The following is a 72089-nucleotide window of genomic DNA, read 5'->3' on the forward strand; positions in this document are numbered from 1 at the left end:
CTGGAGAAATTATGATGCAATAAAAGAACTGTTGGCTCATGCCTGTAATCCCAGCTCTGTAGGAGATGTAGACAGAAGGATCAGGGCCTGAGGTTGGCCCTGGGCGGAATCATGAGACCACCTGAAAGATAACGAAAGCAAAAAGAAAGGCTTCCAGCATGACTCAAGTTATACAGTGCCTGCCTAGCAAGCATGAGCTCTCTAACAGTGCATATCTCTTTTTAGTTACTTGAGGAGCCTCCATACTGTTTTCCAGAGTGGTTGTACTAGTTTACATTCCCACCAGCAGTGTATGAGGGTTCCTTTTTCCTTCATCCTTGCCAACATTTGTTGTTGCTAGTGTTCTTGATGGTAGCTATTCTAACAGGAGTGAGGTGGATCTTACTGTGGTTTTTATTTGTAGTTCCTTTATGGCCAGGGATGATGAGCATTTTTTCATGTGTTTTGCATATGTAAATAGATACTTTGGTTGATTCAATATCTTGGCTACTGTGAGTAGTGCTGCAATAAACACAGAAGTGTAGATGTGCTTTTGACATTCTGACTTCATTTCCTTTGGGTATGTAGCATAATTGCGGAATTACTGGATCACTTTGTGTTTTTTATTTTGAGGAACCTCTATACTTTTTTCTAAGTGGCTATACCACCAGTGTATAAGAGCTCCTTTCTTAACACCCTTGCCAATTTTGTCTTTTTTATAATAGCTATTGTAACTTGAGCAATACATATTTGTATAATTTGAATCTTTGTGATGATTAGTGAGGTTGAGAATTTTTGACCTGTTGACTATATTGAGCAAAAAGAACAAAGCTGGAAGAAGCATACTACCCAATTTCAAACTATACTGAAAGATGCAGTGCTGGCATAAAAACAGATACTCAAAACAATGGAATAAAATAGAGGACTTCAAAATAAATCCACATACTTACAGCAAAATGAATTTTGCAAAGGTTTCAAGAACAAACTCTTGGTCAAGGAAACTCTCTTCAGTAAATGGTGCTGTAAAAAAAGAATATCCAAATGTAGAATATTTACTATATACAAATGTAGATTCCTTTACCATATACAAAAATCAACTTAGAATGCATTAAATTGGCTAGACACAAGTGGCAAATGCCTGTAATCTTAGTTATTCAGGAGGATTGTTGTTCGAAGCCAGCTTGGGCAAATAGTTCATAAAACCCTATCTTAAAAAAATCACAAAAATAGAGCTGGTAGATTGGTTCGAGGTGTGGTTCCTGATTTCAAACTCCAATACCTCAAAAAAAATGAATCAAATGTAATAACCCCAAACTACTAAAATGTAAGAGAAGTGATTTATAACCTGGGTAAGAATTTTTTGACACAAGAACATAAAAGTGCCATCATAAAAAGAAGCAGCAGACAAATGGGATTACATCAAACTGGAAAGCACATGCAATTAAGGAAATAACCAAACATGAAACGGCAACCTGTAAGACATGGAAAAAATATTTACAAATTATATATCTCACAATGGGCTAACAGGCTTGACTGAGTTGCTCACATATATTGGGGCTTAACCTTTTATCATATGTATGTCTTATGAATATTTTCTTCCAATATGTCAGCTGTCTGCTTACTTTGTTAACTGCCTCATTTTCTGTGCAGAAGATTTTTATTTTGATTTAATTTCATTTGCTTATTATTTTTTATACTGCCTAGGCTTTTGGAGTCAAATCTAAAAAGTCATGGTGTAGACCAGTCTTGTGTAGTTTGCTCTCTGTGTTTCCTTCTATGATTTTTACAGTAACATGTCTTATGTGTAAGTCTTTATCTCATTTTAAGATGATTTTTGTAAATAAATGAGATTAAATGGCCAATTTTATTCTTATGCATGTGAGCACTCAGTTTATCCAACACCATTTATTGAAGACAGTGCCTTTCTTAAAGTGTATGCTTGAAACTTTGTCAAAAATCAATTTATCTTACATGCATACGATCATTTCTGGATTCTCCATTCTGTCTCATTGTGTGAGAGTTCAATTTAGTCAAGATCATGCTCTTTTAATTACAATTACTTTGTAATAGACTTTCAAACCATGCGATGTGATACCTCCAGCTTTGTTAATTTTGCTCAAGATCACCGAAGCTAATTTTTAGGGGCGTGTGTTTATATGACTTTTGTGTACTTGGTAGCTCTCCAGAAATAACAAAATAAGAGTTTAATAACTGTAATGCCTACCCAGAGTGTGCTCATAAGGGGCTCTAGACTTGGTTTATACTCTAGGCATAAAGAGGTTATGAGACACCCAAGAGAGAATTAACAGCTGGAATGACCCAGAGGGAATGCTATATGGTAAAAAAATGTGGTTGCAAGTTTACTGAAAAGTGACAGCAAACCCAATTTTGCTGAAAGGTTAGATCATGAGACAGAGTTTATTGTACTTGAATATTAATGCTGTGGTCCACATAATTCCAGGATGGTAGAGAAGGGTTATTACATGTGTTACCGTGATGATGGGTTGTATTACATGGACAGGTGATTGGAGTGATGGAGAGTGGTGGTTTTGTGATAATCTCATTGAATGGGAGCAGAAGCAATATTGCAAAAGCTGTACTGTTACAGAGAAAGGAAAGGTCAGGAATAGAGGAGTTTGGAGTACACTGTGAGAATGTGTTAAGAAATATCTCCTGGATGGCAAAGCTTAAGCTTAAAGTACAGGGGCCATGTACAGTGTTAAGTGGCTATGCAATTACAAGGTTCATTACTCCTGGCTGGCAACATTTTGAAGGATAGTTAGTACGACCAGGTAGAAAATTCAGCAAGGAAGTTTTCCAAGGGTTCCTTCTCCCATTGTGCCAAACACTGAAACAATTTCTCAGCCAAATTCAGAGGATCCACCACCTGTGACATATAAAGCTTCCCACGGGGCAGATATAAGGTGTCCCTCAGGGTTCTCAAGGTGGTTTGAGTTTATGTGCCCAAGATTAATATTTAGGACACCATTGCCAGGCACAAACTCACTTCCAAAAAGGACCTCTCAGACTACAGTGCTAGCAGTTGTTGAAGTACAGTTGCCTGTTACCCACACCAGCATGTCTTCACAAGTACACAAAAGCCCTTCTGCCTCCAGCCTAGATAGACTGTGTGCTGTACCCATGGTTGATAATCACGTCAGCACAAAGGCTTGCCAATCAAAGGCAGTCTTTTGGGGTCCCTCTGAGAAGCAGTGCTGTAGCCCTGTTCCATTATATTACATTCAGATATGTGACAGGTTGTTCAGCCAAAGGAATTTAGTTTGGAAACATTCTGACGGGCGTTATTCCTGTAGAACAGCTTAGTAGTTCCTGTGGTGAAACAGAATCAGGCTCTGTTGCCACCTGAGCCAGTTGTTCAGAGATAAATTCCTTCCAGGTGTCATACAGGTGTGGTGGTGAGCAGGCTGGAATAACATTGAGGTGGTTCTTCCAACATTTTCTGTTTTGTGACTCAGTGGTGCAGTGTGTGTGAGGCATTCCATGGTGCACAGAGACAAACCTGGGCTCCTGTGAGTAACCCCAGTACTCACACATGCACAAACAACATGGAGACCCAAGCCAGGTGAAGATATCAGGTAAGGTTAGTGCTGGGCTTTTGGGGGGAGGGAAAATGTGAGCTACAGCTGTGGGTATCCATTCATTTCCCCAGCAGCTTGCTTTGAACAAGCCTTGGAATCTGACAAACCTGGGCACTTCCCATGCAAAGTCCAGAGCCTTGTCCAGAGAATAGGCCAGTATCAGGGGACAAATGAGATTCATTTTGTAACAGGACTGCCATTCAGTAGGTGTAATAATATTTACTTCTACATATGATCCCTTCTCATTCCAGGGAGCACTGCTCAGTCTGCTAGGATAAGAAATGTTTAAGAAGGTAGTACAGACTAGGTGATTTCTGTGTGTGTCTTGGGGTGGGGTGACTAAAAAGGGAAGTGTAGTAGTGGCTATTTCTTTCCACATGGGGGAGCCCCAAACAAGTGTATTTTGTGTAGTTGTCCTGAGTGTCCACTGTTCTATACAAACAGCCGAGGCATTGCCCACTACCTGGGATTCAACAGAAATATGAAGCTCAGCTGGTCCTGTTTTGGGGATATCTCTTAAATTAAGCTGACTGCAACAAGTTCTGGTAAATGCATAGGACACAATCCTCTATCAGTGAGGTATTTGAGGCTGCATGTTGTGCTTGGCCCTCCACCAGGCTATGTACGGAAAATCTTGGCACTGGCATCATGAAATACTGGCCCCTTCCATGCAGTCTGTGGGTTCCTAGGGACACCTCACTTGGTGCAAGTATGGACAGTTGGGTGGACTTTCCCTGTTCCTCAAGCGTGGCAGGCATGAAGCTGAGACCTGAGGGGTCCACCTCCTTCTATAATTCTGAAAGACCTTGAATGCCAGGTGCTGCCTTTCCTAAAGATATGATTTCTGTTCTAACAAAAAGACTTCCATTGCCAGCCAAGAAGCATCTTACCCTCAAGGAAGAGTGAGAATTTGTGTTCACAGCATCACGGGCTGGGGACCTATGATTACCTCCATCTCCAAGAGGGTCCCACCTGTGTACAGATCCCGGTATTCTAAGAGTGTGTAGTTGTAAGCTGTGTGGGGCAGCCACTTGGTCCCTAGTCCCAGTCCCTAGTGGACTAGTCCCTAGTCCATGGGCAGACAGTTATAACTGTATTTAGTGCAGAGACTTTATGATAAAGATTCTAGCATGACCAAGGAAGGACAGGTAGGTCTAGATAGAGGATTGACAGGAAGCTGCTGAAATCCTTGCAGTGCCAACAGTCACACTTTCTGTTGGGGTCCACCACCAGGGAAAGGGACCTGGCTTTCATGTAATGGCACAAATGGGATTAAGAAAAACAGATAGATGAGGCTGCGATGCCTTCAGGACATGAAAATACCCCAGGAGAAGTGGAGCTTGAGCACCTGGGGAGATGCAATGTGAAAAGATGCTGCTTCCTGCTGCCATGGGAATGCCTTGCTTGGAGACCACATGATTTCCAAGTTCAATCGCCAGCACTGAAAAATAAAATAAGGTAAAGTAAAGGTACAAAGATCCGTTTGTACCATCTCCTTGAAGGGTCCCTTTAGAAATACATCAGCAAAGAAATTCCCCTGTGGCAATGAGTAGGAACCTGTAAGTCCTGCAGACATAGATGCTGTGCAATGGCAGGACAATTTAATTGTCCCATAGGCAAACATTTGAACATGTATGTGGTTTCTTGAAAGTGCACTCAAATTGATTTTAAGGATCTATGGATCAATAAGAATGAGTAAAATATGAATGAATCAGTGGATGTGTAAAAGACACACGGTACATTTTTATTATCACCAATTGCGATATTTAACGTTGGAACTTTTATTTGTATTTCACTGATCTGTGGTTCTTCCCCATTCATCTTAAATGGCTAAAGTACAGGTCATATAGTGATACCACATGGTGAAAGAGTAGGAATGACACCCTCCTAGAGGTGGTCAGAATGACAGGTGGGGCCCATCAGTACCCTGATTCAGCTGATGTTGGAGATGCATAGTGTCTTTACTAGTGTGGGAGGTGCACTGGATCCCATTTGCTCTTTCTTTCCAGCAGCACCAGTGATCAGATTTTATTCCCACATGGGTTTGCACGTGAGAGCCGGGTTACTACAATGAGAAAGAGAACCAGCATTACTACTACCAATGGGTGCCACTTAAAACTGCAGCCTATGATTGCATAAGGTGTAACCTGTTTACAGGAAGGTTTGCTGACAGTCCCTGTAAGTCACAGTGTATTTCTTTGGCATATTTATTATGATTTCCTGGGATAGTGACTTAGGTGCTTACCTCTAAAATGCTGGAAAGGTTTGTTAGTTTTTCCTATTCAGATGAACCATTCGAGTGGTGAAGGGGCAATTGTCCCCAAGAGGTGGACAATCCCTAGCAAACAAATGAACTTACATGTAACCATGCACTCCAATTTTATGAAGGGCAGTATTAGCTCTCTTTTCCACAGGAAAATGATGCCCTAATGTGTCCACAACTGATTGCTTTCCATTTCCTCTGCACTTCCACAGTAGTTCATGCTGCAGAGGGAAGAACCCTCTTCCAGGCCATAAAACACAATTATGTAAATGTGATGTTGTTCTTTCCCTCTCCCCTTTGGTTTAAGGATCTGTGTTTACCACCTGAGGATTTGTATAACTCATTCTTCTATTAAGGAGTTTTTAGCCTCTTTAGATTTAATTCATTCCTTCAGAGTTGATGGCTCAGGACCCTTGTTATCATGTAAAGTGTAGTCCTTTAATCATTTATGGTCTCTGATGATACCTGCTAAGTGTGTCATTTCATTGGTGGTTAAGTGACTCTAAAACACTATTAAATACCTGTAACAATCAATCACCACCCATCTCTGTAGTGGTTTTTCTTTAATTTGGTTGTTCTCTCTCTAGAGAGTATCTATAAAGCAGAACTACAAATACTATAATATAGCATCTATAAAGTATAGCCCTGGCCTTTTTCTGGGATAAGGTGTTTCAGGGATTTGGCAGTGAATGTTTATGGGGTACCTTTCACAGGATACCTCTTTATCCTGGCTGATCATCTAATGTCTAAGTGTTGATTGGTCAGTGACTTGGTGTACTTTTCTGTAGCAAAATGTTTAATTGGCAAGTTTGTGGCTCTTGTCAGTCTGTGTAGTCCTTATTCCTTCCAGAGAGTAGCATGATGGGGAAGAGACTTTGAGTGTGTTTTTCAAGTAAGGCAGAAAAAGGCAGCACAATAAAAGACATGAAATGACATAAATGGCATTTATTAGTTACACTTTACAGGGAAAAGAAGGTAGCATGTCCAACAGGAACCAGGTCTTTTTATGGTTTGGTCCAGGTCACCCTCACTCAGTATGAGTGTGTGTCTGTGTGTCTGTGGAGACAGAGAGAGAGAGAGAAAGAGAGAGAGAGAGAGAGCGTGCTGATTTGATTGAGTCTTGAGTTCCACAGTGTTACTGAAGCAGGTGTTTTGTGAAGTCATTAATCAGTGGGTTTAGAACAAGCAGGCACAAGTTCCAGAAGATCATACAGTGACTGAGAGGCAGTCACTGCAACATATCTGGGCTGTTCAAAAGGGGCAGAGGGTGGAGCAAATCAAGTATGCTGTGTCAAGCTGTCCCATAAGGTAGCTGTGCAAAGCAGTTGTTTGGATTGACCATGTTAAGGAACTGAGAGGAGGAGGAGGACTGAAAAGTGTCAGGGTGGCTTAGCCTTTATCTCACAAATGAAAGCTAATGACATTGAGAATGGGTACCAAGGCAATGTAAGATCAGAGTGTGGTACACTCTAACCATGCCTCTGTACAAAATCATTTTGGATTTTTTTTCTTTGTCAGGCAGTAATAAGGGTTGAACTCAGGGTAAGGCTCTTGCTATGCAGGTGCCCTACCCTTTGAGCCATGCCACTAGCCCTTTTTGCTTCGCTTATTTTTTGAGATAGGTTGTTGGTTTTTGCCCTGGCTGACCTGGACAGCAACTCTCCAATTTGTGGCTATGTTGTAGCTAGGATGACATGCTTATACCACTGTGTCCAGACATTGCTTGAGATGTGGAATTGTGAACTTTTTGTCCAGGTTGGCCTCAAACCCTGTGATTTAGATTTCTAATGGGGTTAAATTTTCTGGTCTTGATTTCTACTTCCAGTAGCACCTACATGTTTTACCATGCAAATGGCTATCTGTGGTTCCTGTGTGTCTGCATTGTGGACCTCTGTCTCCAGGGTGACCCCATAGCACTGACATGGGTTTGGCCCTTACTACCACAATAGAGGCAGGATCCTTTAGGAAGTCACCGAGTCCTTGTGAAAATGAGACCAGGGCTACATCAGGACAAGCTGAATACCTGGTACACCCTACGTGCACTTGAATATGCACTATGTATTTCTTTAAGTCTGCTAACTTCAGAGGTCTTGAGATAAGCAGAAATGAATGTTCCACCCTTTTAATCTGAGTCCTTTGCCACTGGACACCAGGGACTAGACCCTTAGTACTCCATTGGGCTAAGGTATGAAGAGTGACAGCTCTGCAGCAGTGGAGGGATCCCAGGTCAAATTTGCATTGCTATTTTTGACATGCCCTTAATTCCCAGTTGGTGGGGATACCCTTCTTTCTAGGCAAAACGTCAGAGTTTTCCTTAAACCATCCAGAAACAGCAGATAGAGCTATGTAGGAGTTTCCCTGTCTATATGTCACCAAGCTTTAACCCAGTATCTTGCTTAGAAGCTTTAACCCAGTGGGTCTGTCACCAGATATATTGACTCTGTAGCCAATGTGACACAGAACAAGTTATTCTAGCCCCCAGGGAGTGATGGAGGAAGTCATCCTCTTTTGCTGTGCCAGGGCTGGACAAATGGACTCTGGGGAAAGGAGAACATTGACTTTCAAAATCCACAATTAAGAGTAGGATTCTTGGCAGAAATCTAGAGGCAGTGTCTAGAAGTACACAGCAGTGTGGCCCATTACCAGCCGGCCAGTGAGTCTTCCCAGAGGATCATAGACTTTAGTAAGTTAGCTGGGGATAATCTAAAGGAACTACAGGTGCCAGTCAGGACTATGAGGAGCACCATCCTGCAAGTGACACCATTTGTAACTTTTTCCTTTTAGGTGGTACTCAGGATTGAACTGAGAGCCTCTAGGGCTCCCTAGGTGATCATCTTACCACTTGTACCACAACCCAAGTCTTTTTTGTTTTTACCTTTTCTTTTTAACATAAGGTCTGGTGCTTTTGCCAGTGCTAGCTTCAGACTCTGATCCTTCTACTTTTCTGCCTTCCAAGTAGCTAGAATTACAGCTGTGTAATTCTTAAAAGAGGTATTTAGTTAGGTTTGAGTATTCAGGTGCAGCACAGTAATGGACCCTCAGACAAAGATGGCCTAAAGATTACATTTGTTATACATAGATCCCAAATAAAAGAGGAAAATGTTCCTCACAGTGAGAAATAGGGGTCCTGTCTGGCACATATGCTCAATCAGCAAGTGGGGAGCGAGAGAGGTAGGAAGGACCCTGTGAACTAAAGAATTTAATGGGGTCCAGTTTTCCTGCAACATGTCTGGACTGGTTAAATTGAGGGTAACAAGAGTTTAGTGCAGAAATCAGGGGTTACACTATCTGGTTTACGAGGCTTAAAACAACGATAAAGTGGTCAAGCAATTTAGGATATGGGGCCTCATCAGTCTAGAAAATGGGATCTGGACATAAGTGCAATGGTCCATACCTGTAATTCTAGCTATACAGGATGCAGAAACAGAAGGATTATGGTCTAGGCTTGCCTTGGCATTAAAAAGAGATCCTACTTGAAAAATAAGCAAAAAAGTTTGGAGGCATGCCTCAACAGGCAGAACACCTGCCTAGCAAGCACCAGTCCTTGAGTTCAAATCCCATTTCTGCTTACAACAGCATGTGTCTGCTCATGTTGTAGTCTCTTTAAAATTCTCAGATGTGCACACCTAGGTAATTATGGTATTTATCTATATTATATATATATATATACACTTATACATGCATATTTATATATACACATGTGTGTATATATCTATATATATATATATATATATAGGATTTTGAGTTCATGAGTTCATCCATTTAAAACGATAGTGTTTTACTTCCTAGTGAGGACATCATAACATATTCCTGTACTACTTTAATTTCCCAATTTAACTCACAGTTTTACTGTAATAAATCATTTTTGTGTTTTATCAATACTGGAAAGTGTGATATATACTTTCATGGTGAAAATCCTGACATTTCTTCTTTACACTGCTACTGGATTACTTCCCAAACATCCTTTCTCTCGGCCTCATCCCAACTCCATCCCACACCCATTTGGCATCAGCTGTGGAAATAGAACCCACACTCCCGAGACTTTTACAAAGTGCAAATGGAAGAGAATTTGAGTACTGATTACACACTGGAAATGTGTTCATTTAATTCAGTGAAATTATGCAAATGTGTTTAATGACACATGAGCTTTGAGACAAAAGTGCTTTCTGTACCTCAAAGGGTATGATTAGTAGGTAAATTTCCTTTAGCATATTTATGTACACAAACATCCACCAAATTTAGGCACAAGAAGCATAAAGAAATGCAAATTGCTTTGTCAGTGTTTTTCTGCTGTAGTTGGAATGACACTTTGTGTATCGCTCCCAAGGCTGTGCCCCATGGTAGGTGGGGTCTAGCACACACTCTGAGTCACTCACAAAGCAAGGGCTTTGTATAGCAAGGGCTCCTTTGTTCCTGAGAGCAGTAAGGGTGGCCCTGCTGCCTTCCTGGGAAAGGAGTTGGGAACAATTCATCCAGCCTTAGTGGCAGTGATATCTGTTGTTTGATGTCACTGAATGAGCTGGCAAGGGAATAAGGAATCTACTTTTTAATTATATGGCCTTATTTTTTATTTTCCTCACAAAAACATCTGCCACAAATAATACACATTTCTTCTTCTGTTTGATATTCTAAGTAACTGAACAGCACGTGTTCAGTTTAACTGTATTTTTGTTAAAAAATAAGTCTGACTTTCAAAATTACTTGAGGGTTTTAGGTACTAACCTCCTGCTCTACAAATACAATCTAAAAATAATGCTAGTTCCACGATTCACAAGGTGATAGAGAATTCATCTTTGTGGAATTGCTTCTCAGGTCCATAAATAAGCACAATTTCACTTTTATACATGACATTAATAAATACCATGCATATCTGAAGCTTCTTCTCCATACTACCTTTGATTCTCACAACAAAACAGGTGACACTGTATCCCTTTCCCAAAGGAAGGGACTGAGGTATAACAGAATTAAATAACTTGCTTACACTACATGACTTGTAGGTAGACCAGGATTTAAATTACATTGTCTCCCAAGCTGATTTTTTTCTACTATCCCACTCATAACCCCTGAACTCCAATAAGACTGCCTGTTAGAGGCAAAGCTTAAGATGTGAGTTTGCCTGCCATGGGGTCCATGTGCAATGATAACTGCCTGTGTAAATAGAAGGGTAGTTGGCATGAGGATTGAGCTTGCGGAAAATACAGCAAGTAATTGTCCCTAATTGTGATAAAAATTGGTACAGTTTCTCAGCAAAATCCAGAGGATCCACTACCTGTGGCATATAGAGCTTCCCAGCGAGCAGGTGTAAGGTGTCCCTCAGTGTTCTCAAAGTGGTTTGAGTTTAAGTGGTCAGGATTATTGTTTGGGGCACTATTGTCAGGCACAAAGTCACTTCCATAAAGGACCTCTCAGGCTACAGTGCTAGCAGTTGTTGAAGTACAGTTGCCTGTTACCCACACCAGCATGTCTTCACAAGTACACAAAAGCCCTTCTGCCTCCAGCCTAGATAGACTGTGTGCTGTACCCATGGTTGATAATCACGTCAGCACAAAGGCTTGCCAATCAAAGGCAGTCTTTTGGGGTCCCTCTGAGAAGCAGTGCTGTAGCCCTGTTCCATTATACTACATTCAGATATGTGACAGGTTGTTCAGCCAAAGGAATTTAGTTTGGAAACATTCTGACGGGCGTTATTCCTGTAGAACAGCTTAGTAGTTCCTGTGGTGAAACAGAATCAGGCTCTGTTGCCACCTGTGCCAATTGTTACACAGATAAATTCCTTCCAGGTGTCATACAGGTGTGGTGGTGAGCAGGCTGGAATAAACTTGAGGTCGTTCTTCCAACATTTTCTGTTTTGTGATCAGTGGTGCAGTGAGCATGAGTAAGTGCATTGTTCACATATTCCAAGGTGCACAGGGACAAACCTGGTCTCCTGTGTGTAATCCCACGTCTCACACACACACTCAAGAAACTTGGAGACCCCAAGCCAGGTAAAGATATCAGGTAAGGTTAGTGCTGGGCCTTTTGAGGGAGGGAAAATGTGAGCTACATCTGTGGGTGTCCATTCATTTCCTTAGCAGTTTGCTTTCAACATAGGCCTGGAATATCTGGGCACTTCCCATGCAAAGTGCTGAGCTTTGTCTAGAGAATAGGCCAGTATCAGGGGACAAATGAGATTCATTTTGTAACAGGACTGCCATTCAGTAGGTGTAATAATATTTACTTCTACATATGATCCCTTCTCATTCCAGGGAGCACTGCTCAGTCTGCTAGGATAAGATATGGTTAAGATGGTTTAAGACTGGTTCATTTCTGTGTCTTCAATAGTATTGAAATGAATGTGCAAGATAAAGGTGTGTGGGGTGTGTGTGTGTGTGTGTCAGGGTGGGGTGACAAGACACATGAGATTAAAAAGGGAAGTGTACTAGTGGCTATTTCTTTCCACATGGGGGAGCCCAAACAAGTTTATTTGGTATACTTATCTTGACTGTCCACTATCCCAGCCCAACACCTAGGACCTTGCCCTCTACCTCTGTGTCGGTAGAAATGTGAAGCTCAGCTGGTCCTCTTTTGGGGTATCTCCTAGAATCAAGTTGATTGCAACAAATTCTGGTGAACGCATAGGACCTAATCCTCTTGAGTGAGGTTAAGGCTGTGTGCTGTGCCATGGCCTTCAACAGGCTCTGTACATAAATACTGCCATCATGAATTACTTGGCCTCCTCCATGCAGGATGTGGGCAATGAGCCACACCACACTTGATGCAAGTAGGGACAGTTGGGTGAACTTCCCCGTTCCATAAGTGTGTAGACATGGGCCTGTGACCTTAGGTGTCCACCTCCTCCGCCAATTCTGAAAGATCTTGAATGACAGGTTCTACCCTTTCCTACAAATATATTTATTCCAACAAAGCAACTTCCACTTCCTTGCAAGAATCATCTTACCCTCAAGGCAGAATGAGAATTTGTGTTCACAGCATCTCAGGCAGGGGGCCTGTGACTACCTCCATCTCCAAGAAAGACCAACAGGTGTACAGAGCCGGGTGTTCTAAGGATATAAAGTGGCGAGGTACCTGCAGTCATTTGGTCATGGTCAAGTACATGGGCAGAAGGTTGTTACTGTGTTTATTGCAGACTTTGTGATATACATGCTGATAGGCAGAACTGGACAGGGGAGTTGACAGCAAGTTGCGGAAATGCTTGCAGTGCCACATGTCCAGCTTTTTCTTAAGGTACCCACCATGGGAGGGAGTTGGCTTTCACACTGTGGTACAAAGGGGCTTAAGTAGAAAAGACAGATGAGTCTGCGTTGCCTTCAGGACATGAAAATCCCCCAGGAAATGTGGAGCTTGAGCGTCTTAGGGAGATTGCAATGTGAAAAGATGCTGCTTCCTGCTGCCATGGGAATGGCTTGGCTGGAGATCACATGATTTCCAAGTTTTGTGTTCCGCACTACAAAATAAAGTAAGAATCATGTATGAATGTGTTTGCATGATCCATCTCCTTGGAGCATCCCTTTAGAAATACATCAGCAATGCAATTCCCCTGTGGCAATGAGTGCCAAAAATGTAAATCCTGCAGACATAGATGCTGTGCAATGGCAGGATAATTTAATTGTCCCATAGGCAATCATTTGGACATGTATTGGGTTTCTTGAAAGTGAAATGAAATTGATTTTGAGGACCTATGGATCAATAAGAATGAGTAAAATATGAATGAACCAATGGATGTGTAAAAGACACACGGTACATTTTTATTATTACCAATTGCTGTATTTAATGTTGGAACCTTTATTTGTATTTCAGTGATCTGTGGTTCTTCCCCATTCATCTTAAATGGCTAATGTACAGGTCATATAGTGATACCACATGGTGAAAGAGTAGGACTGACGAGCTGGGTTACTGCATTGGAGAAAGAGAACCAGCATTACTACTACCAATGGAGCCACTTAAAACTGCAGCCTATGATTACAAAAGATGTAACCTACTTACAGGGAAGTTTGCTGACAGTCCCCTGTAAGTCACACTGTATTTCTCTGGAATATATATGATGATTTCCTGGGAGAGTGAATTAGCTATTACCTCTAATAATGCTGGAAAGGTTTGTTAGTTTTTCCTATTCAGATGAACCATCCGAGTGGTGAAGGGGTAATTGTCCCCAAGAGATGAACAACCCCTAGTAAACAAATGAACTTACATGTAACCATTCACTCCAATTTTATTAAGGGCACCATTGGCTCTCTTTCCCACAGGAAAATGATGCCCTCATGTGTAGACAACTGATTGCTTTCCACTTCCTCTGCACTTCCACAGTAGTTCATGCTGCAGAGGGAAGAACCCTCTTACAGGCCATAAAACACAATTAAGTAAGTGTGATATTGTTCTTTCCCTCTCCCCTTTGGGTTAAGGATCTGTGTTTACCACCTGAGGATTTGTATAACTCATTCTTCTATTAAGGAGTTTTAGCCTCTTTAGATTTAATCCCACCTTCAGAGCTGATGGCTCAAGACCCTCATTATCATGTAAAAATCCAGCCCATAAAGTGGAGTCCTTCAATTATTTAGGTCTCTGATGATATCTGCTAAATATGTCATTTCATTGGTGGTTAAGTGACTCTAAAACCCTATTAAATACCTGTAACAACCAATCACCACCCTTCTCTGTAGTGTTTTTTCTCTAATTTGGTCTCAGTTTTCTCGCTGGAGAGTATCTATAAAGTATAACTATAGATACTATAATGCAGCATCTATCTATAAAGTATAGCCCTGGCCTACTGGGATAAGGTGTTTAAGGGATTTGGCATGAATGTTTATGGGGTACCTTTCACAGGATACTTCTTTATCCTGGCAAATAGTCTAATGTCTAAGTGTTGATTGATCAGTGACTTGGTGTACTTCTCTGTAGCAAAATATTTAACTGGCAAGTTTGTGTCCTTGTCTGATCTGTGTAGTCTTTATTTCTACCAGAGAGCCTAGACTAGGAAGAGAGTTTGAGTGTGTTTATCAAGTAAGGTAGAAAAAGGCAGCACATTATACTTTACAGGGCAAGAATGCAGCATGTCCAACAGGAACCAGGTCTGTTTATCTTTTGGTCCAGATCTCCTTCATTCAGTGTGATTGTGTGTATTAGTTTGCGGAGATAGTCAGAAAGACAGAGAGAAAGAGAATGGTTTGTCATGTGTGTGTAGAGAGAGAAAGGGAGAGATAGATAGAAAGAAGAAAAAAACAGAGAGACAGACAGAGAGAAAAACTGTCTTGGTTCAATCTTGATGAGTTCCACAGTGTTATCTAGTTTCCTGCATGGAGAATGTATCAATTATATTCCTATAAGCAATATATCACAGTAGTTTTATCTATCTCCAACGTTCACCAACACAGTGTGTATTTGAATACTGGGTCTATGACAAATTGAAAAGAGAAAATTTAAAATCCATGCTTTTTCTGTGTGTCAGTACTGGGGTTCAAACTCAGGCCCTCAGCTTGTTAAGCAAGTGCCCTACCACTTGAGCCACTCCAACAAGCCTTGTTTTGTGTTGGGTGTTTTCTAAATAGGGTGTGACGAATTACTTGCCCAGGGCTGGCTTTCAAATGCCATCAGTCCAATCTCTGCCTCCTGAGTAGCTAGGATTACAAGTATGAGCAACTGGTGCCTGGTAAATCAATACATTTTTAGTAAGATTAGTGCTTAAAACCTTTTTCTTATCTTTGGAAGAATACTTGCATTTCATCTTCTGTCCAAGCACTATTATTATGTCAATTCATTAATTGTCTTTTGTCTCATTTGAGCACCTTATATATTATGGAAATAAGTTCTTGCACCATTTTATGAATTGGTTTTGTTTTTGTTTTTGTTTTTGCTAACTTGATGCTTTTCATCTGGGCTTGCTCTTGTTGCAAGAGTTCATTTTAATGTGGTTACATTTGTAAAGGACTTCAGTGGCTGAGAAGCCAGGCCCAGATATCCAAAGATCTCTAACTGGCCTTTCACCATGGGTGTATCTCTTATCCTCCCTGAACCTCAGTGGTCATGAAGGGCTAATGATAATATATAACAATCAGGATACCTGGAATGATTCAACGAGATAATATAGATCAGAACACAGCTGCTACTGTGTGCTTATTGTCTTTGGTTGTCAAACTTGTTATACAATGTGTGAGTTATGTTAAATAGCACTACAATGATTCATTCTTTCAAGGTTTTATAAAAATCCTAGTTTGGGGGGTGAAAGTGTTAAATTCTTGATTTCATTTTAACTGGTTACCTTTTCATATCTATTTGCACTCAGAGACTGATAAATCTTATATATTTAAAAATAATTATTTCTTAATAGAATCTATTGTGAATTGTGTGTGTTGTGAATCTGTTGGGGTACGTATATGTGTCTTGCTTTTATTTTCTTATTATTTCTATAATCTAGAAACTTTCTCGAAAAATTCAGCCATTATATTAATCCTTCAATTTTCCTGGATTTTTTTTGTTGTTTTTTTGTTCTTTTTAAATTTCTCTTAGTTATGTGATTTTGTATGGCAATTGAAAACACTTACAAATTATACACACATTCATATCACCCATCCTTATCACACATATTTCAAATAAATATATTGACCATGGTTAAGTTCTTTTTTGAGATATATGAAGATGCTTATATGAATATTTTCTTTGACATAAGAAAATATTTTCTAATGCTATACTCTTTTATTTTCTTGTAAATATAACCCACTACTTCCTGAAGTTTTATTCTCTGTGCTCTTTTTTGGTTTTAACATTTCATTTAATTAATTTCATAAATGAAGTAGATTTTTATTTATTGTGTATTATGGTGCATTATATTGGTAACATTCCTGTATCCCTGTGATGTATCACCATAATTACTGCTTGTGTTCTCTGGAGATTAAATTAAATGTGATTCCCCAAAATTGACATGTCAAAACAACCCACATTACAATGTTATGGGTTGAGGACTTGAGAGAATGATTAGGTAAGGAGGACCCACTTCATGAGTGTCACCAGTGACTTTATAAAAGGTACCCAAGAGTTTACAAGTCCTTTCTACTCTGCAAGACATGGAACAATTGGTTGTGTATGAACCAATATTATGGTACAAGTGTGTCCTCAAAAGTCCAAATGCAACATCTTTGTCCTCTTGTCCCTCCACCATCTGATGATCATTACCACTGTGTGCCACTGTAAGAATGCAATTAGATACAAGCCCCCTCAATTTGGGATTTCTCAGCCTCCACACCTAAGAGACAGACATTTCATTTATTTATATACATATGTATATTTTTACATCTATCTCTCTCTATATATAAATTATGTAGTGTCTGGTATTGTTTTACAGCACCGTAAAGCACATGTAGACAAATAGAAAGTAGGATTCCACCAGACACCAGATCACTGGTACTTTGATCTACTTTGTAGCTTCCAGAATGGTGAGAAATAAACTTCCTATGATTTTAAGCCACCCGTTCTAGCCTATTCTTGCTATAGCAGCCTAAATGAACTAAGACAAATGGTTTGTGTGGAATTTCAAAACATTTTATTTAAACTTTGGAGTAAGCTTCTGGGGCAAATTTATGCTGTGTGTGTGTGTGTGTGTGTGTGTGTGTGAGAGAGACAGAGAAAGAAAGATTATGAGTGGAGTACATTCCTGAAAAATTCCTTTAATTTTAAGTAGTAACTGGTGTAAATAGATTTTATCTTAAGGATTGATTATTGGAATATTATATTTATGATAAAAGTTAAGTTTCAAGTTTATTTCACACAGAAACAAGAGAGTTACATCCCATTTCTTCAGTGTTTTACCTGATTACTTGTCATTGCTCTGTAACTGAACCCTCTACCATGGTTTTGAACAATTAGTGATTTATCTGTTCATTATGTTCAAAGAGGCAGCTTTTACATTTCCATTTTCTGATCTACTGAGTTTTACTGTAATCTTAATTTGTTCTGGTTATGAAATCATGTTTCTGCTCATGTTGTAGTCTGTTTAAAACTCTCAGATGTGCCCACCTATTTAATTACGGCACTTACCTACACAATATACATACATTAGTTTTTAACATTAGGAATTTTCCTCAGAGCACAGATCCACAGTATCCTGTAGGTTATGGTTTGCATTTCATATCCTATCCCCCAAATGACTCTGAATTCATCCTTTTACCAAATGATAGTGTTTTTCTTGCTAATGATGGCATGACATGTTCCTGTACGACTTTCTCAATTTAACTCACAGTTTTTTTTATGATAATTCACTTTTTGTGCTTTATGAATACTGGGAAGTATGATACATAGTTTCATGGTGAAAATTCTGACATATCTTAATTTTCTTCTTTGCACTGGTACTGGATTGTTTCCCAAACATCCTTTTTCTCTACTCCATCCCAACTGCATCCCAAGCCCAGGTTGGCATCAGCTGTGGAAGTAGAAACCACACTCCGGAGACTTTTACAAAAATGCAAATGGAAGAGCATTTGAGCACTGATTGCACACTGGAAACGTGTCCCTTTAAGCCAGTGAAATTTTAAAATGGGTTTAGTGACATGTGAGCTTTGAGACAAAAGTGCTTTCTGTACCTTCAAGAGGAGTGATTACTAGGTAACTTTCCTTTGGCATATTTATATACACAAACATCCACAAAATTTTGACACAAGAAGTATAAGCAAATGAAAATTGCTTCACCAGTGTTTTTCTGTTTTACTTGGAATGACACTTTTTGTACAGTCCCAGGGCTGTGCCCCAGTCCTTGCATAGGTGGGGTATAGTACACACTCTGAGTCACTCACAAAGCAAGGGCTTTGTATGGCAAGGGCTCCTTTGTTCCTGACAGCAGTGGGGTTGGCCCTGCTGTCTTCCTGGGAAAGGAGTTGGGAACAATTCATTCAGCCTTTGTGGCAGTGACATCTGTTGTTTGATGGCACTTATTGAGCTGACAAGGGAACAAGGAATTCCGTTTTTTAATTAAAATATGACCTTATTTGTTATTTTCGTCACAGAGGCATCTGCAACAAATAATACAAATTTCTTCTGCTGCTTGCTATATTTTAAGAAACTGAACAGCACGTTTAAATTGTATTTTGGTTCAAAAATATATCAGATTTTTTTGAAATGTATGAGTGTCTTAGGTAACACCGTACCCTTTTCATATGAAGTAACTGAAGTATACAGAGCTAAGTAACTTGCTTAGCCTGCAGAACTGGTAGGTAGAGCCAGGATTTTCATTAAGTTTTATCTGTCTCCCAAGCCACTTTCTCTACTAGCCCTTTTCCCACTGTACTCCCAAACTACATTAAGACTGCCTGTTTGAGACAGTAGTTGAATAAAGGGCTGGGAGAATAGCTCAAGTGGTAAGAGTGCCTGTCTAGCAAGTGCAAGGCTCTGAGCTCATAACCCAGTAGTACCAAAAAAAAAAAAAAAAACACAAACCCTGGTATTTCATATGGTTGTGCAGTGTGCATTAGGAGAGGTTTCCAGTTTAACCCCTTCCTGACACCTTAGACACTACTGCACTACTGGAGGATTTCAAGACTTGACTCTCAGCAGTCTTTAAAGTACCCCACTTCTGCACCCTTTTTTTTAATCTGAGATTTCTTTCCCCTTCATCGATAGGGAAACAGGCAGGTGTCCAGAGCCTCCTGACTTGTGAATTATTTTTACTTAAGAGAGAAAAAACAGGGCCAAAAAACCCAGTGAAATAAGCTGAGGTTCTTAAAGAATCAGGTATCACAAAGAAGGGAGACACGGTATGAAAATATGAGGGGATAAGGCATATTCTAAACAGTGTACTAAGAAACAATAATTCTGACAGCTTATAGATAAAAGCTCCAAGGCTCCCAAAATACTCTGTGGGAGTTTCTCTCATCTCCCCGCATTCACCCACTGGCTTAACCACGTATACTTGAAGGCTACACATGCATTTCCAGTAGCTTTATTCAGCAGGGATACCTGCTCCAAGTCATGTATGTACAGGAAGAGGCAGTACAGTAAATTTCAGTGCTCCGGACATAAATTATTTGAGCTCTATTCCTTCTTCTACTAATACATACATACGGGTCAAATTATGGCAAACAGTTGAAGCTTTCTAATTAATTTGCCTCAACAGAAAGAGAGAAATTATGGCAAACACCACACGAGGTAATTCTAACAAGAAAATGAGTAGTTTGAAGTATGTTAGTACATGTTAAAAGTTCTGTAAATGAGCTGGCTGTATTAGATAGCCCAGTCTGATATCCTTGAATTCAGGGCCCCAACATATTTGCCAGTCATCTTAGCCAAGTGAAGTGCATTCTGCAGCTGATGCATTCAGCATTCTATACAATTTAGGTACATGATTAAAACTCTTTGCTTTACTCTCACATTCTTTCTTTGTTCAATTTCTAAAAGATGTATTAAACTATGCCAATTATTGAAATTTGCATTTTCTGTATTTATCAAATATTTATTTGCACACCTGGTGCAATGTTGAGTATAAAATGTGAGTAGTTACATATTCCTGGTGAATTGCAATTTAATGTTTACATAGCATCCCCCTTTATCTCCAGCAACATTTATATGTAATATAAAATGTCTCTGATAAAGAGTAATAGCACATAGTTGTTTAATTGTTTCCATTGTAGGTGTACATTTTATATATAGCTTTATAATTTTAAGCAAGTCAGATAAACTTTACTGGCAATTTTTAAACTTTAATCAATTATGGCACGTTTGTAAGTTTTCTCAATTGCTATATTTAACTCTGGGTCCTAATCATTCTTGTGATCTGACTAGTTTCAGTATTTTTATCCCTTTTAAAATCTTGTTACTTTTATGTTGAAAACTTCTGTCAAAAGCCCCTTGATTTGGAGAGTCTACAGATATACAGATATTCCTAAAATACTGAATTTAAAGAACTGTGTGTCTAAGACCAGGATCTGCTGTTAACAATAATGAGATGGTGAGGAAACTACATATCAACACACACTTGTGTATTTATAAAAGAGAGTCTATCAATGCCATCAGAGGAATCACCAGTGTCATGTGTTGTAAGTTCTTTAAGATCAGTGTCATACAGCTTGCTGTTGACTGTCATTTTTATTAGATGCTAATCAATGACATCACAAGGACACAAAGATTATTCACACAATTCACAGAGCAGCTCACACTACTAGACTTTGACGTTCAACTTTCATCTCTGTATTTATTTTATTCCACATATATTACGATGTATATTTATTTATATATTTTTCACATACATAGCTTTTTATACATATAAGCATATTATATATCTTTATTACTCTTAAATATATATTTCCAAATATAAATATTTTCACGTCAAGCTAAACAGGATAAAAACGTGTAAACATATGCACCTCGTTTTGGTCAAGTAAAACAGAAATCACAAGGTAACCACAAGTTAACAAGTGCACTTGAAGGAAAAGGAGGCAAAAAACACACATGTAAACAAACACAGACAGCAGCTGCAAGGCCCTGCCAGGGTCCATTTCTTAAGGCTATTTAGCAAAAAGCTCATAATTCATTTAAGACTTCTCCTTTCTCCTTGTCACATTTATTTTTGAGGGATTTCACAATTGGGAATTCTGTAAACACAACACTAGAACTGAGTAAATCCTATTGAAAACAGACATGACAAAACAAACCATCAACTGACAAATATTAGTTCCACCGAGCAATACTTCAAGGATTTTTTGTTAGTTTTTTTGTTTTGTTTTGTTTTGTTTTGTTTCTTTAACACAGTGGCACATCATAGTCTTAGTGGGAAGAAATCAGGAATAGACCAGGAAACAGAGAGAAAATACTGCATAAAGATTGGCTCAACAGCCCTTGAAAGCGATAGGTTTGTCAGTCAATAAAGAGAAAACAGGCAACAGCAGAAGACAAAGCCTCAGGAGACTAGATCACATGCCACAGCTCGAAGTTACAGATTCAAAGTGAAATAGTCTTCCAGCAGGTAATGAAGCAAGAGCAACTGATCATCAGAGAAGACGGTATCATCTCTCAGGGAAAGAAACTTCTTAAACAACAGAAGGGCCAGGCGAAGCGTGGCAAGCTCCTTTCTGCGGCGTTTAAAAAGCACGCTGCCCTGGCGCAATTGCACAGGCTCCACGACTTGATGCCAGTATATGCTGGATGGTCCTCCACCACCACCACCTGGCCTTGGGCGTCCCCAGCCCTCAGGGTATGCATGCTTGTAAAAGCAGAACTGTCCAAATGGGCAGCGACCCCTGCCTTCAGCAAAATACCTGCACGCTTTGTTTCTCATTCCGTCCTTATATTGCTGAATAAGCTTCTCCTTCTCTTCCACCCCCTCCACCCAGAACTCACTAGGAATGACAAAGCCGGAGGAGACCCTGCACTGCGGGCAGGATTTACTGATCCTGTTCTCAAACTGTGTGCCACTTCTCCAAGTGCGGATGCACCTGAGACAATAGGTGTGATTACAGCGGAAAAGGATGCCAAAGCGGCGATCCCTGGGGTCGGCTTTCTCATACACAACCTCCATGCAGATGCCACACACTTTGTCCATACTGCGCTGCACAGCAAATGAGAGCTCCATATCTCTCTCGTGTGCGTCAACGCAGGCCCTTACATGGGCTTCCCTCTGGAGCGCATTCGTAGGGTGCAAGGCCTGCAGCCCACACATGTCGCATATATCTCCGTGGAGGTATGTACAGCTCTCCCCACGAACGCATTGGCCCCTGGCAGCATAGCGGCAAAGCGGCATCCCCATGCCCACGGCCATCTGCTCCCTCTCAGTCACCGAGCTCTGTACAGGAGCCTCAGGACCACTCGAAGGGACCATGCGACCTCGATAGGGCTGTCCGGGAACAAACTCAATTGCCCCCACCCAGCCTTCTGCACCTGCGCCTCCCGCAGCTTCAAGGCCTGCATTGTCGGCCGCAGCGTCAAAGAAACCCCTGACAACAGCTGAGCCAATCAGAGGCAAGGTTGAGGATGCAGCAGGCGGGACTTCCGCCATTTCCTGAGCCAGGGGCTCACTCTGCGCAGCCGCACTGGGTCCTCTGTCTGCAGAGGCCCGAGGTGGCGACTTACGGCTCTCCCTGGCCTTCTGCCGCCTAGAGAGGTCGTGGGAGTAGCGACAGTTCTCCCCCTCTTTGCACTGACCATGTAGATAGTACCTGCAGATGATTTGCTTGGTCCAGCTGCCTCCACTGTGCTCAGGAAGTGAACTAGGCCTGGCCACGCCCCCTTGGGCCTGGGCTTGCCCGGAGCGGAGCTGGGCTGGTCCGGGAGCCTCTAGAAGCGGGTCCAGGACCCCAGCCTCATGGAGAGGTGCTGGGGAGGCTGCCGCAGACACCCCGGAGGCCTGGTACCCCAAAATATTAGGACCAGACACACCCTCCCCCACCGCCTCCGCACCTGCCTCGGCCCTAGCCTCCTCGTAGGCTTTACCGGGAGCTGCAGCGTCTTCCATTGCAATTTCTCGCCCTACAAAGGGTTCCAGAGCCTATTTTGTATTTTACAGTTATTAGGCTTCAATTCCGGAGCTCGGAGCCAAATTTTGCGGCGTCTTCGGTCTACGGAAGTGTTACACTTTTTTCCTTCCCCCCCACTTTTTGTTCCCTGTGAATATTGGTTCCTATCTGCTTACTCTGAAGCTGGCATGGGGGACACTTCCGGTTGCGACACCACCAGCACGGCAAGTCCGTAAAGCAAATCTGGGAGCGGACATTTTTTTTTTTTCTCGCGAGACCAGAGCTGCAGCAGCCTCTTGCTACAGCCTGAGCCGCCATTGTGAGGCTTGCCGCTGGTTCCTAATTCTCATTCCCACATCGCCTTCTCGGGAGGTTGAGGGTTTAATTTCTAGTTACCGTTTTGCACATTTTGACTTTTTTTCATCCTTCGTTTTTAACACTAACATTCTTTGCCTTTTCCCCTTTAAAAAGTATTATCTCGTATCGTCTGAAACATGTTCCTCATGTATCTTACACATACGCTCTCGGTTCGCTCCACTCTGTGCCTCGGCGAGTCTATTTTATCTGAAGTCCCATGGCAGTTTCTTTGTGTCCCTTTATTATCGGTTTTACCTCGCCCTCCCTACGGTGTAAGAAGCCCGGACTTCATCGAGCCTCGGGGCTCGCTATGTGAACGGCCGCCCCTGAGTGTCCCGGCTTCCATCTTTTCCCCCGCTATCGTGGTTGACGGCGACATTTTGTGTGTCATTTTTCACTCGCGGAGACCTTGTTTCGCTTCGTTTCCCGCTGGAGTCCGCGCCGCAGCGGCTCCGAGTCGGGTGCGCGCGCCGCCTTCCCGCCCGAGCCGCTGCGCTGTGTGCGCTTCGTTACTCCGTGTGCGTCTGCGTTCCTTGACCGCACTCGATTAATCCGCGCGCTTCTTAGCCTCCCCGGCGCGGCCCGGTGCGCGCACCGCCGCCGCCTTCCCGCCTGCAGCCGTTCGGGGCTGCGCTTCCTTACGCTTGGTTATTCTGGGCCCTTCGGCGCCACACCTTACTACACTCGATTATTTACGTGTGCTTCTGCATTGCACTTTATCGCATTTGACCAATCTGCGCGCTTCTCAGCCGCGCTCTCAGCCTCCCCGGCGCGGCCCGGGTGCGCGCGCCGCCGCCTTCCCGCCTGCAGCCGCTTCGGCGCTGCGCTTCATTATGCTTGATTGTTTCCGCGTGCTTCGGCATTGCACCTCGTTACACCTGATTATTTCCGTGTGCTTCGGCATTGCACCTCGTTACACCTGATTATTTCCGTGTGCTTCTGCGTTGCACTTTATTACATTTGATGATTTCCGTGCGCTTCTGCGCCATGCTGTCAGCTTCCCGACGCTGCCCAGGTGCGCGCGCCGCCGCCTTCCCGCCTGCAGCCTCTTCGGGGCTGCGCTTCATTATGCTTGATTATTTCCGTGTGCTTCGGCATTGCTAAGAGTGCTTGCAGCAAGGACAAACTGAACTTTACCATGTCATTTTTCTGTATTTTGTAGGGATTCTTTCCCCTTCATGTTCTGAACCTGGCTATTTGTATATAAAATATATTATATGTTCATATTACTCCTTTCTTTCCTCAGAAAAGAATTTCGTTTGCTACAGTATTTTTCTTAGAGGGTTATAAACTAAATTTACATTTTAGAGTGTAAGTTTGAATATTTGTGATGAAATCACTCAAGTCAACCTATGAAGTCCTAGTGAAACAAAGCAAACGAAATTTCCTGAGTAAAGAAAGCAGATGTAATAAAGATTTTAAAAAGCAATAGATTAAAGGAAAATAAAGCTGAAATAAAGGGGCTAGAACAGTTGTTTGAAAGGATTATTGAAACTGATAAACTTCTGATGAAACTTAAGGAAAAAAATGAAGACACAGATCACCAAGATCAGATGTTTTAAAAGTGGTGTCTTTAATTAATAACAGACCTTAAAAATCATGAGATGATATAAAAGGTTTGTTCATTACACTTGAAAATTTATATAAAATGGTCATAGATCTAGAAACACATCCATTAATAAAAATGTCAGGAGTAGAAATAACAAATAAGGATCTATCACATAAGTTACATATGTAATAAAAATAATTTTCCAAACAAAAGCATTTAAAGTTTTCCCTCTGAAATAAATGTAATGTCAAAAAGCTTGTATTTATTATTCAAAGTCCTGAGTGGAACAATAGCACAAGCAAGGAAATAAAAGATGTTAGAATTAGAAAGAAATTATTGGTGGAAGACAGCAGAAAATTGTGATTACAGATAAACCAGTGGATTTAAAAAGCATATTTAGCAAGGGCAGGAATTCAATACTGTATAGAAAAGTCAGTTTTATTTATTCTATCTAATGTGTATTAAACTTAAAACATTTTAAATTGATAACATGTAAAAAAACCTTAAAGTTTTAGGAATTAATTGTAAGGATGTATAATAAAATGAAAAACATTTTTCCTTTTTATTTAGGAAGTCCTAAATAAATTAAGGGGTATTCCATTATCACGTTGTAGGAAGCTCATTGTTTTTAAAAAGAAATCTTTTCCAAATTTGATAACTTCTGGGTTTTCATCAGCAATCTAAGAAATGTTCGCTATGTTTTCCTTTTCTGTGTACTGCATTGCACTTTGTTGCACTTGATAAATTCTGTGCTTCTGCATTACACTTTGTTACACTTGATAAATTATGTGTGCATTGCAGTTTGTTACACTTATTTCTGTGTGCTGCTTTGCAATTTGTTACACTTGATAAATTCTGTGTGCTTCTGCATTGCTAAGAGTGCTTGCAGAGAGGACAAACTGAACTTTACCATATCATTTTCTGCATTTTGTAGGGTTCTTCCCCTTCATGTTCCAAACTGGTTATTTGCATATAAAATATGTCATATGTTTATTTTACTCCTTTCTTTCCTAAGACTAGAATTTCATTTGCTACAATATTTTTCTTAGAGGGTATTTTATAAACAAAATTTATATTTAGAGTGTAAGTTTGAATATTTGTGATGAAATCACTCAAGTCAACCTATGAAGTCCTAGTGAAACAAAGCAAACGAAATTTCCTGAGTAAAGAAAGCAGATGTAATAAAGATTTTAAAACGCAATAGATTAAAGGAAAATAAAGCTGAAATAAAGGGGCTAGAACAGTTGTTGAAAGGATTATTGAAACTGATAAACTTCTGATGAAACTTAAGGAAAAAATGAAGACTCAGATCACTAAGATCAGATGTTTTAAAAGTGGTATCTTAATAACAGACTTAAAAATCATGAGATGATATAAAATAAAAAGTTTGTTCATTACACTTGAATATTTATATAAAATGGTCACAGATCTAGAAACACATCCATTAATACAAATGTCAGGAGTAGAAATAACAAATAAGGATCTATCACATAACTTACATATGTAATTAAAATAATTTTCCAAAGAAAAGCTTTAAACTTTTCCCTCTGAAATAAATATAAGGTCAAAAAGCTTGTATTAATTATTCAAAGTCATGGGTGAAACAATAGCCCAAGCAAGGAAATAAAAGATGTTAGAATTATAAAGAAATTATTGGTGGAAGACAGCAGAAAATTGTGATCAATTACAGATAAACCAGTGGATTTAAAAAGCACATTTAGCAAGAACAGGAATGCAATACTATATAGAAAAGTCAGTTTTATTTACTCTATCTAAAATGTATGAAACTTAAAACATTTTAAATTAATAACAGGTATAAAAACCTTAAAAGTTTTAGGAATTAAATTAATTGTAAGATTGTATAATAAAATGAAAAGCATTTTTCCTTTTTATTTAGGAAGTCCTAAATAAATTAAGGGGTGCTCCATTATCAGGCTGTAGGAAGCTCATTGTTTTTACAAAGAAAACTTTTCCAAATTTGATAATTTCTGCGTTTTCATCAGCAATTTAAGAAAATGTTGGCTGTGTTTTCCTTTTCTGTGTACTGCATTGCACTTTGTTACACTTGATTATTTTTGTGCTGCATTGCACTTTGTTACACTTGTAAATCCTGTGTACTTCCGCATTGCACTTTATTACACCTGATAAATTCTGTGTTCTGCATTGCATTTTGTTACACTTGATAAATCCTGTGTGCTTCTGCATTGCACTTTGTTACACTTTATTATTTCTGTGTGCTGCATTGCACTTTGTTATACTTGATAAATTCTGTGAGATTCTGCATTGCACTTTGTTAGACTTGATAAATCCTGTGTGCTTCTGCATCGCATTTGTTACACTTGATAAATCCTATGTGCTTCTGCATTGCACTTTGTTACACTTGATTACTTCTGTATGCTGCATTGCACTTTGTTACACTTGATAAATTCTGTGTACTTCTGCATTGCTAAAGAGTGCTTGCAGAGAGGACAAACTGAACTTTATCATATCACTTTCTGTATTTTGTAGGGTTTTTCCGCTTCATATTCTGAACCTGGTTATTTGCATATAAAATATGTCATATGTTTATTTTACTCCTTTCTTTCCTAAGACTAGAATTTAATTTGCTACAATATTTTTCTTAGAGGGTATTTTATAAACTAAATTTATATTTTAGAGTATAAGTTTGAATATTTGTGATGAAATCACCCAAGTCAACCTGTGTAGTACTAGTGAAACAAAGCAAATGAAATTTCCTGAGTAAAGAAAGCAGATGTAATAAAGATTTTAAAAAACAATAGCTTAAGGAAAATAAAGCTGAAATAAAGGGGCTAGAACAATTGTTTGAAAGGATTATTGAAACTGATAAACTTCTGATGAAACTTAAGGAAAAAATTGAAGACTCAGATCACTAAGATCAGATGTTTTAAAAGTGATATCTTTAATGAATAACAGACCTTAAAAATCATGAGATGATATAAAATAAAAAGTTTGTTCATTACTTGAAAATTTATATAAAATGGTCATAGATCTAGAAACACATCCATTAATAAAAATGTCAGGAGTAGAAATAACAAATAAGGGTCTATCACATAAGTTACATATATAATTAAAAATTTTTTCCAAACAAAAGCATTTAAAGTTTTCCCTCTGAAATAAATGTAAGGTCAAAAAGCTTGTATTATATTATTCAAAGTCCTGGGTGAAACAATAGCCCAAGCAAGGAAATAAAAGATGTTAGAATCAAAAAGAAATTATTGGTGGAAGACCACAGAAAATTGTGATTAATTACACATAAACCAGTGGATTTAAAAAGCACATTTAGCAAGAACAGGAATGCAATACTGTATAGAAAAGTCAGTTTTATTTATTCTATCTAAAATGTATGAAACTTAAAACATTTTAAATTTATAACATGTATGAAAATCTTAAAAGTTTTAGGAATTAAATTAATTGTAAGGATGTATAATAAAATGAAAAACATTTTTCCTTTTTATTTAGGAAGTCCTAAATAAATTAAGGGGTGCTCCATTGTCAGGCTGTAGGAAGCTCATTGTTTTTACAAAGAAAACTTTTCCAAATTTGATAATTTCTGGGTTTTCATCAGCAATTTAAGAAATGTTGGCTATGTTTTCCTTTTCTGTGTACTGCATTGCACTTTGTTACACTTGATAAATCCTGTGTGCTTCTGCATCGCATTTGTTACACTTGATAATTCCTATGTGCTTCTGCATTGCACTTTGTTACACTTGATAAATTCTGTGTGCTTCTGCATTGCTAAGAGTGCTTGCAGCAAGGACAAACTGAACTTTATCATATCACTTTCTGCATTTTGTAGGGTTTTTCCCCTCATGTTCTGAACCTGGTTATTTGCATATAAAATATGTCATATGTTTATTTTACTCCTTTCTTTCCTAAGACTAGAATTTCATTTGCTACAATATTTTTCTTAGAGGGTATTTTATAAACGGAATTTATATTTTAGAGTATAAGTTTGAATATTTGTGATGAAATCACTCAAGTCAACCTATGAAGTCCTAGTGAAACAAAGCAAACGAAATTTCCTGAGTAAATAAAGCAGACGTAATAAAGATTTTAAAAAGCAATAAAGGAAAATAAAGCTGAAATAAAGGGGCTAGAACAATTGTTGAAAGGATTATTGAAACTGATAAACTTCTGATGAAACTTAAGGAAAAAAATGAAGACACAGATCACCAAGATCAGATGTTTTAAAAGTGATATCTTTATAATAAATAACAGACCTTAAAAATCTTGAGATGATATAAAATAAAAGGTTTGTTCATTACACTTGAAAATTTATATAAAATGGTCATAGATCTAGAAACACATCCATTAATAAAAATGTCAGGAGTAGAAATAACAAATAAGGATCTATCACATAAGTTATATACATAATTAAAAATTTTTCCATACAAAAGCATTTAAAGTTTTCCCTCTGAAATAAATATATGGTCAAAAAGCTTGTATTAATTATTCAATGTCCTGAGTGGAACAACAGCCCAAGCAAGGAAATAAAAGGTGTTAGAATTAGAAAGAAATTATTGGTGGAAGACAACAGAAAATTGTGATTAATTACAGATAAACCAGTGGATTTAAAAAGCACATTTAGCAAGAACAGGAATACAATACTGTATAGAAAAGTCAGTTTTATTTATTCTATCTAAAATGTATGAAATTTAAAACATTTTAAATTAATAACATGCATAAAACCTTAAAAGTTTTAGGAATTAAGTTAATTGTAAGATTGCATAATAAAATGAAAAGCATTTTCCCTTTTTATTTAGGAAGTCCTAAATAAATTAAGGGGTGCTCCATTATCAGGGTGTAGGAAGCTCATTGTTTTTACAAAGAAAACTTTTTCAAATTTAATAATTTCTGGGTTTTCATCATCATTCTAAGAAATGTTGGCTATTTTTTCGTTATCTGTGTGCTTCTGCATTGCACTTTGTTACACTTGATTATTTCTCTGTGCAGTATTACATAGTTACTGAGATTTGTAATTTGCATGCCAGCTTTCCAAAGCTTGATACACATGAAGTCTCTGGTATAAACTTTCTCTTTTCTCTTTTAATTGTGTCAGTTAGTGAGGATTCTTTTAGCAGCCCCATTAATTTTTACAGGAAAAAAAAGATTGGAACACAGATCTTAGATATAGCAAACTCCCCCAAATTCACAAACATAAGGATTCTGACTGTATGTAGACTTATTAATTTAATTGTGAAACATTCCCAGCATTGTGTCTAAATTATGTTTGACCCTCTTTACACCCTAGCCCTGTTCAGTAGAATTTTCTGTGAAGAATTTATGTATGTGCTATCCAGTACAGCAACCACTAGCTTCCTGTAGCTCTTAAGCAATTAAAATATGGCTAAGAGTTTCTGAGGTCTGAAATTTTATTTTTTAAATAATATATTTAATTTAAAAAGCTACATGGCACTAGTAACTACAATTTGACCATTAAGTTCAACATTGTGTTTGATATTCCCCCCTCCTGAAACACAGAACTGAGAAATAAATAGATATTTCCTAACTTGCTCAAAATTATGCAACAGGACTAGGCAATATTTGTTTTCAAATACCCCCATTAACTCCCAAATATGTTTTTGTCCTTCCATCTTCTAGGTTTACAGTGGCAACATTTCCTATGTACTATTATAAAATCGCACCACAAGCTTTTAAATATCATATGCAAATAGCTGGATATATTGTTTAGTGCACCTGAGAGAAATAAGCAAATACTTACTATCTTAGCCAAGTCACTATCTTCAGAGAATTTTCTCTGATTCCCTTTGTCCATATTCCTGCTGTGATTTTTTTTAAGCATCCATGACGTATTTGCACAATTGTTTCTGTTGTTATTTGCTTCAGAAGTGCCTTCTTTTCCCAGCAAAATCCTGAGGTCTTCAGGGTCTGGGACCTGACTGTGGTAGCTCCTTGCTGGTCAACATGAATGGGTCCCTGTGGAAAAGAGGAAACAAAGTTCTCCTGAGCAGGCTGTGAAAAGCACCAAGGTTTCCAGAGCACTGAGAGAAAAGGGGAAGGGGCTTGAAGGCATCGCACAATTCAGACAGCCTAACAATAATAGCTCAAGAGGTGGGAGATGAGCTCAGAAGCAGTCTGGAGGGATGCACTGAAGAAGCCAGCTGGTCCCTTGTCTTTCATTCCGAGAAGCTTAGGGCTGCCATAGGGTTAATATGGCTGTGTTTAAAGAACATACAATGGCCTCAACACAATTTCCCTCCCAGCACACTAATGCTTCAGAAATAATGTTCAGACAATCCTGGAGGGGGTGGGGCAGGGTAAGGAATAAACACAAAGGGTCTAGAATCAGGCATGGTGGTTTCTCATCCTGAGTACTCCATTCACTCACCAAGACAGACTTGCACCTGGCACACATTAATTGTCCTCTTTTATCTCACCTGGCCAACAAAAGGAGTAATAATTACAGAAATGATAATCATGGCTGGTTAACAGGTTTACTGTCAGTATTAAGTGATACAAATCTTGTCGTAAGATGATTGGAACAATACCTGGTACAAGGGCCAATATTTGAGATATCAGTGTCTTCCCTATTTTAGAATCACCCAAAGAATTCTCTGGCTAGAAGTTTTCCTTGTCAATCATCATTTCCAGTTATCTGCACACAGCTGAATATTCTTTTAGGATCCCTGAAAGTTCCAGGAACATGAGAGGTAGTGAGTGAATAACCATTGTCTCATATTGATGGAAAGAGTGGTTTTTATTTTGAAATTTAAAGGGCCAGGTTTTTTTTCTGACTCTACTTTAGAAGTTAAGACATAGGTACCTTTCTGCAGGAAGAAATCTTTGGCTCCTTCTTATTGTGGTGGCCACAGGCTTACGGCTGGAAAGGACCATTTAGCCCAAAGCTGGATAACAGCTGTGAGCTGTTTAGAGAAATCCCACAAACTGGAAAACAAACAAGAAATTTACTTTAAAATGTATTTAAATATCAGCATGCATATGAAGAAGAGGTGTGAACAATCCTGAAGATATTCAGCTTCTTTTTTACATTTTTATTAGCATATATTAGTTGCCCAGGGGGTTTTCATGGTGAGGCTTGCAAATGAGCTAACAATGTATCTTAATTAGATTCACCACATCCATCATTCCGCCTCATTCCCAATTCCTGCCTTAGAACAGTTTCAAGAAGTTTGTTCTATTTCATACACACATACAAAATACATCCACCATATTTGCCCTCCTTTACCCTGTCTGCTTACCCTCCCTCATCCCACTGGTACCTACCCTGGACAGGACCTGTTTTACCTTCCTTGTCCTTCCTTTTTTAAAGTGTATATTGATTTTTAAGTGGGTTTGCCATGCTATTTCATGGTATATATTGTACATTAATCAGATTAACCCTCCATTACTTACTCTTTCTCTACCACCTGTCTCCCCTGTGACCTAGCAGCATTCAGTGCATTTTGTTATCTAACTACACAGATGGCAATGTATTTTAATATTATTCACTATCATTCTTTTCCTCTCCTGCGTCCCTAATCCCCTCAGCACACAAATACTAGATTCTCTCTCTCTCTTTTAATATATAGATATAGAAAGAGAGAGGTGTATGTAAGATCATCTATGTATTAATGTATACATTGACCTTTTTGGTCTAGCTTCCACAAATGGGGGAAACATGCAACCTTTGTCCTTCTGAGCCTGACTTCTCTCTTCTTTTTTTGTGATACTGGGGCTTGAACTTAGGGCCTTCACCTTGAGCCACTCCACCAGCCCTTTTTTGTGGAGGGTTTTTTAGAGATAGGGTCTCATGAACTATTTGCCTGTGCTGGCTTCAAACAGCAATTGTCCTGATATTTGCCTCCTGACAAGCTAGGATTACAGGCATGAGCCTCAGGGAACTGGAAGAGACACTCACTTTGAAGATGACAAAAGTAGGACAGAATATAAAAAATGCACTGATTTATCTATATTGTAATCAAACACTGAAAAGTTCAATAACTCTTCTAGAGGCTTTTCTGCACATGTCAAGAATTCAGCTGTACTTATACTTGGGCTAGTTACCAGAATTTTGTCATATTCAAATTGATACCTTCTACCTATATAAACCATACTTTAATTTCCAGACAAATGAAAGAGCACCTATCAAGCTAGTATTTCTCTCCAGAACAGTGATGGAAACTGAATAAATCCGTGAAGTAAGAGTTGGAAGGACTGAGGAAACAGCTAAGGTACTGAGTCTTTCGGGTAAAACCCAAGAGAAAATCACCTAAATAACTTATGGGTAATAATCACAAAGAAAAGTAGAAGTTGTTTCAACTGCATGAGGATGAATGTCACACAATAAAACATGCAAAATGCACCTCGTTGTATTTCCAGAGAAGCAATTTGGGTCCTTGGGTGCATTTATTAAAAGGAAGCCGAAAAAAGAAGACAGGAAGGCAGGGCGGGGGGACTGTCAGATAAAAAGGACGGAGTCCTTTTTCCTTAACCCCTGTAGCATCAGGTCCTGAGGGGAACCTCAGACACAGAGACTGTGCCATGTGTAATGTCACACCTGTGTACCAGAGCCACAGGAGAAAATAAAGGGCAGTATTGAAAATGAGGCTGGAATTTAATTTGGGGTCCTTGGAGACAGAGGGCTTCTCATTTTTTAAAACACAAAATTCCTATATACGTTTCCATATTCCTTTGCTCTCCTACAGTTTTAAATGGTTTTTAAACAGAGTTGGGAACAATGATAGCTGACTGACTGCGTGATGTTCATCTCTGGCTTAAAACGTAAGAAACTGCATTGATAGTGACGACCGTGAGAGAGCGCACACGTAACTGACCGAAGAGGGGCGGGACAAAGCCTGCGCCACGTTCATGGTTGTCATAACTCCTGGCGTGATTGACGTGCAGGCATCCAATCCACGGCGCAAATTACGCGGGCGCCGATTGATTACGACAGTTTACGACTGTGGAGCTCAAAGCGCGCGTCAGTGATTCAAAAGATGGAAAGCGTTCGCAAGCTGAGCTGGCGTCAGCCTGAAGCTGAGCCCGAAATCAGCCCCGGAGCGGAACGCTGAAAAAAAATCACTTCTGCACGAGTACATTTCTACCTGACTCACAGGACTAGGAACGTCACAAATTAAGTCGGAAAACCTGCTCGGACAAATAATGAAGGAGGCGGCACATTTTCTAGCTGGGCAGAGAAATGCCTCTTCGAGGAAGCTGCAGCGCTTGGAGCTCGGAATGTGTTTGTAATTCAGACGCATTTCAGATCGAGGAAACTATTTAAAACATGTGAGCCAGGTAATTGCAAGAAGAGGTGGCAAATGCAACAAAAATATATGAATGGAATAAGCAAAGTAAGATGTGAAATGAGTGAAAAGCAGCAGCGGGCAGGCCCGGTGCGCACGGCTGTAATCCCAGCCACCCGCGAGGTGCGGCCGGCAGCCCAGGCGGTGCTGCGGAGCCCTGGCTGCAAAGCAAAATGCAAACAAAGGGGCTGGAGTGCCGTCCCCAGTACCAGAAAAAATAAATATAACAAGCGGAGTATCCGGAGGCTGGTTCTTTACTGGGTGTAGTCAAACATCCGGAGAGGTTCACTGAAAAAATTCAGTACCATTCAATTAGCCAATATCAAGAGTAAAAAAAGTGACTACTGTGGATACAGAATTTTTAGACCACAACCAGCTTAGGGTATTAAATATGGAAACGTGGTTGAAATAAAACCCCACCATTATCAAAACCAGATGAGAGAAAGTGGGAGAGGAATACCCTTCTAGCTGGTATAGGAAATTTATTGTAATTAAAAACGCTCTTAAAAAGAAACTAGGATCAAAATCTTTCCAAATCAATAGGTATTTTTGATGTGTGACATTGAGGATCAAACCCAGAGTTTGTGCCTGCTAGGAAAGTGCTGCACTGTGCAGTTACAGCCCCAGCCCTTGTGTTTTGAGGCAGGGTCTCAGTATGCCGCTTAGGCTGGCCTTGAACTCTCTATGTAGCCTAGGAACACCCACAACTCATGAATCTCCTTCTTTACCCTAAACACTGCTGAGATTACATTTATCCACCACCATACCTGGCAATATTTCTCTATTAAAAAAGTAAAAATCTTTACAGGGCTATTATGGTAGCTTGTACCTGTAATCCCAGCTATTCACAAGGTGGAGATGGGCAGGATCATAATTTGAGGTCATCCCAAACACACAGGTCATGAGAGATCTTGAGATCAAGAAAAAAGCTGGGTGTGGAGATGCATGTGTGTAATCCCAGCTATACAGCATATCTAAACAGGAGGTCCAGGCACACCTTTCGGGAGACACACAGAGAGAGAGAGAGAGAGAGAGAGAGAGAGAGAGAGAGAGAGAGAGAGAGATCCTAATTTTAAAATAACCAGAGCCTGGCTGGAGGTGAAGCTCAAGCTGTAGAGCACTTGCCTAGCAAAGCCCCGAGTTCAAATCCCAGTACAACCAAATAAACCTCAGAACAACCATTGCAGATCCTCAACTGATGACAAAGTGAATTTCACGTTATACAGGAACAGGTTGTGACTTTTGAGGAATCCTTTTTTCTTTGGGACTAAGATGAAGAAGTCAGTGTCCAATTAAGTTATAAACTCCAAAAAAGAATTTTTTCTTTTTCTTCTTTTGAAAGGAAAAAAACCCCTGAAGTTTGGCAATATCTAAAACAATAACACAAAATGGTAAAGAAGGGTTCACTCTAGTATTTTAATGAGGCCGTGTCAATATTTGTCAATAATCATATTAATATATGAAAAGAGGAAAGTAAAAAATGTAAGCTCTGAAAAATTCTAAATTTTTTAATACAACATGTATTTATGATAAAGCTTTTAGGACACTAGAAGAGAGAATGATTTTCTTAATCATATAATGAATATTTTTTTTCCTAACTGCTGAAATTTGGGAAACTTAAAAGTTCATTTTGGCTAAACAAAATGAAATACAAAGATAATTTTGAAATAAAGTAAGTGCTTTATCATTTCTTTCTCAATAATTTCCTTTTTGACTGGCACCATGACCCTGTGGAATTTTGGTCTTTATGGCCTCAAAGGATGCAAGGACAGGACATAACTGCCCTTATCTTAAGATAAGGGTCAATAATAATAAGTAAGGCTGGCTGGGGGCTCTTGAGTATAACACCAGCTAAGTGGGAAGCAGAGACTGGGAGGAATGTAATTTCAGGCCGGCCAAGACCAAAACTAGGTGAGATCCCATCTCACACAAAAAAACTGTATGTTTCTCATTCCAGGTATGAAGAAGCATGAATAGGAGGATGCCGGTTCAGAGTGACTACAGCAAAAATGAAAAACTATTCGAAACATACCTGAAAACTAAAAAGTCCTGGGGCATCACTCAAGTGCCTAGAATACACAGGCACTAAGTTCCAACCCTAGAAAAACACACACACACACACACACAAATGATAGTAGAGAAATATCTCATTAACACTAGAAATTAAAGCAATTACTAAGAAGGAGCTTATCGTGGAACTACATGGGGCTAAAAGGTTTCACTTAAGATAATTCTAAACATACTAAATTGTGTCCTTTAATACTGGTTTGTAGAAATCAGAAAGTCTATTCCTACTGCTCTGTGAAGCAAGGAAAGGAATTTTTCATTTTGACACCAGATGAAAGACAGCAATAACCATTTATAAACACTGCTGAAATAAAGGAAATGCAAATTAAAACCACACTAAGATTCCACCTCACCCCTGTTAGAATAGCCATCATTAGCAACACCACCAACGACAGGTGTTGGCGAGGATGCGGGGGAAAAAGGAACCCTCTTACACTGTTGGTGGGAATGTAAACTAGTACAACCACTCTGGAAAAAAATTTGGAGGCTTCTTAAAAAGCTAAACATTGATCTACCATTTGATCCAGCAATACCACTCTTGGGGATATACCCAAAAGACTGTGACACAGCTTACTCCAGAGGCACCTGCACACCCATGTTTATTGCGGCACTATTCACAATAGCCAAGTTATGGAAACAGCCAAGATGCCCCACTACTGACGAATGGATCAAGTAAATGTGGTATCTATACACGATGGAATTTTATGCAGCCATGAAGAAGAACGAAATATTATCATTCGCTGGTAAATGGACGGAATTGGAGAAAATCATTCTGAGTGAGGTTAGCCAGGCCCAAAAGACCAAAAATCGTATGTTCTCCCTCATATGTGGACATTAGATCACGGGTAAACACAATAAGGGGATTGGACTTTGAGCACATGATAAAAGCGAGAGCACACAAGGGAGATATGAGGATAGGTAAGACACCTAAAAAAAAATAAGCTAGCATTTGTTGCCGTCAACACAGAGAAACTAAAGCAGATACCTTAAAAGCAACTGGGGCCAATAGGAGAAGAGGACCAGGAACTAGAGAAAAGGTTAGATCAAAAAGAATTAACCTAGAAGGTAACACACTCGCACAGGAAATCAATGTGAGTCAATGCCCTGTATAGCTATCCTTATCTCAACCAGCAAAACCCCTTGGTCCTTCCTATTATTGCTTATACTCTCTCTTCAACACAATTAGAGATAAGGGCAAAAATAGTTTCTTCTGGGTATCGAGGGGGTTGGGGGGAGAAATGACCCAAGCATTGTATGTACATATGAATAATAATAAAAAAAGAACCACTGCTGATATCCATGAACCAAAGGAAACTTTTAAACATGCATTTTGCTGGACACACTTAACAGTTCCAGCATTATTGTATATTCAGCACAGCATTCCCAATACAGCAGACTTTTCAAGATAAAATGAAAAGTTACACAATGTACATCTCTCTCTCTCTCTCTCTCTCTCTCTCTCACACACACACACACACACACACACACACACATACACACACACAAACAGGAACACATATCTACAGGCAACCATCTAGGTGATAAAGACTACAGACCAAACACGTTGAAATACCTAGGGTCTCTGCTTTGACAGAATACCACAGATGAACGACTTACACAAACATGACATATTTCTCACAGTTCTGCAGGCTGGGAATGTCATCATCAGGCCCCAGCAGATCTCTGTTTGGTGAAACTCACTTCCTGGCTCACAGAGGATCATTTTCTCTTTTCCTGCTTAAAAGGCAGAGAAGGAAATCCTCTCCCTCCTTGTCCTGTAATTAGGGCAGTGCACCCATTCTGGAGGTCTTCACTTGCACCAGCCAATCATCTGCTAAATGTCTCACCTCCAAATGTCGTCATGGGGGTTAGGATGAAACATAGGATTTTCAAGGATACTCAGTCCACAGTCCAGAGGCCACCGTAAGAGGAAGGAGAGAGTGGAATGAGCACCCCAGGTACCAACCTCTCAGTGTCCTGCCCTGTGCAAAAGGGATGTGCGGATCCCTGCAGCAGCATGGTTCTGTGAGAATGGGAGGTGTGCGACCCTAAACCCTTCATAAAAACACTATTAGACTAATGAATCAAGTAGTGTCACATTATACAAATGAACATAAAAAATTCAATGCCATTTTCCACACTAACAATGAAGTAGTCAAAAATTACATTCTGAAAACAGTTCTGTTTAAAATAATATGAAAACAATAAAATATTTGGAATAAACTTAATCAATGGAGTGAGACCATGCAGAGTGAAAACTGTAAATCAGTGAAGAAAGAAATTCAACCAGGTGCAGAAGGAAGGAATCCCATGGTCACAGATTGAATTAATGGTGTTAATGTCTACACTTCTGGAACTGCCCTCCAGAGTTACTGCTGCCCCATCTAAATCCCATGGCATTATTTTATACAAATAGGAAACACACTCCTGAGATTCGTACAGAACCACTAATACACTTACACAATCAAGCGAAACAGTTTTGAAGAAGAACTGAGAAAACTACGGGGGATCACATTTGATGATTTAAAAGTGACTGCAAGGTTACAGTGAGGAACATGCTATGTTTCAGTTTAAAACTCACATATGGACGAGGGAATGGATAAGGGATCCCAGAAGTGAACTCACACCTAGATGTTCAACTGAACTGCAACAAGGGGACAGGCTATTCAGGATGGACAGAGGAGAGTCCCGGCTAATAAAACTAGGTATACTCATTTTGAAAAATCTCACCTTTACCTTAAACCACTTACAATCATCAACTCAAGATAAATTGATGCCTTAAACATAAAATGTGAGGCTTTAACGCTCCTAGAAGACAGCAGAGGGAGAGTTCTCTGATTTGCACTTGGCAATGGTTTGCAGGATATGACAGCAATCATACATCAAAATAAATGGAAGAGTAGAAGTATGTAAGCTAAAACCCTGTGTTCAAAGGAACATTCCACAAAAGCAAAAGCAAAACAGCCTATGGAACATATTAAATATATATATACATCTGATAAGGAGTTACTCTGCCAAAGGGTAAGCAGCACAGATAATTAAGTGGCAAAGATACAGAAAGAAAATGAAAATGCCTACAATGAAAACATCAACAGAAATTACCTGATTTAAAAACTGACAAAAACATTTTTATTCCATGACTGGCATGGAATTTCAGATCTTTTGATTTTATTGGAAAATGTCCATTTTTTTCCTTCACTGATATTTAAAAATTGACCTATGAGGACTTAAAAGAAAAACAACAAAGACAATGCAATGACTCTAAAGCAACAAAATACAAAATGTTCACTAAACACCACTAAAACCTAATGGCAAAGAGTAAGTTTTATGATGTACATTACTAAGGTTGTGGATATTTATAAAATACCCAATAAGTACGAAAATGAAGGGAATTTAAGAGGCACGGGCTTACTTCCCATTTGCACTTTTGAATTGAGCGGAACTATGTTGTCTACAAATATTATGCTTATTTAACTCCATTGACCCTAATTTGTTTGAAAAGTAAATCTAACAGATATTGGCAGCATAGTAGCCAAATATAAAATTCAAATTCCTGCACTTTAAATAACGGGAAGAAACACAATGGATTCTCCAAGAAGACAACAAGCAACCAAAAGGGACAGAAAAACCTTCTGAATTAGGATCCCAAGCTTTGTGATCATCCATCTCTTTTTCACTGCAGCATTATTCTCCATGACCAAGCCTGGAAAACAACAAGTTTTCTCAGTGAGGGATGGAAAAAGACAATGTGGTATACACACAAAATGCAGTATTACTCATCCAGTAAACAGAAACAAATCCTGACATATAGGAAAAATATATTATGATAAAAAGGATAAATAAACGCCCAGCCAAGCACAGCACGGCCCCATTAAACAAAGCCCCTACCACAGTGGACGTCAGGACAGCACAGGTGACGGCTGTTCAGAGCTGAGCAGAGGAAAGCGGGAGGCGGTCAGTGGGGTGAAGGTTCAGTCCTGCGAGACACAGATGCTGGAGTTCAGCCCTAACGCCAATGCCTGTTGTTCAAAATACTCATTGTGCAATTACGATGTTTTGCCAGAAAAGGAGGCATTCATGTTAACTATTCCGAAATACACACAAGCCTGCACAAGTACGCAAAGCCAAATAAAAGCAAACCAAACAAAACCAAAGCACAAACCAAAGGAACAGGAAGAGACATTTACATAGCTGATACAGATTTTTATATTGGTGATTTATATTACATAGTGTTGATATATGTGCATATATGGGAGCTCTTATTACACCTTGAAAGACATTTTGGGTTTTTTTGAAACTATCACACTCTTCCTCCACTCTTATCAGAAATTACAACAGTCCCAGAAGTTTACAGCTTGTGTCCACTCAAAATCTCTGCAGGGATTTTGTTGATTTAGTGAAATATCCTCCTGTAATTTTAATTTGAACCCCAGTAAAAAGTCTGTGAAGTGTGACCAATTAGATTTTATCAAACTCGAGATTTCACATATAACAAATCTTGCAGAGGCACAAAAGCTATCCACTGCTCTTTCTAATGGTTAAGAAAAGGATTTTAAAAATATAAAATAGTAAAGGAAGTAGATCCTTCTCCAAAGAGTAGAAAAGACAAAGGTCAGGAAGGCAGGGCAGGGGAGACTGTCAGATAACAAGGATGGAGTCCCATTTCCTCAACCCCTTTAGGATCAGGTCCTGAGGGAACCTCAGACACAGAGACCCATGTGTAATTTCACACCTGTGTGCCAGGACCTCAGGGGGAAAAAGGACAGAAATTGAATTTGGGGTACTTGGAGATGAAAGGCTTCTCATTTTCTAAAACACAAAATTCCTATGTCGTTTCCATGTTCTTTTACTCTCCTACAGTTTTAAATGGTTTTTAAACAGAGTTGGGAACAATGATAGCTGACTGACTGCGTGATGTTCATCTCTGGCTTAAAACGTAAGAAACTGCATTGATAGTGACGACCGTGAGAGAGCGCACACGTAACTGACCGAAGAGGGGCGGGACAAAGCCTGCGCCACGTTCATGGTTGTCATAACTCCTGGCGTGATTGACGTGCAGGCATCCAATCCACGGCGCAAATTACGCGGGCGCCGATTGATTACGACAGTTTACGACTGTGGAGCTCAAAGCGCGCGTCAGTGATTCAAAAGATGGAAAGCGTTCGCAAGCTGAGCTGGCGTCAGCCTGAAGCTGAGCCCGAAATCAGCCCCGGAGCGGAACGCTGAAAAAAAATCACTTCTGCACGAGTACATTTCTACCTGACACAGGACTAGGAACGTCACAAATTAAGTCGGAAAACCTGCTCGGACAAATAATGAAGGAGGCGGCACATTTTCTAGCTGGGCAGAGAAATGCCTCTTCGAGGAAGCTGCAGCGCTTGGAGCTCGGAATGTGTTTGTAATTCAGACGCATTTCTCTTTTTTTCTACTTGAAAACAGGCTTTCTATTCTCGTGTGTGTCTTGGATAATATACAAACTGCATTGGGAAAGAAGAAAGATAAAGTCTGCACATTTTCACACGTAGCCTGTCACATGCTTTTCATCCCAGCGTTTGGGAAACAGAGGTTTGAACAACCTAAGTTCAAAGCCAGCCTGGGGTGCATGTCCAGTTAGAGAAGTCCCTGTCTCAAGGAAATAGAAAATGCACAGCTTGTTTAAAGTCACAATTAGAAAAGACATAGAGAGGGCTGGCAAAGTGGCTGAAGTGTTAAGAAACTGGGAAGCAAGCAAGGCCCTGAGTGCAGACTCCAGCCCCACAGGAAGGACATGCTAAGCAACTCCTCCCAGCGCTTGTGCAAGCCTGTTGATGCAGGACCCTGTGCAGCTGTCTTTCAAGGCTGGCACCAGAATAAGTAGCATAGGGGTGGTTTTCAAAGAAAAATTTAGAAATGCATATCCCACGGATCTCTAAGAATGAACAAGCCATTTGCCAGTGCCTCGGCTCTGTAATACCAGTGCTTGAGAGGGTGAGCCAGGAGGATCATGGCTGGAGGTCAGCCTGGGCAAATAGTTCACAGGCCCTTGGTCTAAAATAACTAGGAGAAAATGGACTGGATGGGATGTGTGGCTTGGAGGTTGAGTCCCTTCCCTGCAAGCACAAAACCATGAGTCAAGTTTTCTCTTCATGTGACGTGGCATGATTTTGCTAACCAAAGTGACATAAACTGGGCAGTCTCAGGAGTGTGAGAATGGAGTTCCTTCATGTTGCTAAAAGGAAGCAGGATAAGTGAAAGCTTTTAACTTCAATACATAAGAGTTTTCCTCCAATGTGATACCTTGCATGTATTTCTGGGGAATGGGAATGAAAGACGACATCCCATATATGTTATACCTGTAAGGTTTGTCACAGATCATATTATTTCATTTGTTTGATGGTGAATGGAATGAATACAGACAGTTTAAGATTTTCTCTCCAGTGTGAGGACTTTCATGTTTGAGGTCATGGAAATGAGTGAAGGCTTTCCACATTGCTTTCCTAATACAATGAGTCTCTATTGTTAATTTTATATGTTTTGGGGCAGAACCGGAATGTGTGAAGGCATTATGCACAGATACAGCAATGTAATCTAATGTGAACTGCGACATTTCAAAGATTACTGGAAGAGGTGAAGGCATCCCATGTTACTTACATTGATGGGGTTCTGAGTTCATTCATGTCTTTCAAGAAGACTGGGATATGTGACTGCTTTACCACATTTGCCACAACCCTAGTGTTTATTTACTTCATGAGTTCTTTCAGCTGCATGAAGGGTGCTAGAACTAAGGAAGGCTTTCCGCATTGTTCACGTCCACTGGGTTCGTCCTGTGTGAGTGTTTTGATGCGTATGAAGGATCGTGGCTGGAGGGGAGCTTGTCTCTCATGCATTACATTCGTAGAGTTTCTCTGCAGAGTGAGTTCACATTTGTTAATACATTTCAAATCGCGAAAAATATTTAAACCATGTAAGCCAGGTAATCACGAGAAGAGAGAGCAAATGCAACAAAAATATATGATTGGAATGAGAAAAATAAGAACTGAAATTAATAAAAAGCAGTAGCAGCAGCCAGGCATAGTGTCACACACCTGTAATCCCAGCTACTCATGAAGTACAGCAGGAGGACCCCTCTTTAAAAAAACCTCATTTTAACTTACTTTTTCTATGTGGCTCAGGGATCAAACCCAGAGTTTGTGCATGCTAGGAAAGCTCTGTACTATAGAGGTGTATACCCAGCCCTTGGTTTTCTGAGATACGGTCTCAGTATGTTGTTTAGGATGGGCTTGAATACTCTATGTAGCCTAGGATGACTTCGAACTCATGAGCCTCCTCCCTTACCCTCCACACTGCTGAGGTTACACCACCAGACTTGACAATTTTACTCTATTAGAAAAACCAAAACCACTAGCGGTCTGGCGTGATTGCTTATACCTGTAATCCCAGCTATTCACAAGCTATATTGGGAGGATCACAGTTTGAGGCCAGTCTATACACAAAGGTCATGAGAGCCTCATGAAAAAAAATCTGGGTGTGGGGATGCATGTGTGTAATCCCAGCTACACAGCAGGTGCAAATAGCAGATCACTGCCCAGGCCCAAAATGAGAAAGAGAGGAGACTAGAAGAGAAGGGAGGAAAGAGAGGAAGATCATACATTGAAAATAACCAAAGCAGGGCTAGAGGTGAGGCTGGAGCTGTAGAGCACTTGCCTAGCAAAGCCCTGAGCTCAAATCCCAGCACGACCAAATAAACCCCAGAACAACCACTGCAGATCCTCAACTGATGTACTTAAGAAAGCATTTACTGCAGTGTAAATGTGTGGTGATGATAAAGTGAATTTCATGTTATACAAGAACGGGTTGTGACTTTTGAGGGATCCTTTTCTCTTTGGGACTGAGGTGAAAGAAGTCAGTGACCAATTAAGTTACAAACTCCAAAAAAGATTTTTTTCTTTTCATTTAAAAGGAAAAGAAAAATGAAGTTAAGAGCTGTCTAAAACGATAACACAAAGTAACATGATCGGTTAAGTCAAGTGATTTAAGTCACGAGGTAATGTGAATATTTGTAAATAATAGCATTAATATATTGAAAGAGGAAAGTAAAATGTAAGCTCTGACAAATTTTATAGTTTTGTTAAAACGACATCTAGGACACTAGAAGAGAAAATGATTTTCTTGATTTTATAAAGGGATTTTTTTTTCTCCTATTTACTGAAATTTGGGGGAATTTTTGGCTAGACAAAATATCTCTTTCCTCAATAAGTTCCTTTTTTACTGGAATTGTGAAAATTACCTCAAAGAATGCCAGGACAAGACATAACTGCCCTCATCTTAAGATAAGAACCAAAAATCCTAAGAAAGGCTGGCATCAGGGTCTTAACTATAATACTAGCTAAGTCGAGGGCAGAGATCAGGAGGACATTAGTTCCAGGCCAGCCAAGGTCAAAACTTCCTGAAACCCCATCTCACCCAAAAAATCTGGGTGTCTCTTATTCCAGGGATGAGAGAAGCATACATAGGACAATCGTGGTTCCAGCACACCCTGCAAGAAGCAAGACTATATTTGAAAAATACCTAAAAAGTAAAAAGACCTGGGGGCACCATTTAAGTAGTGGAGCTCCTGCCTAGCCAGCATAAGGGCCTGAGTTCAAATTCCAGAACCACAAAAAAAAATAAGCGATAAGATGGAAACTTCTCATTAGCACAAAAATTTAAGTAATTACAAATAATGACCTTATCCTAAGACTACATGGGTCAAAAAGGTTTTACTTAACATCATTCTAAACACATTAAATTTTTATCCTTTAATCCTGGTTTATAGAATTCAGGGAGCACATTCGTGCTGCTGGGTGAAATAAAGAAAGGGATTTTTCATTTTGACATCAGGCAAAAAGCAGCAGTAACCATTAATAAACACTGTTGATATCCATGAACCAAAGGAAACCTTTATGTGTACACACATTGCTGGACACAGATAACACTGCCAGAATTTTGTATATTCAGCACAACATCGCCAATTCTGCAGAATTTTCAAGAAAAAATTAAAATTTCCACAAATCTCTCTCTCTCTCTCTCTCTCTCTCTCTCTCTCTCTCTCTCTCTCTCTCTCTCTCACACACACACACACACACACACACACACAAACAGATATATGCAAATACCAAACAGGCAAACATATACAGGCAAAATAACTTAGCTGTTATAATCTGCAAACCGAACTTGTCCAAAATATCTAGGGTCTCTGTTCTGACAGAATACCATCGATCAAAGGAGTTACACAAAATCCTTATTTCTCACAGTTCTGAAGGCTGGGAAGGTCATCATCAGGCCACTGGTGTAAGTAACACACATAATTAAATGGCAAAGAAACAAAAAGAAATCTTAAATAACAATGAAAACCCAAACAGAAATAACCTGTTTTTAAAATAGGCAAAAGTATTTTAATGAAAAGAAAGATTGCGGTACCAACTGAGTTTGTGTTTGGTAGGAAATCTCAAACTTGTTTGGTTCGGTTTCATAATGTTCATTTGTTTCCTTTCACTGATATTTAAAAATTGACTTCTGAGAACGAAAAAACAAAACAGCAAAGAAAATAAGCAATGACGCTAAAGCACCAAAATGTACAACATTAAATAAACCGCCATTATAATTAATTACAGCAAACATATTGTGATGTATATTATCGTGCTTACTAGATATTTATATAACACACCCAAAAAATTTAAGCAAAATTTAAAGGACGTTGATAAAATTCCCATACACAGTTTGCATTGAAGTAATCTGTGGTGTTTACAAACCTTTTCCATGTTCAGTGGCTGATCTTACATGGCTTGCAAACCACATCCAACAGGTACTGGCAACATAGCAGCCAAACATAAAATACAAATGCCTGTACTTTAAAGGTGGGCAAAGACACACAACGGATTCTCCACAGACAATAAGTAGCCATCAGGGACAGAAAAAGCTGTTCAGTGTCACCAAATTTTGAATTAGGATCCCAAAGAGGTGTCATCCATCTCCTGTTCATTGCAGCACTATTCACAATAACCAAGCCTGGAAAACAAGCAGTTTTCTCAGTGAGGGATGGCAAAAGGCAATGTGGTCTACACACGAAATGCAGTATTATCCACCCAGTAAGCAGAAACAGATCTGACATATAGGAAAAATGTATTAACGGAGACGTCTTTATAACACGAATAATAAGTGAATCCGAGGCCAAGCACAGCACGGCCCCATTAAACAAAGCCCCTACCACAGTGGACGTCAGGACAGCACAGGTGACGGCTGTTCAGAGCTGAGCAGAGGAAAGCGGGAGGCGGTCAGTGGGGTGAAGGTTCAGTCCTGCGAGACACAGATGCTGGAGTTCTGCCCTAACGCCAATGCCTATTGTTCAAAAGAGTGCATTGACACGTAAACGTGGAAGTGCCACGAGGAAATTCCCTGTGTAGTTATCTTAAACAACCAAGATTGTAATCTTCTCCTTTTAGACAAAACCAAGAACCTGAGGGCAGACCGGGTCCTGCCTGGGGAGTTGGTAGGATGTGGGGAGAGGGTGCAGGAGGTGAAAATGGAGCAAATACCCTGCACACATGCAAGTGAATGCGAATGTGAGGCCTGTTGAAACTGTTCCAGGAATGTGGAGGGGGATAAAGGAGGATGGTGGAGGGGGAGATTCAAGAGTGACATATTTGATACATTGTAAGAGGTTTTGTAAATGCCACAAAGCACCCCACCCAGCACAGCAATAAAAAAATTATGTATTGTGCAATCAGGATGCTTTGCTAAAATGGTGGGTTTCTTGTTAAGCATTCTTAACTACACACATGGCTGCACAAGCACACAAAACAAAAGCAACAAACAGAAACAAGGGAATATGAAGATATGTGTATATATTTGTAGATATTGCTGACATATACTTGTATGTTGGTGATTTATATTTACATAGTGGTGATATTTGTGCATACATGAAAAATCTCATTTTCATTGTACTTTGAAAGACAGTTTAGGGTTTTTGTGAAACTAAACACACTCTTACTATGTTCTTATCAGAAACTGCAACACCCAAAGGAGTTTAAAACTTACCTGCACTCAAGAAATCTGCACGAGATGTTCACAGGTGCCTGCCACCATGCCTGCCTTTAACCACGTCTAGTATTAGTGAGAATTCCTGGTGTAACTCTAATTTGAGCCCCAGTAAAAAGTCTGTGAAGTGTGACCAATTAGATTTTATCAAACTCAAGATTTCACATATAACAAATATTGCAGAGGCACAAAAGCTATCCACTGCTCTTTCTAATGGTTAAGAAAAGGATTTTAAAAATATAAAATAGTAAAGGAAGTAGATCCTTCTCCAAAGAGTAGAAAAGACAAAGGTCAGGAAGGCAGGGCAGGGAAGACTGTCAGATAACAAGGATGGAGTCCCATTTCCTCAACCCCTTTAGGATCAGGTCCTGAGGGAACCTCAGACACAGAGACCCATGTGTAATTTCACACCTGTGTGCCAGGACCTCAGGGGGAAAAAGGACAGAAATTGAATTTGGGGTACTTGGAGATGAAAGGCTTCTCATTTTCCAAAACACAAAATTCCTATGTCGTTTCCATGTTCTTTTACTCTCCTACAGTTTTAAATGGTTTTTAAACAGAGTTGGGAACAATGATAGCTGACTGACTGCGTGATGTTCATCTCTGGCTTAAAACGTAAGAAACTGCATTGATAGTGACGACCGTGAGAGAGCGCACACGTAACTGACCGAAGAGGGGCGGGACAAAGCCTGCGCCACGTTCATGGTTGTCATAACTCCTGGCGTGATTGACGTGCAGGCATCCAATCCACGGCGCAAATTACGCGGGCGCCGATTGATTACGACAGTTTACGACTGTGGAGCTCAAAGCGCGCGTCAGTGATTCAAAAGATGGAAAGCGTTCGCAAGCTGAGCTGGCGTCAGCCTGAAGCTGAGCCCGAAATCAGCCCCGGTCTAGGGAGCCCTGTCTGCAAAGCAAAATGCAAACAAAAGGGCTGGAGTGCCGTCCCCAGTACCAGAAAAAAATAAATATAACAAGCGGAATATCCGTAAGTTGGTCCCTTACTATGTTTAGTAAAAGTGTAAACATCTGTTAAGATCCATTGAAAGACAGTCAGGAGCAATTAATGAAATCAAGAATAAAAGTGGTGAATAGCTACTATTGATATGGAATGTTTAGATGTTATCTGAAGATACCACGAACAACATAGGCTATTAAATGTGGAAATGTATTTAAAATAAAACTCCCAAATTATCCAAACCAAGTGAAAAAAAAGTGGGAGCCAGGAATTACCTTCCAGTTAATATTGGAAATTAATCATAATTAAATACCCTCTTAAAAAGAAAACTCTAGCACCAAAATATTTCACTTCAATGCTGCTCCCTATTATATGTAACCCAGGGATTTTCGATGCTAGGAAAGTGCAAACTACAGAGTTCCATCCCCAGCCCTTGGTTTTGAGGCAGGCTCTCAGTACCTAGCTCAGGCTGGCTTTGAACTCTCTATGTATCATCGGTTTGCCTCCTATTCGTGATCTTCCCCCCTTACCCTTGTTGCTGAGGTTGCAGGTATCCACCACCATACCTGACAGTTTTACTTTATTAAAAGAATAAAAACCATTAGAGGTAGCTTGTGCCTGTAATCCCAGGTATTCACAAACTGGATTTCAGGAGGTGACAGTTTGAGGCCAGTCCCCACAAAACAGTCATCAGAGCACACTTCAATAAAAAAAACGTGAGTGTGGAGAGTCATGTCTGTAATCCCAGCCAGACAGAAGGTAAGTAGAGGATCATGATCCAGATCCACCTGTGCAAAATCCACCTGGGCAAAAGACAGGGAGAGGGAAAGGGGTGAGGGAGGGAGGGAGGGAGAGAGAGAGGGAGAGAGAGAGAGAGAGAGAGAGAGAGAGAGAGAGAGAGAGAGAAACTATCTGGAAAATAACCAAAGCAGGGCTGGAGGTGTGGTTTGCACTTGCCTAGCAAAGCCCTGATTTCAAATCCCAGCACAACCAAGTAAACCTTAGAATAACTATTACAGATTATCAGCTGTTGTATTTTTAAAAAGTACTTTGTGGAGTATAAATGTATAGTGATGATCATGTATTTCAAGTTATCCAAGAACAGGTTGTGACATTTCAGGGATCTTATCCTTTTTGTGGCTGAGATGAAAGAATTCAGTGTCCAATAAAGTTACCAACTACAAAAAAGAATTTTTTTCTTATTCTTCTTCTGAAAGGAAAAAAGAAATGCAGTTCAGCGATGTCTAAAATGGTAACATAAAATGATATGGAAAGGTTCTTAACTAGTGATTTGACTAATGAGGCAATGTGACTATTTGTAAATAAGCATGCAAACATATTAAAAGAGGAAAGCAAAAATGTAAGCTATGAAAAAATTCTATATTTTTGTTAGCATCTATTTATGATAAAACTTTTAGGACACTAGAAGTGCAATGATTTTCTTGATCCTGTAATGGGAGTATTTTTTCTCCTATTCACTGAAATTTGGGGAACCAAAATATGGTTTTCAACTAAACAAAATACAGTGGCAAAGATAATTTTGAAAATATAGTGCTCTGTCATCTCTTTCTTCAATAAGGCGCTTTTTGACCAGTTTGTGATGAACCAGTGGAATTTTGGACTTTATGGCCTCAAAGGATGCAAGGGCAGGACCTATCTGGCCTTATCTTAAGACAAGAATCAATAATACTAAGGAAGCCTGGCTAAGGGCTCTTGAGTATAACACTAGCTACGTGAGAGGCAGAAATTGCAAGGACTGTAGTTCCTGGCCAGCCAAGACCAATACTTGAGGAGGAGAGCCCATCTTATCCAAAAAAAAAAAAAAAAAAGCTGGGTGTCTCTCACTGCAAATATGAGGGAAGTATAAATATTGTGGATTGTAGATCAGGCAGAACCTGGCAAAAATGCAAGACCCTATCTGAAAAAATACCTAAAAAGTAAAAAGACCTGGGGACCCCACTCAACTATTAAGAGTTGCTGCCTAGCAGACACAAGGCCCTGAGTTCAAACCCAGCACCAAGTACACACACAGACACACAAAGTCAATACTAAGAAAACATCTTTTTTTTGTATTGTATTTGTCAAGACTACTAACTTTTTAAAAAATTTCTTTTATTCATATGTGCATACAATGTTTGGGTCATTTCCCCCTCCCCCTCCCTCTCCCCTTACCCCCTCGCTTCCAGGCAGAAACTATTTTGCCCTTTTCTCTAATTTTGTTGAAGAGAGAGTATAAGCAATAATAGGAAGGAACAAGGGTTTTTGCTAGTTGGGATAAGGATAGCTATACAGGGAGTTTACTCGCATTGCTTTCCTGTACATGTGTGTTACATTCTAAATTAATTCTTCTCTAAGAAACTTCTGATTAACATAAGAAATTAAAATAATTATAAATAAGGAGCTTATCTTGGGAGTACATGGGTCTAAAAGGTTTTAGTTAATGTTATTCTAAACATACAAAATTTTGGCCTTTAGTAATGCTTTGTAGTACTCAGGGAGCACATTCCTGCTGCTGGGTGAAGCAAGGAAAGGGATTTTTAATTTCAACACCAGGTGAAAAGAAGCAATAACATTTAATCAGCAATGCTGACATCCAGAACCAAAGGAAACCTTTATATACACACATTTTGCTGCATACAGATAACATTTTCAGGATTTTGTATTTTCAGCACAACATTGCCAATATAGCAGAAATTTCATGATAAAAAGCTTACACAAATATATGCCTCTCTCTCTCACTCACACACACACACACACACACACACACACACACACACACACACACATCCTTTAGGCAACCTAACTGAGATGTTAAAAACTGCAGAGCAAACTTGTCCAAAATATCTAGGGTCTCTGCTGTGACAGACTGACTTAAAGTCATTGTAAACATACTAAATTTTGACCTTTAATACTGGTTTATAGAATTCAGTGAGCACATTCTCACTGCTGTGTGAATCAAGGAAAGGTATTTTTCATTTTGACACCAGGTGAAACAGCAATAACCATTTATAAACACTGCTGATATCCATGAACCAAAGGAAACTTTTAAACATGCATTTTGCTGGACACACTTAACAGTTCCAGCATTATTGTATATTCAGCACAGCATTCCCAATACAGCAGACTTTTCAAGATAAAATGAAAAGTTACACAATGTACATCTCTCTCTCTCTCTCTCTCTCTCTCACACACACACACACACACACACACACACACACACACATACACACACACAAACAGGAACACATATCTACAGGCAACCATCTAGGTGATAAAGACTACAGACCAAACACGTTGAAATACCTAGGGTCTCTGCTTTGACAGAATACCACAGATGAACGACTTACACAAACATGACATATTTCTCACAGTTCTGCAGGCTGGGAATGTCATCATCAGGCCCCAGCAGATCTCTGTTTGGTGAAACTCACTTCCTGGCTCACAGAGGATCATTTTCTCTTTTCCTGCTTAAAAGGCAGAGAAGGAAATCCTCTCCCTCCTTGTCCTGTAATTAGGGCAGTGCACCCATTCTGGAGGTCTTCACTTGCACCAGCCAATCATCTGCTAAATGTCTCACCTCCAAATGTCGTCATGGGGGTTAGGATGAAACATAGGATTTTCAAGGATACTCAGTCCACAGTCCAGAGGCCACCGTAAGAGGAAGGAGAGAGTGGAATGAGCACCCCAGGTACCAACCTCTCAGTGTCCTGCCCTGTGCAAAAGGGATGTGCGGATCCCTGCAGCAGCATGGTTCTGTGAGAATGGGAGGTGTGCGACCCTAAACCCTTCATAAAAACACTATTAGACTAATGAATCAAGTAGTGTCACATTATACAAATGAACATAAAAAATTCAATGCCATTTTCCACACTAACAATGAAGTAGTCAAAAGTTAAATTCTGAAAACAGTTCTGTTTAAAATAATATGAAAACAATAAAATATTTGGAATAAACATAATCATTGGAGTGAGACCATGCAGAGTGAAAACTGTAAATCAGTGAAGAAAGAAATTCAACCAGGTGCAGAAGGAAGGAATCCCATGGTCACAGATTGAATTAATGGTGTTAATGTCTACACTTCTGGAACTGCCCTCCAGAGTTACTGCTGCCCCATCTAAATCCCATGGCATTATTTTATACAAATAGGAAACACACTCCTGAGATTCATACGGAATCTCAAAACCTTTAAAACAAAAAATAATTTTTGAGGAAGAATAACAAAGCCAGAGGAATCACAATTGATTATTTCACAATATACTGTAAGTTACTGTTATTAAAATGGTATGGTTCTGTTGTTAAAACTGATCTGTGGACCAGGGAAACAGAACAGGGATCCCAGAATGAATCACACCTAGATATTCAACTGATCTTCACCATGGGGACAGACAATTCAGGATGAGGAAAGGAGAGTCCCTAAGAGATTTGAGCTGATAAAACTCGATGTCTTCACTTTGAAAAATCTTACCTTTACCATAAACCACATACGGACATCATCTCAAAATGGATTGACCACATAAATGTAACATGTAAATATAACATTCCTAGAAGAAAACAGAGGGAGAACTTTCTGCTTTGGCCTTGGGGAAGCTTTCCTGAATATGACACCAAAAGTTCAGTGAACGAATACCAAAAATGGGGCAGAACTGCCTGAAGCTAAAACTTGCACTGCAAAGAAACAATCAAGAAATATCAAAACACGACCTGAGACAAATGGCTAATAAAGAGTTCCTCTGCTGATGTGTAAGTAACACAAATAATTAAATGGCAAAGAAACAAAAGGAAAATGAAAATAACAATAAAAACACCAGCAGAAGTAACCTGACTTCAAAATTAACAGTAACATTTTTCATAAAAAAAATGACTGAGGTACCAAAGGAGTTTCTGGTTGGCTTGGAATATGAGAAGTTAATTGATTCTGTTGGAAAATGTGCACTTTTTCCCTTTCACTGATATTTAAAAGTTGACCTATGATGACCAAAGAGAAAAACAGCAAAAATAATAAACAATGCACCTGAAGCAACAAAATAGAACACATAACCTAAAACTCCTTTAAAATCCAAGAGCAAACAATAATGATTGTGATATAAAATTATTGTGACTACTTGCTATTTATTTAGTATGCTGAAAGAAAACTTCAGCTAATTTAAAAAGACAGTGATATAATTTCCATTTGTACTTCTCATTGAATTTAATTTGTGGTGTTTACAAATATTATGTTTATTCCATGGTTGATGTTACCTGGTTTACAAACTACCTCCAACAGGTACTGGCAGCCTACTAGCCAAATATAAAATAAAAATGCCTGTACTCCAAAAAATGGGCAAATAAGACATACAGATATCCATCAGGGATAGGAGAAGCTGTTCACATCAGCAATTATTGAAAAAAGGATCCCAAAGGGGTGTCAGCACTCCCGTGCTCATTGAAGCATTAGTCACGATAACCAAGTCTGGAAAAAAACCCTCTTTTCTCATGGATGGATGGAAAATGAAAATATGGTATAGACATAAAATGTAATGTTTTTCATCCAGTAAAAACAAAGCAATCCGGACATATAGGAAAAATGTATTAACGGAGACGTCTTTATAACACGAATAATAAGTGAACCTGAGGCCAAGCACAGCACGGCCCCATTAAACAAAGCCCCTACCACAGTGGACGTCAGGACAGCACAGGTGACGGCTGTTCAGAGCTGAGCAGAGGAAAGCGGGAGGCGGTCAGTGGGGTGAAGGTTCAGTCCTGCGAGACACAGATGCTGGAGTTCTGCCCTAACGCCAATGCCTGTTGTTCAAAATACTCATTGTGCAATTACGATGTTTTGCCAGAAAAGGAGGCATTCATGTTAACTATTCCGAAATACACACAAGCCTGCACAAGTACGCAAAGCCAAATAAAAGCAAACCAAACAAAACCAAAGCACAAACCAAAGGAACAGGAAGAGACATTTACATAGCTGATACAGATTTTTATATTGGTGATTTATATTACATAGTGTTGATATATGTGCATATATGGGAGCTCTTATTACACCTTGAAAGACATTTTGGGTTTTTTTGAAACTATCACACTCTTCCTCCACTCTTATCAGAAATTACAACAGTCCCAGAAGTTTACAGCTTGTGTCCACTCTAAATCTCTGCAGGGAGATTGGTTAAACCATGTTGATTTAGTGAAATATCCTCCTGTAATTTTAATTTGAACCCCAGTAAAAAGTCTGTGAAGTGTGACCAATTAGATTTTATCAAACTCAAGATTTCACATATAACCAATCTTGCAGAGGCACAAAAGCTATCCACTGCTCTTTCTAATGGTTAAGAAAAGGATTTTAAAAATATAAAATAGTAAAAGAAGTAGATCCTTCTCCAAAGAGTAGAAAAGACAAAGGTCAGGAAGGCAGGGCAGGGGAGACTGTCAGATAACAAGGATGGAGTCCCATTTCCTCAACCCCTGTAGGATCAGGTCCTGAGGGAACCTCAGACACAGAGACCCATGTGTAATTTCACACCTGTGTGCCAGGACCTCAGGGGGAAAAAGGACAGAAATTGAATTTGGGGTACTTGGAGATGAAAGTCTTCTCATTTTCCAAAACACAAAATTCCTATGTCGTTTCCATGTTCTTTTACTCTCCTACAGTTTTAAATGGTTTTTAAACAGAGTTGGGAACAATGATAGCTGACTGACTGCGTGATGTTCATCTCTGGCTTAAAACGTAAGAAACTGCATTGATAGTGACGACCGTGAGAGAGCGCACACGTAACTGACCGAAGAGGGGCGGGACAAAGCCTGCGCCACTTTCATGGTTGTCATAACTCCTGGCGTGATTGACGTGCAGGCATCCAATCCACGGCGCAAATTACGCGGGCGCCGATTGATTACGACAGTTTACGACTGTGGAGCTCAAAGCGCGCGTCAGTGATTCAAAAGATGGAAAGCGTTCGCAAGCTGAGCTGGCGTCAGCCTGAAGCTGAGCCCGAAATCAGCCCCGGAGCGGAACGCTGAAAAAAAATCACTTCTGCACGAGTACATTTCTACCTGACTCACAGGACTAGGAACGTCACAAATTAAGTCGGAAAACCTGCTCGGACAAATAATGAAGGAGGCGGCACATTTTCTAGCTGGGCAGAGAAATGCCTCTTCGAGGAAGCTGCAGCGCTTGGAGCTCGGAATGTGTTTGTAATTCAGACGCATTTCAGATCGAGGAAACTATTTAAAACATGTGAGCCAGGTAATTACAAGAAGAGGTGGCAAATGCAACAAAAATATATGAATGGAATAAGCAAAGTAAGATGTGAAATGAGTGAAAAGCAGCAGCGGGCAGGCCCGGTGCGCACGGCTGTAATCCCAGCCACCCGCGAGGTGCGGCAGGAGGGGGACCATGTCTCAGAAAAACGCATCACAAAAAAAGGACAGGTGGAGTAGCTCAAGGTAAAGCCCTGAGTTCAAGCCCCAGTACTGGGGGGGAAAAAAAGGAAATGTAGTTGAAATAAAACCCCAACATTATCAAAACTAACATAAAAAAAATCGGAGATATGAATACCCTTCTAGCTAGTATAGGAAATTTATTGTAATTAAAAAGCCTCTTAAGAAGAAAAAACTCCAAGATCCAAATCTTCCCAAATCAATGATAGTACTTTTTCTGTGTGGCAGTGGAGATCAAACCCAGGATTCTGTCATGCCAGGCAAGTGCTGGACTATGGAGTTGTACCCCCAGCCCTTGTGTTTGATGTCGGGCCTCAGTGTGCAGCTTTCGCTGGCCTCGAACCCTCTCTGTAACTGATGACCTCCTTCCTACCTTACCCTCCATAATGCTGAGGTTACAGGTATCCACAGCCATATCCGGCAATACTACTTTATTAAAAAAATCAAAACTATTATAATTCTGGCATGGTAAGGTGTGCGTGTAATCCCAGCTATACACACTATACACAAGCTGGAGATCGGGAGGGTCACAGTTTGAGGCCAGTCTATACACAAAGGTATGGGAGCCCATCTCAGCAAAAAAGCTGGGTGTGGAGATGGATGTGCGTAATTCCAGCTATATAGCAGGTGTAAATAAAAGGATCACTGACTGTTCAGGCACCCGGGAGGGAGAGAGAGAGAGAGAGGAAGATCCTACTTTGAAAATAACCAATGCTGGGCTGGAGGTGAGGCTGGAGGTGTAGAGCACTTGCCTAGCAAAGCCCTGAGTTCAAATCCCAGCACGACCAAATAAACCCCAGAATAACCACTGCAGATCCTCAACTGATGTACTTAAGAAAGCACTTATTGGAGTGTAAATGTGTGGTGATGATAAAGTGAATTTCATGTTATACAAGAACAGATTGTGACTTTTGAGGGATCCTTTTCTCTTTGTGACTGAGAAGAAAGAAGTCAGTGACCAATTAAGTTATAAACTCCAAAAAAGATTTTTTTCTTTTTCTTCTTTTAAAAGGAAAAGAAAAATGAAGTTAAGAGATATCTAATATGGTAACACAAAGTAACATGATCAGTTAAGTCAAGTGATTTAAGTCACGAGGTAATGTGAATATTTGTAAATAATAGCATTAATATATTGAAAGAGCAAAGTAAAGTGTAAGCTCTGAAAAATTCTATAACTTTGTCAAAACAACATCTAGGACACTAGATGAGAAAATGGTTTTCTTGTTCTTATAAAGGGAGTGCTTTTTTCTCCCATGCATTAAAATTTGGGGAACTTCAATATTGTTTTCAGGTAAACAAAATATAATAGCAAAGATAATTTTGAAAAATTAAGTGTTTTATCATCTCTTTCTTCAATGTTTCTTTTTGACTGGCATTGTGAAGCTGTAGAATTTTGATCTTAATGGCCTCAAAGGACGCAAGAAGAGGACATAACTGCCTTATCTTAAGATAAAAATCAATAATACTAAGAAAGACTGGCATTGGGGCTCTTGATTATAATACTAGCTATCTGGGAGGCAGAGATTGGGAGGTACATAATTTGAGGCCAGCCCAGATGAAAACTTTGTGAAACCTCATCTCACACAAAAACTCTGGATGTCTCTCATTCCACGTATGAGGGAAGCCGAATAGAAGGACCATGGCATCAGGCCCACCTTGCAAAAACGCAAGACTCTATTTGAAAAATACCTAAAAAATAAAAAGACCCAGGGGGACAACACTCAAGTAGTAGAGCTCCTGCCTAGCATGCACAGAGCCCTGAGTTCAAACCTTAGTACTAGGGAAAAAAATCAAAACAATACTAAGGAAACTTCTTATAACACCAGAAATTTAAATAATTTTAAATACTGAGATTATCTTATGACTACATGGGTCTAAAAGGTTTCACATAGCGTCACGTCAAACATATTAAATTTTGTCCTTTAATACTGCTTTGTAGTAATCAGGCAGCACATTCTTGCTGCTGGTTGAAGCAAGGAAAGGGATTTTTCATTTCAAAGCAAGGTAGCAGCAATAACCTACTGTTATCCATGAACCAAAGAAAACCTTTACATACACACATTTTGCTGGACACAGCTAACACTTTCAGCATTTTGTATATTCAGCACAGCATTGCAATATAGTAGAATTTTCCAGATAAAAGGAAAATTTGTACAAGTGTATCACCACACACAGACGCAGACAGACAGACAGTTCTGAAGGCTGGGAATGTCATCATCGGGACACTGACAGTTCTGTGTTCGGTGAAACTCACTTCCTAGCTCACAGAGGATCATTTTCACTCCACCTGCTTAAAAGGCAGAGAAGGAAATCCTCTCCCTCCTTGTCCTGTAATTAGGGCAGTGCACCCATTCTGGAGGTCTTCACTTGCACCAGCCAATCATCTCATAAATGTCTCACCTCCAAATATTGTCACGGGGGTTAGGATAAAACATAAGGATTTTCAGGGATGCAAATACTCAGTCCATAGTCCAGAGAGATCCCAAGGCCACCGTAAGAGGAAGGAGAGAGTGGAATGAGCACCCCAGGTACCAACCTCTCAGTGTCCTGCCCTGTGGAAAAGGGATGTGCGGATCCCTGCAGCAGCATGGTTCTGTGAGAATGGGAGGTGTGCGACCCCAAACCCTTCACTGAAAAGCACTATTAGAACTAATAAATTAGGTAGAGTCACATTATATAAAATGAAGGTACAAAAATCAATGGTATTCTTCTACACTAACAATGAAGTATTCAAAAATTAAATTCTGAAAATCTATTTACAATTGTATCAAAACAAAGGAATATTAGGAATAAACCATCAAAGTAATATTTTGTAGACTTTAAACTATGAAATAGTGATAAAAGAAATTGCAGCAAATACAATTCTATTTGCATTTGAATCCCATGGTCACAGATTGAAAGACTTAAAAGTGTTAATGTCTATAATACTGAAACTGTCCTACACAGTTACTGCTGTCCCCATCTGAATCCCATGCCAAACACAAGTGGATTGGACTTTGATCACATGATGAGGCGAGAGCCACAAGGGAGGTATGAGGATAGGCAAGAAACCCAAAAAAACAAGATAGCATTTGATGTCCTCAATGCAAAGGAACTAATGCAGAAACTTTAAAGCGACACAGTAGGAGAAGGGGACCAGGAACTAGAGAAAAGGTTAGTTCGAGAAAAATTAATTTAGAATGTAACACATATGTACAGGAAAGCAATTCCAGTAAACCCCCTGTATAGCTATCCTTATCCCAACTAGCAAAACCCCTAGGTCCTTCCTATTATTGCTTATACTCTCTCTTCAACAAAATTAGAGATAAGGGCAAAATAGTTTCTGCCTGAAAGCGAGGGGGTGGGGAGGAGATGGAGGAGGCAGGAGGAAGGGAGGAGAAATGACCCAAACATTGTATGCACATATGAATAAAAGAAAGAAAAAAATAAATAAATCCCATGCCATTATTTTATACAAATAGGAAACACAATCCTAAGACTCATATGATTCCATTGATACCCTTAAGACAAAAACGAATGTTGATGAACAAGAAAGCTAAGGGAATCGCAATTGATGACTTCCAATTACACTACAAAGCTACAGTGAGTAAAATGATATTGTTCTGTTCTAAAACCTGACATATGGACCAGGGAAACAAAATAGGGATTCCAGAAATGAACTCACACCTCCATAAATTTATTTTCTACATGGACACTTTTTATTAACAACAATTAATTGCACATTAAGGGTCTCAGATGCTGAGCATGGTGGTGCATTGGTGTAATTTCAGCACTGCAGAGATGGAGACAGAAGGATCCCATGTTTGAAACCAGCCTGGGCTGCATAGTGAGAACTCTCAAAATACACACAAGCTAGCAGGGCACTTTGGCTCATTGTAATCCCAGTTTACTCAGAAGGCAGTGATTGAAGATCACCATTAAAGGCCAGACTGGGAAAAATGTTAGCAAGACTCCATCTCAACCAACAAGCTGAGAATGGGGGTACATTACTGTTATTCCAGCTACATGGGAAGAATAAATAGGAAGACTGCCCCTCAAGGCTAGCCTGAGGCATAAAGTGAGACTGGGTAAGAAAAGTAACTTAAAGCAAAAAGTGCTGGAGGGTGGTGGAGCACTTGCCTAGAAAGCACAAAGACATGAATTCAAATCCTCTTTCTGCCAAAAAAAATCACAAACCAATAGTAATGACAATAGTGTGATTCAGTGTGATGTTTCCATACACCTACAGAGCTTCCATTCCTCATCTGCAACCACCCCTCCTCCACCTTCACCCACCTCCTCCTGGCACCAGCACCAGCAATCACTATTCTTCCAGAGGGTGCATGAAATTCACATTCCCAATTGAGTCAAATAATGGAACTTTCTTTTAACATGTATGTGTGTACATGTACATATGTATTTTTATGGAATATATTTTAAATAGATGTATTAAAGGTTTTATTCATCTATATGTTCCATGGTTATTTATCTTTTATTTTCTTTTATTGAAAGATCTTTCTCTTTTTCTTTATTCCTCTGGTTTAGGCTTTTAGCCTCTTGAACTATGGGTTTTAGTTTCTGTCTGAGACTGCTAAGAGAAAAAAAGGGGAAAGTAAAGCCTCCAGGCAGCGGCCTCTCCCTGGGACCACCTCTTCCATACTTGAATTGGTTCCTTTAATCTCCCCTCTTCTCTTCTTTTCTTCCTTCCTAAAGAAATGTGAACTGAATGGCGTACATCTGTAGATGGGTAAAAATTTCCATCTTTTTTCAGTTACTTTTTGTCCCTGTCTATCTCTTTCTTTGGTGTTCTGAGTGGTTCTGCCATGAATAGCACTCAGCATCAGAAGGACATCTGGGGTTTATAGCCAGGATATCATCTTGGTCTGCTTTCTTTAAAATTCTTTCCTTTGAGTACAAGGCCCTTTGTGTTCTGATAAGCAGCAGTTGTTAAAGGAGCCACGACCATTTATTAAGTGTCTTGAAATCTTTAATTAACTAGACCACCTCCTTCCTCTTCAGGAGGTTTGGGAAAAGCTGAACCTGAAAGACCTTTCTTTTCCTCCTTTTCATTAAACTCTGAGCCACTAATCTCCAGTGTTGGGATCCATTATATTCCACTCCTTTAGGGGAAAAACTATAACAACAAGAAGATAATCAAAGGCTATATCCAGAACGGTGCCTTTTACAGGGTACCATGGTCCCAGCAGTAAGGAGAGACCTTACTGCTGATCCCAGAAGCTCACAAAGCATGAGCACTTCAAAGAAGTGTTCTCTACTCAGGAGGGAAGGTTACAGTGCACAGGACAGAGCAAACCCTTTTGCCTCACTACTTTGCTACCTGGGTCACTGATCTGGCCCAATTTATGGTACTTAGTGAAAAGTTGTACTTGGTTCGTGTCTGAAAATAACACAGATTTGCCTGAGAAAATTAAAATAGCTTCACCCGAGGTAGTTGTCCTAAAAGATGATGTTGATTCTCCCAAGAACCATACCTTCCCACCCCCGTAAATTTTAAAACCATAGCTAGACTCAAGAAGCAACAGGCTTTGAGAAATACATACAAGTATGACTCAAAATGAGGACATGTACTACATTTAAAAAGTAGGTGTAAACATTCTCAGCCATGTGCTGTGGCTCAAGCACGTAATCCTAGCTACTTGGGAAGCAGAAATCAGGAGAGTAGTCATTCCAGGAAATGCCCCCCGAAAAGTTCATAAGACCCCAACTCAATTGAAAAACCTGTGTATGACATCACACCTTTTATCCCAGCTAAGATGGGAAGTCCACAGTGGCCCAGAGTACGGGGGATGGAGAAAACAAGACCCTATCTTAAAAACAGCCAGAGCAAAAAGGGTTGAACATATGGGTCAAGTGGTACAGCACCTGCCTTGCAAGTATAAGGCTCTGAGTTCAGACTTCAGTACTGCAAAAAGAAAACACTCTGCACAATTTACACAGACAGAAATTCAGGAAATACACACAAGAATGGATACGTATGGTGTGGGATGTGATGGTTTTGCTGGATTAACAAGGGCTTAGAAGAAACATGACTGGAAAAATCCCAAAGATATTTGGGACAGAGTATATGGGTAGGCTTCTATGAATGTGAAAAACTGTGAGGATATTTGTATCCCATTTGAATTATCACTGAAAGGTGATCTCTGATGGAGATTATGTTAGTAACCAAGTGATTGGAACGACTTGTTCTTTGACTACCAGTCACCCTTCTTCCTCCTCCTCTTACTGCTCTCATGGGAGTAGGTTAGTAATGCAAGAGTGAATTTGTTATAAATGTGAGTTTGGCCACCCGCTGTCCCAGGAAGTCCAGGAAAAGAGTCAAGAACTTTGAATGCTCTTCAGAGGAACTGGCTTGGGCATTTTTGCTTACATGCAAGATAGATGTATCATATTTGTCAGAAGTATCTTCATGTTATCCCCTTTATTTTCTTTTTCATGCTTTCAGTGTCATTTTCTAAAACCCTTTTGCCAGATCTATGGTAAGAAAGACACACAAGACTTTTTATTTATTTATTTCTATTTTTTGTATTCATATGTGCATACGTTTGGGTCATTTCTCCCCCCACCCCCTCCCTTACCCACCCAACCCTGCTCCCTCCCTCTCCCCCCCACCCCCTCAATACCCAGCAGAAACTATTTTGCCCTTATCTCTAATTTTGTTGAAGAGAGAGTATAAGCAATAATAGAAAGGAACAAGGGTTTTTGCTGGTTGAGATAAGGATAGCTATACAGGGCATTGACTCACATTAATATCCTGTGCATGTGTGTTACCTTCTAGGTTAATTCTTTTTGATCTCACCTTTTCTCTAGTTCCTGGTCCCCTTCTCCTATTAGCCTCAGTTGCTTTTAAGGTATCTGCTTTAGTTTCTCTGCGTTGAGGGCAACAAATGCTAGCTAATTTTTTAGGTGTCTTACCTATCCTCACCCCTCCCTTGTGTGCTCTCGCTTTATCATGTGATCAAAGTCCAATCCCCTTGTTGTGTTTGCCCTTGATCTAATGTCCGCATATGAGGGAGAACATACGATTTTTGGTCTTTTGGGCCAGGCTAACCTCACTCAGAATGATGTTCTCCAATTCCATCCATTTACCAGTGAATGATAACATTTCATTCTTCTTCATGGCTGCATAAAATTCCATTGTGTATAGATACCACATTTTCTTGATCCATTCGTCAGTAGTGGGGCATCTTGGCTGTTTCTATAACTTGGCTATTGTGAATAGTGCTGCAATAAACATGGGTGTACAGGTGCCTCTGGAGTAACCTGTGTCACATTCCTTTGGGTATATCCCCAAGAGTGGTATTGCTGGATCATATGGTAGATCTATGTTTAGATTTTTAAGTAGCCTCCAATTTTTTTTCAGAGTGGTTGTGCTAGTTTACATTCCCACCAACAGTGTAAAAGGGTTCCTTTTTCCCCACATCCTCACCAACACCTGTTGTTGGTGGTGTTGCTAATGGTGTTGCTTATTTAATTTGCATTTCCTTTATTGCTAGAGATGGTGAGCATTTTTTCATGTGTTTTTTAGCCATTTGAATTTCTTCTTTTGAGAAAGTTCTGTTCTGTTTAGTTCACTTGCCCATTTCTTTATTGGTTCATTAATTTTGGGACAATTTAGTTTTTTTAAGTTCCCTATATATTCTGGTTATATGTCCTTTGTCTGATGTGTAGCTGGCAAATATTTTCTCCCACTCTGTGGGTGTTCTCTTCAGTTTACAGACCATTTCTTTTGTTGAGCAGAAGCTTTTTAGTTTTATGGAGTCCCATTTATCTATGCTATCTCTTAGTTGCTGTGCTGCTGGGGTTCCTTTGAGAAAGTTCTTACCTATACCTACTAACTCCAGAGTATTTCCTACTCTTTCCTGTATCAACTTTAGAGTTTGTGGTCTGATATTAAGATCCTTGATCCATTTTGAGTTAATATTGGTATAGGGTGATATACATGGATCTAGTTTTAGTTGTTTGCAGACTGCTAACCAGTTTTCCCAACAGTTTTTGTTGAAGAGGCTGTCTTTTCTCCATTGTATATTTTTAGCGCCTTTGTCAAAGACAAGTTGGTTATAGTTGTGTGGCTTCATATCCAGGTCCTCTATTCTGTTCCACTGGTCTTCATGTCTGTTTTTGTGCCAGTACCATGCTCACACAAGACTTTTTAGATGGCTTTTTTTTTAGTGGTACTGAGGTTTTGAAGTCCGAGCTTCATACTTAGTATACAGGTTCTGTGCTGCTTGAGTCTTGCCCTGGCCCTTTTTGCATTGGTTATTTTTTGAGATAGAGTTTGCTTTATGCCTGTGCCAGCCTGGACCATGACCCTCTTATTTTATAATTTCCTATTTTTCCCTGATGATAGGTGCATGGCACCATGTCCAAGTACTGGTTTAGATGGAGTCTTGTTAGCTTTTTTTTGGCCTGGACTAGCTTCAAACCATGATCATCCCAATCTCTGCCTCCCATATAGCTAAGATTACAGGATTGAGTCACCCAATGTCCTGCCCAGAAAATATGTTAATTATTGCTTGGCACTGGGAGAGGTATAGGGAATAGGAAGACAATAGTGTAGCTTCTGTTCAAGGTGATGAAATCAATACCAATTTGACTGACAGTGGTTGCACATATGTGATAAAACCCATTGATTTTACACTTTCAGTGGATGAATTATATATCCTGTGAATTACATCCGATAAAGCTTATACTGCCATGAATACCACTGAGGCCAGGCACAGTGTCTCATGACTAATACTGCTATCTGCTCAGGAGGTACCCACTGGGAGGGCTGTGATTTGAGACAATGCCAGGCAAAAAGTTTATGAGACCCCATCTCAACCAATAAAAAGCTGGCCATGGTGGTGTGTACCTGTCTTCCCATCTATTCAGGAAGTGAAGTAGGAGGATCACATTCCAGGCTAGCTCAGGCACAAATGTGAGACTATATTAAAAAAATTAAGGGAAAATCTGCTGTTGGTGTGGTGCAAGTGATAGAGCACATGCCTAACAAGCATGAAGCCCTGGGATCAAACCCCAGTACCACAAACAAAACAACACAACAAAGCAATGAATAATGCTGTGGATTGGAAGTATCCTCAGAGACTCAAGTATTAAAATATTTATAAAGATAGGTTAAGGTCTGGCAGAAGATAGAGAACTTTAGAGTTTGGTCCTTTTGGAATTTGGGAAGGAGTTATTTGAGGAAATCATTGTCTCGATTAGAGCATATATGTGGGACCTCTCAGGAACCTGAGAGTTCTATTGAATGCCTTTCTCAGGAGCCCAGCATGGTGTTTCTAAGAAGTGACATATGTGCCTTGGTTAGTATCAGTAATGCCTATTACTCCAGAGGAAATAAAGGTTGTCTTGGAAGGGTCTTGTAATCTGGCCTTAGTTTATGTGGAGACATAAATAAATTTGATTTATACTTTGGGTGTCTTTGAAACAAGAGATTCCCAGTTTGTTTGTTTTCCCATGAAGGTAACAATGTTTAGTTAATTTCATAGTAATAGTTTATAATAAGACTGAATTTGGGACCATTCTTTGACCAGGGCGTCTACTGCTAGCATGACTGCTTGGAGTTTGGCCAGGTGTCTTGTTTCTCAGGTCTCATCCTTTACTGGGGACATCCTGGCTGAGACATGAACGAAGCTACATTCCCCTGAGCTCCATCACATCTGGTGTCACCAGTGCCTTCCACATACTGTTCAGTCAGTGGATTCTGGGGGTCTTGCATGTAGCCGAGAGGTCAGGCAAGGAGCTGAAGACAGGGAAGCCATTCTGTCCTGCAGTGGGACACGCCCTGCTTTGGTCCCTGCTGCAGCAAGGGGCTTCTGTAGCTGTGCCAAGCTTGCAGGGTGCTGCTTTCATGACTGACAGCATGGAAAGGTGGGTAAGGAGTCAAAAACTTCAGGGACAGGGAGCACCTCTATTCCTAAGAAAGTGCAGCCCATCATTTTTTTTTAAATCGCTTATTGCAGGAGGCCGTGAACGTGTAGGAGGCTGCAACTTTTACGGTAGAAGTCTTGGAACAACGAATGGTATCATTAGTGTTCAGAGACTCCAAAAGTCAGTGGAGGAGTTTGTCAAAGACTTTGCTATGTAGTTTTTATTTTTGATAGTATTAACAGGAATGTTTACTAATTTTAATTTGTATGTGAAGTTTATTATTGCAGACTACATTGGCATCAGAACCAAAGAACTACTAGGAAATATTAGACTTATTTGTTGTCTGGAGAAGATGTAACGTGTTCCTCCAGACGTGGTGACAAGTTATAGTCAGCCCTGAACAGAACAGAAGAGTCAAATATGTGAGAGCAAAATATTTAACAGGTGTTGATTGACAGATCTGCAATTTTAATGATACTGAATATTAGGCTTGGAGGCCTCAATGCATAGGGCTATCACATGAAGGCTGTAGCGATCCATCAGGAGACATCCTTCATTTTATCCATTTTACTTTTTCTTATACAAGAACAGCACAAATGAATTGGAAAATGGAGAAGCAGTGATGGTTTTATATAATAAGTTGTAACCATTAAAGGCTCTGTCTTAGTTTACACTGGGTCATACTAAATATCTTAACTGGACATTCATGGGGCCTCATTTTGTCAACCACTTTTTTTAAGTGTCAAAGAATTGTTTTATTTTACTTTTTCAAATACTTTCTTTTGGTGATACTGAGATTTGAACTTGAGGCTTCATGCTTGCTAGGGAGATGCTCTTCTGCTTGAACCATGCCTCCAGTCCTTTTTTTGCTCTGGTTATTTTGGAGATAAGATCTCGCTTTTTGCCCTGGCCAGTTTGGGACCCTATCCTAGTTTATGCTTTCTAATGTAGTTGGTATGGCAGTGCACATCACCACAAAACACCCCCCTCCATACACATACCTTGAGATGGGGTATTGCAAACTTTTTGCCTGGGTTGTCTTCAAACTGCATTCCTCCCTCCTTATCTCAGGCTTCCAAGTAGCTAGGATTATAGGTGTGAGCCACCAATGCCTGGCTGAGTTACTTGTATTTTAATTTATTGTTTGTTATGTTAAAACACATTTGCCCAGTAGAAAATAATTCAGGAAAACACATATTGTGAATTTGGGAAATTTAGACAAGGATGTAGTTAAAATGAGGCAGGCCTGTGCTATTCTTCTTTTTATATTTGTTATAAAGGAAAGAGTGCTGACATTTAATGAGATCCTCAGGTATAAGTATAAAGTGAATCTAAGTATTGACCATGTAAATGGAGTTTGTGAATTGGTGTATCTTAGCAATTGTTAAGAGTAAGTTACAATCTATGTTATAGCGGTATAAAGTTCAACCAGTGCCCTTTCTTATCTTTTTGTGTTATAAATCCCTTAGTTTATCAATTTAACATTTGAAATTTGAATTTCCAATTGGATTGAGTTATGCAAATGTAGTCTATGAAATTTAGTTATTGTTATGTAATTTACCTGTTTATTGTAACCTTATATTAAATATTGTAAGTATATATACTGTTTGTCTTTTATTCACCACCTCCTTATATCTAGGGTTTTCTTTTTTGAGAAAGTATCTTGCTATATATCCCAGTTCTGGCCATAAGTGATCTCTGACCTCCATCTCTGGAGTAGCTGGGAATACAAGCTCATGTCACTGTACCTGGCACAGAGATTTTTTTCAATTAATAAGTAATTGAGGGTCAACATTATATCTGTTGTTTCTTGGCATTTTCTTAGTACTCAGAGTTCATTGTTTTTCCCTTTTTGACTTGTAGCCACCTCAACAAGCAGTTTTGTTTCCTTTGTTTGTTTGCTTTAGGTTTTTAGCTACTAAGGCCATGGTGTCTGATGTCTTTCTCTGGTTGAGAAGAGGACAGAATGGAGGAGGAAAGGACCCATCATTGGACAATCACAGATAGCTATGCATGATCCAGACACACAGGTAGTTATTTTGTAGGAAATGGCCAGGTTCATAGTTGGATCAAGGCCACTGTAAAGTGTGCTCATCCTGGAAATTATTCAGGATGCCCAACTATGAATGCCAAGTTGACCACACCAGATGAACCAAGTGATAGGCTTTGTAAGTGAGCTATAGGGGATTAGCTTTATGATTACCAGGTCAGTTGCCCACTGAATATGCCAGTTACCCAGGTTATGGTAAATGATGTGGTTAATGGGGGCCTTTTAAATGGGCACAATATGTGACATTATTCCTGAAAAAGCAAACAACAGTCTAAGAAGCACTGTCGGATTTACTCTCTTAACTTCTCCATACAGATCTCACTAATACCAAAAATATAGCAACAACCAAACACCCAGGGAAGCCTAGTGTGGCAGTTCACACCCATAGCCCTAATTGCTTGGGAACCTGATCTAGGAGGATCACTTGAACCCATGATTTCAAGGTTAGCCTGGGGAACATAGTGAGACCCCCCCATCTCAAAAAACAAAAACACACCAAAACTACAACAAAAACAACAATGAAAGTTGGAAAAGACGGAGGGGAGAGTCATGCAACTTGAATTATAGAGTCAAGTCTTTAGATGGTTGTTGACAGTGGGAGGAATATGGTAGACAATGATGGTGCTGAAACAAAGGTGTTTTTGCGACACTATGGAAAGTCAGGTAGACCACAGGACCTCTGCCTTTCTCACAGCCTTAAAAAGCCCCCCAAAGTCTGCTTCATTGACTCCAGGTTGGAGGAATTGTAAAAGCCTGCAGGCAAAAGTTATGGTGAGAATCATATCCAGAGTCATGTGGGAATAGATAAGCAAATTAATCAGTGTATAGACTAATAGACAGGCTAAGTCCAACTGGGGACAAAGGGCAGTGTGCACACATATGGGTAGAGGACTTTGTTAGATTCCTTAACACAAGAGCCCAATACACTATGATCCCAAAACCTTCATGTGCATTAAAAATGAGACTGGGAGCATTTTGAGATGCAGTGGTTGGTGGTACTAAGGGTGAAAGTCCAGATGAAAATCAGGACTTTTGAGTCAACTTTATGTGAGGTGGTTGTGTATTCTTTATCTGAATGAACTGTTGGGATTGGTGTTGTGTCTGAGTACGGATCATAAAGAGAAGGCATGTAAGATTATCTTCAAGCCACATATAAATGAACATACTAAATGGAAATTGTTAGAACTGTCTAAATCCAAGCATGTTGTTTAAAACAATACAGAATACCTTTTGAACGAAATAACAGATTTCCCTCTTTAATTAAGGACATGGTAGAAGCATGCATGCTGTTAATGAATATTCTCTGTATAATATTTCAGTGTGGCCAGTAAAATAAGAAGATGTCTTATGAAGACTAACAATAAGCTATTGAGGTTTAGAAGTCATAGACTCAGCCATTGTAGACACAGTTTCAACCATACCAAAAATATACAACAGGGTAAGAGAGACTGCTACTCAGTGATTGGTTGTGCAAGGACTTTCTTCTCTGTTTCAATCCCAGAAAAGTAATCAAAGGTTGCCCTCATGTGGGAAGGAACCAAAATTACCTTAGCACTGTGCTCCCATTGGATTATCTGAACTCACCAGTTTACTGTTATAATTTTGTCAGAAGGGATTTGAACTTGATGCAGATCTCAAATGTAACGATATGCTGTATTGATGGTATTATGATAATATCAGAAACTGAAGAGCAAGTTATGACTCATTTGAATTAATGGTGATTCACCTGACCAACCAAGACTTGTTAAATCCAGCAAAGCTTCATTGAATTATAAAATTCTTAAGAATAATCTGGGCAGGAGTCACCTGGGATATTCAACAAATGATTAAGAGCAAACTGCTCTTGCTACTTATTTTTAGAATCAGACAAGTAGCCTAGCATTTGTTTGGCTTACTTGGATTCTGGAGCATCCATAATATCTATCAGGGAATATCACTGGCTCCTATCCACAAGAATACTGGAAAGAAACCTGCATTTGAGGGGGACCTGAGAAAAAGCAAACCATGTTTGAAATAACAAAAGCTCTCTCAATACCATTATGCCCTTGTCATTCCTCTAACATATGGTTTTTGAATTGGCTACCACTCAAACTCATGCATACTGGGGTTTATGACAAACACCTGTGAGAGCCTCCAAGTAGTGACCATTGGGATTCTCAATCAGAAAGTTTCCAGATGCTGCCATATAATGTCCAGCATTTGAGAGGTGGTTACTACCATGCTATTAAGTAGTAATTGAGACTGTTTTAATGGGTCAAGGACATAAATTGGTAAGAAAATCCAAAAAACCGTAATTTGTGGGGGGTGGGGGATTTCAGAGAACTCTCAAAGAAGGAAGGCAATGCTCTGAATAATTCCATATAAAATGGAAATGATCTATATAGGAGCTTTCTACATTATATTCAGTAGGGGTGGGAACTATTTTAAATGTCATTCTCACCCTCCCCATATGATGGGGATGGGTTCCACTCTATTATAACACACAATAGAAACCAGTACCAATGTGATTCTGTGAGATTATAGAAGTGATTGACTTTGGCTTAATTAACTTGAAACCTAGAAATAACTAAATCACAAACATCATGATGAACCCTGCTATTTTTTGTGGTACTGGGGAATGAACTCAGGAACTTGTGTTTGCTATGCAAGCACTCTACCATTTGAAGATACAGGCATGGTGGTATGCCAGGCATTGCAGCTATTTGAGAGACTGTAGGTAGGAGGATCCAGTCTGAGGCTGGCCTCCAGCAGCCCCAGGGAACAAACATGAGATCTTACCTGAAAAATAACTAAAGCAAAAACAAGCTGAGGGTATGGCTCAAGTGATAGAGAGACCACCTAGCAAGTGCAAGGCCGAGTACCTACAAAAAAAGGGCTCTATCACTTCAGCCATGCCTCCAGTCCACCCCTATTCTTAATAATACTTGGCAAATAGACAAGAATAAATCTATTAGGATGACAAAAAATACCTCTGTAATTCTTATTGATTTATTATATAATGCAACTGAATTATACCACGTTGAAACTCTGGTAGAGTGTAATACTGCTATTGTTGGTACCAGTCAACTACCTCATGTGACTAAGTCTAATGATAATACTGCTATTGATTAGGAAATGAATTGAGAAATTGAAGTAAAGCCTCCTTTGGAGGTAATACCTCTATGGGAAATGACTGGGCTGAGAAAGAATTGTGTCTAGCTAACATTAGCTGGCTTCTGTGCTAACTAGTTCTGTCTAAGCTTATTATAAAGTACAAATAGGAGTAGATTGAAGGGAAATAATAATTAAATCAAAGCAATAATATGAAAATGCATGTTATAGCCTTGTTAAGTCAAACCTTTGAAACTCACAGTTTTCTGAAATAAAAGGTTTATTGAGCCAGAGGATTTTATTATAAAAACTGAAGGAAAAGAAAACATAACTATTTACATTGAATCTACGTGTGCTGTAGATGAGAGGTTTAGAAAAACAGGAAGCAGGCAAAGTCCTGTGATGGTACTTTGGGTCACAAAGATAAGTTCTTGCTGCTCCTTGATTAGTTGGTTTTAAAAGCAGAAAGAAATGTCTTGATGGCTAATCTCCAACACACAGGAAAAGAATGTGGGACAGTTTTTCTCTTCATCTTTGTTGATTTAGCTCAAGGTTATCAGTTAAAATAAACATTATCTCTTTCCTCCCTCCAATCTCTGGCTTATGACTTCAGGACATCTCATAATTCTTGCCAGTTTTATAGGAAAATTAGTTGTTTCTTTAAATCTTTAAAGATTTAAAATATGCCTATTCCCAAACTGGCTTTTACAAATGCTGGGCAAATTTATGTCAGCACTGTTGCATTATGTCTTTTCTAAGTGCTAGACCCTATTTAAATGTACCAAAAGATAAGATTATATTGCTGTAAGGAGGCTGTGGTCATAGATCAGGGGCTGGGCTTTGACATAATAGCAAATATAGTGTTGGTCTTTACCCAACGTTCCTAGTACAGAGCTCCTAAAACCCATATAATCTGATAAGCAGTATGAAAGATTTTTATTCTAATATTTGGTCATTGACCCAAGTTCCTGACATGGGGACACTAAGAACTTTATAATCTCCTGAATTATGGGAGTATCCAACAGTTCCTAAATCTCTTGGAATTTCCTGGGTAACAGGAGCATATTATTCATTTGAGGCAAATGTCGGTAAGCTCTTGGATTGGGGCTGGTCACTAGAAGCT

The 72089-nt window shown here is 39.6% G+C and overlaps 1 protein-coding gene and 2 long non-coding RNA genes across 3 annotated transcripts; 1 reads left to right on the top strand and 2 right to left on the bottom strand.

Moving 5' to 3' along the window:
- Positions 1 to 3439: 3439 nt before the first annotated feature.
- Positions 3440 to 35482, top strand: LOC141419187 (uncharacterized). Its single transcript, XR_012443837.1, has 3 exons — positions 3440 to 3575; positions 33279 to 33383; positions 33858 to 35482. It is a non-coding gene; the product is annotated as an uncharacterized lncRNA (long non-coding RNA).
- Positions 20981 to 24141, bottom strand: Mkrn3 (makorin ring finger protein 3). Its single transcript, XM_020180922.2, has one exon. It carries the CDS (start codon positions 23261 to 23263, stop codon positions 21746 to 21748), a length of 1518 nt encoding a protein of 505 aa, XP_020036511.1. The 5' UTR covers positions 23264 to 24141; the 3' UTR covers positions 20981 to 21745.
- On the bottom strand, positions 25171 to 40520 carry LOC141419186 (uncharacterized). Its single transcript, XR_012443836.1, has 6 exons — positions 40413 to 40520; positions 40154 to 40227; positions 31976 to 32097; positions 31701 to 31838; positions 31541 to 31589; positions 25171 to 31128 (listed from the first exon to the last, which is right to left on the bottom strand). It is a non-coding gene; the product is annotated as an uncharacterized lncRNA (long non-coding RNA).
- Positions 40521 to 72089: the final 31569 nt, after the last annotated feature.

Source organism: Castor canadensis, chromosome 19 (genome assembly GCF_047511655.1).
Source record: "Castor canadensis chromosome 19, mCasCan1.hap1v2, whole genome shotgun sequence".
Lineage (NCBI taxonomy): Eukaryota > Metazoa > Chordata > Mammalia > Rodentia > Castoridae > Castor > Castor canadensis.

Coding starts and splice junctions, on each gene's coding strand:
- Mkrn3 (XM_020180922.2), bottom strand. CDS start 23,263: ATGGAAGACGCTGCAGCTCCCGGTAAAGCCTACGAGGAGGCTAGGGCC.